This window comes from Oryx dammah, unplaced genomic scaffold (assembly GCF_014754425.2).
Source record: "Oryx dammah isolate SB20612 unplaced genomic scaffold, SCBI_Odam_1.1 HiC_scaffold_19, whole genome shotgun sequence".
In the NCBI taxonomy this organism is placed as follows: domain Eukaryota; kingdom Metazoa; phylum Chordata; class Mammalia; order Artiodactyla; family Bovidae; genus Oryx; species Oryx dammah.
In genome coordinates, this window is record NW_024070203.1 from 47,798,526 (window position 1) to 47,870,614 (window position 72,089).

General features: G+C 39.5%; 1 protein-coding gene across 1 annotated transcript; it reads left to right on the top strand.

Annotated features, from left to right (window-relative positions):
* Positions 1-19,114: 19,114 nt before the first annotated feature.
* LOC120879018 (potassium voltage-gated channel subfamily B member 2-like) lies at positions 19,115-49,341 on the top strand. Its single transcript, XM_040262023.1, has 2 exons — positions 19,115-19,477; positions 48,556-49,341. The coding sequence occupies exon 2, from the start codon at positions 48,648-48,650 to the stop codon at positions 49,287-49,289; it is 642 nt and encodes a 213-aa protein (XP_040117957.1). The 5' UTR covers positions 19,115-19,477; positions 48,556-48,647; the 3' UTR covers positions 49,290-49,341.
* The last annotated feature ends 22,748 nt before the right edge of the window (positions 49,342-72,089 follow it).

Below are 72,089 nucleotides of genomic sequence, written 5' to 3' on the forward strand. Positions count from 1 at the left end.
ACTCAATGTTTACAGTATTATGAATATGTAAATTCTGTTTCCTTTGGAATCCAATTGTGGGACTGGGTTACATTCCTTCCTCTTAGATCTCATGTCACGTCACTGCTGCTGTGCCATTCAAAGGAAACATGCTTAGAGTTAAGTTCAAATCCTTAACTCTTTATCCTCCTTTCTCTGCCCTACCATATTACTTGTCTTGACTATATTCGCAAGTTGGTAACACTCTAATTCTATATAATCAACTGACTCTCTTTCTATCCCTAAGATCTGAACTTGGAAATCTCTGACCTCTTGCTCAAATGTGTACTGGTTACTCTTTAGTTCTCAGTATAACTACCACTTGGGGATTGTATAAAATTGTTATTCTGATTAGGCACTTCTGTCTCCTAAAGGCTTATCTTGTCCTTTATTCTTTTATTTTATTTTTTTTTAGTTTAGTTGGAACATGTCTTTAAGCAACTGTTTAAGAACTGATGAGCATAATAAGAACAGACATCAAGACCAATAGAATAAGAAGAGAGAGCTCCCCCCTTTACATATGTGGTCAAATGGTTTTTAACAAGGGTGCCAAGAGCATTCAATGAAGAAAGGACAGTCTTTTGAATCAATGGTTCTAGGAACACTGGATATCCACATTTTAAAGAATGAAAATTTAACCTTAATCTTCAGTTCAGTTCAGTCACTCAGTCATGTCCGACTCTTTGCGACCCCATGAATCGCAGCACGCCAGGCCTCCCTGTCCATCACCAACTCCTGGAGTTTACCCAAACTCATGTCCATCGAGTCAGTGATGCCATCCAGCCATCTCATCCTCTGTCGTCCCCTTCTCCTCCTGCCCCCAATCCCTCCCAGCAGGGTCTTTTCCAATGAGTCAACTCTTCACATGAAGTGGCCAAAGTATTGGAGTTTCAGCTTCAGCATCAGTCCTTCTAGTGAACACCCAGGACTGATCTCCTTTAGAATGGACTGGTTGGATCTCCTTGCAGTCCAAGGGACTCTCAAGAGTCTTCTCCAACACCACAGTTCAAAAGCATCAACTCTTCAGCACTCAGCTTAACCTTACACACATGCAAAAAATAACTCAAAATAGATCAAATGCCTGAAGTATAAGATTCTTAGAAGAAAAAATACAGGGAAAGCTTCATAACATTGAGCTTGGAAATTATTTCTTGGGTAGGACACCAAAAACACAGGCAATGAAAGAAAAAATAAATTAGAATTCACCAAAATAAAAAGCTTTATGCCATCAAAGGACACTATCAAGGGACTGAAAAAGCAATTACTGAGAAAACATGTACAAATCATCTGAGAAGGTATTAATATCCAGAATGTATAAACAACCCTTACAACTCAACAACAAATAGCCCAATTAAAAATGGCCAAAGGACTTGAACCAACATTTCTCTAAAGGAAATATACAAATGGCCAGTAAGCACATGAAAAGATGCTCAACATCACTAATTATTGGGAAATGAAAATCAAAATCTCAATGTGATATCACTTCACATCCACTTGGATAACTACTGTAAACAAACACACAACAAACAACCAGAAAATAGCACATGTTAGCAAGGATTGGAGAAATTCTTTGTGCATTGCTAGTGGTAATATGGCAACCCACTCCAGTGTTCTTGCCTGGAAAATCCCAGGGACGGAGGAGCCTGGTGGGGCTGCCACGTATGGGGTCACACAGAGTTGGACACGACTGAAGTGACTTAGCGGCAGTAGCAGCAGCAGTGGTAATGTAAAATAATGCAACTGCTATGAAAAACAGTATGGCAGTTCCTTAAAAAAATTAAACATATGATCCAGGAATTTCACTCCTGGATATTATCAAAAAGAACTAAAAGCAGGGCTTTGAACAGATGTTTGTATACCAGTGTTTACAGCAGCATTATTCACAGCAACCAACAGGTAAAAACAACCTAAATATAGATTAACAGATGAACAGATAAACAGAATGTGTAATATACATACAATGGCATATTATTCATCCATTAAAAGAAGAGATATTTCAATATATGTTACAACACAGATAGATTTTGAGAACAAGAGGGAAGAGGGTAGGGGCAATATAGGAGCAGGGGATTAAGAGGTACAAACTAATAGGTATAAAATAAATTACAAAGTTATATTGTACAATGCAGGGAATATGGCCAATATTTTATAATAACTATAGATGGAGTATTACCTTTAAAAATTGTGAATCATTATATTCTACACCTGTAATTTGTATAATCAGTTCAGTTCAATCTCTCAGTCGTGTCCAATTCTTTGCGACCCCATGGACTGCAGCACATCAGGCTTCCCTGTCCTTCACCAACTCCCGGAGCTTGCTCAAACTCATGTCTGTCAAGTCGGTGATGCCATCCAAGCATCTCATCCTCTGTCATCCCCTTCTCCTCCTGCCCTCAATCTTTCCCAGCATCAGGGTCTTTTCAAATGAGTCAGTTCTTCGCATCAGGTGGCCAAAGTATTGGAGTTTCAACTTCAGCATCAGTCCTTCCAATTAATATTCAGGGCTAATTTACTTCAATATTGACTGGTTTGATCTCCTTGCAGTCCAAGGGACTCTCAAGAGTCTTTTCCAACATGACAGTTCAAAAGCATCATTTTTGGCACTCAGCTTTCTTTATAGTCCAACTCTCACATCCATACTTGAATAATACTGTACATCAAATGGAAGTATGATATACAGTATTACATCACATGTGTCCATCAATATATGTATATGTTCATATATTGAATAATGAAATTCAGTCAAAAAAGTTTGAAGTTGAAAAAAATTATAATAATATTGAAAAAATAAAGTTACTTAGACTGTGTATTAAATAATGAATGAAAAGAAAATATTTTGAGTCCTTGAAAGTGTAAAAATCTCTTTAATTTCCCTTAGATTTTATTCATAGTTTAGCCAAGTATAGAATTCTGAGTTGAAAATCATTTTTACTTAGAAAGCTGAAGTCTCTTTGCCAGTGAAAAGTCTAATGACAGCTGATTCTTGAAAGCTCTTAGCAGTTTAGCATGTGCTCTTAAAATAAGACAAACTGATTGAGGATGTGGGCTTCCCTAATGGCTCAGTGGTAAAGAATCCACCTGCCAATGCAGGAGATGCAAGTTTGATCCCTGGATAGGAAAGATTCTCTGTGAGAAGGAAACGGTAAGCCACTGTAATAATCTTGCCTGGAAAATTCCATGGCAGAGGAGCTTGGCAGGCTACAGTCCACGGAGTCACAAAAGAGTTGGACACAACTTAGTGATTAAACAACAACAATTGAGGACCTAAGAAATTCCATGGGGCCTTTTCCCTTAAATTTTCAACTACAGACAAAGCTTTAAATTTAAATTATAGACACTTGATCTGTTAAGAAATCTAAGGATTAGTAATGGTGTGTAAAAATAACTCATTCTTACAACCTTTAGAGTTTTGCAACTAATTGGCCATGCCAATCAAATGATCAAGACAGGGTCTTCTATACTTATTCTAATAAGGAATTTGAATCCTAGGTGGATACTTGTTTATTTTTATGCTATGTTATAACTTGGAAATAGTGAAGTCTTACTCCCTAACCAAACACTATGCTGCCACTGCTGGTGCTGCTAAGTTGCTTCAGTCGTGTCCGACTCTGTGCGATCCCATAGACGGCAGCCCACCAGGCTCCCCCGTCCCTGGGATTCTCCAGGCAAGAACACTGGAGTGGGTTGCCATTGCCTTCTCCAATGCATGAAAGTGAAAAGTGAAAGTGAAGTTGTTCAGTCATGTCAGACTCTTAGCGACCCCATGGACTGTGGCCCACCAGGCTCCTCCGCCCATGGGATTTTCCAGGCAAGAGTACTGGAGTGGGTTGCCATTGCCTTCTCTGAACCAAACACTATAATCTTAATATAAAAAATAGCATGAAACTAATCACTAACTGTAAAGACAAAAGCACAGTTGGGGCTGATTTTACCAAGGGAGACTGCTCAATATCTTTGATACTAGAATTTTAATTAAAAGTGGTATGTGTTTCAATTTTTCATTTCCTTACCTTACATGGGAAGATTACCAAGCCTGAAGGCTTAAATACAAACCAGAAATAATTAAAATATATAATAAAAGTGAGACTTTTAAGTAAACTTTCTTCATGTCCTTATACTCTGAGCTCATTTTAGGTGAAAAGAAAGCTAGTGATATTACCTTAGTTGAGTTGTCTGCTAAATATTCCATGTACATAATCAACTGTACAATCCAGACATTCATAAGCTTACTTCTGTCTACAAGTCTTCTTCTGTTACTTATTGTTACCAAAGAAACATAATCTTTTCTGTAACCAAAAAGTCAGTGACGAATGTCCCCTAAATAATATCAAGAAACATAAACAATATTATTGATTATTGCTTGTGTCTTAATTCTGTTTATAATTTGTAGGTAGTTTCAGATGGCTGATTTACGAATTTGTATTGAATTATCTATGCCCCTTAAAGCCATAGAAGATTTGGGGTCTGATTGCCTTTGCATCCAACATCCTAGCTGCTCAGGCTAGGTATCACTGTCAACTCTTCCCACACCCAAATACAGAAACACAAGGCAACATTTCTACACTGTAGACTTCTGTACTACCATTCCCTTGCTGCTCCTTAGGGCTCAAAGCAAAATGCATGCTTTTGTTTTGCAACATTCTATTGAATTTTCTGCCTACTGGATTTAATTTAACTTGATGTAATGCTATTACTTTTTTCCAGCAGTCGATGTTGTCTTATATATTTAGTAAACAGTCAAATTACATTATTTTGTTTTATAGAATTTCAGCCTTCTTTTGAAATCTGGCAGCACTGAGACCAGAAAAAGAAGAAAAGGACAAAGAACAGTTGAATGAGCCCATCTTATAGGGATCACTGCCTTTGGTCTGTTGTTTTCTTTGTAGCTATACCCCTTCTCTAATACGGGATTCAACTCCATTGTTACTATTAAACATCCATTTCACCACAAACATAATGCTCAGTTGCTCAGTTGTGTCTGACTCTTTGCGACCCCATGGACCGTAGCCCACCAGGCTCCTTTGTCTATTGGATTTCTCAGGCAAGAATAGTGGAGTGGATTGCTATTTTCTCCTCCAGGAGATCTTCCCAACCCAGGAATCAAACCCACATCTGCACTGCCGGCGGATTCTTTACCTGCTGAGCCATCAGGGAAACCTCTGTAAACATAGACTGAAATCTTAATTTTTTGTGTGTGGAGAGTTACAAACCATGTTGTATACCTCATCAAATCCAACTGTAATGATACTATCACCTATCAACCAGAACATATATGTCATTTTTAACATTCTATATACATGCAGTACATTACATCTTATGAATTATATACTATATATTTAATCTCATTTAAGCCTCAAAGACATTCCATGAGAAACGAATGATTAATTCTACTTTACATACGAGAAAACAGACGCACAGAGAGGTAAAGGATTTCCCTAGGGTCACACAGCTCTTCATTATCAATATCAGAACATTAGCCCAGTCTTCTGAAAGGGAATTCATGCTTTTACAAATATCTAGCACCTATCTGTGTTTCCTTCCAGCTGTTTCCCACATATTGCCATGAGGGCCAATTAAAAAGAGAATAACAGTTTGCATGACTCTTGGGTGAACATATTTCAGCATGTCTTGCTTCAGTTTAAGTGTGGAAAATAGCCCGTGGCCTGACAGTCCAGGGTTTCCTCTGTCTTATACCTACATTGTCAACCCTATTATTCTCTAATCTCTCATGTATGCTTTTGCTCTAGGGAGAAAAAAAAAAGTTTTTTTTTCCTAAGAAATATTAAACATTTAAATTGCTACAAATTTTTTGTGATCAATCAATTTTGACCAAGTCCCCACTGTGAGTAGGGTTTTTAGAAGACAATATGGGGAAAGGAGAACACACATATCTTCAGTGTCTTCTGTGGGTGATAACTCTACATATATAAGTTTAATTAGCCTCTAAAACAAGCTTTCAAGACAGGTATATCCTTTTCTTTTTTTCACAAAAAAGGGACCTGAGACTTAGAGAAGCTAAGTAACCTGCCCACTCTCACAGCAATATCTTGAGTTTGTTTTGAACTTCCTAGATGATTGTAATTTCAAAGTATGTGGTTTTTTCATTTTTTCTTTACCAAATTTCTCTCAAGTCGCTGATCATCTAATCAGAGAAACAGATGACCTTTGCAGTGCTCTATAAAAAGCAGTGGTGAGATAGCATTTAACACATATTAGGCATTCAATTACCCACTCCAGTGTTCTTGCCTGGAGAATAGGGACAGGGGAGCCTGGTGGGTTGCCATCTATGGGGTCACACAGAGTCGGACACGACTGAAGTGACTTAGCAGCAGCAGCAGCAGCAGGCATTCAATAGAATATATGGGAGAAAAGAGTGTGGCCCAGATAATAAAGAATCTTCCTGCAATGCAGGAGATCTAGGTTTGATTGCTGGGTCAGGAAGACCCCCCTGGAGAAGAGAATGGCTACCTACTCCATTATTCTTGCCTGGAGAATTCCATGGACAGAGGAGCCTGATGGGCTACAGTCCATGGAGTCACGGAGAGTCGGACATGACTGAGTGACTACCACTCAGTCATTGTTTTTTCAGAAAAGAGTATGTTGTTCTAAGTGCTAAACACCACCATTTTCTAAGATAAATGAGTAGCAGGTATGTGATACAGGTTAAGAGAGAACAAAACCTCTCCTGCCTAAAAGAGTCGAGGAAAACTTCAGGGAGTGAGATTATGATTATTAGTTAGGTGATGATTATTATTTTTGGAATTCTGACTGAGAGAGTAGGAAGGAGAGAGTATTGCAAAATAAGAATGTGGTGTGGTTCAAAGTGTAGGCTTGGGAATGCAAGCTCACTTTGAGGGATGGTGAGGCCAGGACTATGAGTGAGCAGTGAGGGTGGAAATATGGGCTGGAGTCAAGTCAGGGAAAAGGTTGAACCTCAGGGTAAGGGATTGAGGGTTTATTTGACAGAAGGGAATTGTTTTTAAAGCCAGGTATGATGGAATGATGGGCGTGTTTTGGGAAGGTAACAGTGAGAATTGAACCATCCACACTGGAGGGAATTGTGGGAATGAGGTAAACTATGAAGTAGTTGTGTGTGTGCGTGTGTGTGTGTGCATGTGTGTGTGTGTGTGTGTGTGTGTGTGTGTGCACCTGTGACACTGGGTTAAGGGACTTTATGAAAAAAAAAGTCAGAGGACTTGGCTACTGAATTGGGAAGGAGAAAGCAATGAGTTAAGATGCCTGCCATGAACACCAGCCTGCTGGGGTCTTTTTGAATTATGATTTTCTCAGGCTATATGCCCAGAAGTGGGATTGCTGGGTCATATGGCAGTTCTATTTTTAGGGTGTTTTTTTAAGGAACCTCCATACTACTCTCCATAGTGGCTATGTCAGTTTACATTCCTACCAACAGTGCAAGAGGGTTCCCTTTTCTCCACTCCCTCTCTAGCGTTTAGTATTCGTAGACTTTTTTGATGGTGGCCATTCTGACTTGGGTGAGGTGTTTCATTGTAGCATGGTCTGCAATAGCAAAGACATGGATCCAACATAAGGGTCCACTGAAAAATGAATGGATGGAGAAGATGTGGCATATGTATAAAGGGTGGAGTATTAATCAGCCATAAAAAGGAATGAAATTGGGTCATTTGTAGTGATGTGGATGGACCTAGAGACTGTCATACACACTGAATACACATACATACATAGTTGATTCACTTCTTTGTACAATAGAAATGAACACAACACTATGAAGCAACTATGTTATTGTTGTTTAGTTGATAAGTGATGTCTGACTCTTTAGTGACTCCTTGGACTGTAGCCCACCAGGCTCCTCAAACGTGGGATTTCCTAGGCAAGAATACTGAAGTGGGATGCCATCTCCTTCTCTAGGGGTTCTTCCTGACCCGGGACTGAACCTTCATCTCCTGCATTGGCAGGCGGATTCTTTACTAATGCACCACCAGGGAAGCCCATAAAGCAACTATACCACAATTAATAAAGAAAGATACATGCAAAAGCTTTGATTCAGGACAGTGGAAGAACATAGGTAATCTGCAGGACTGGAGATCAGGAGGAGGAACTGTTTCAGATAAATTTACTTGAGGCAATGGCATAATATCCAACTGGAAGCCTCCAAGAGGCAGTCAGAAATGTAACACTAACTGCAATTATCAAGGATTAGAAAAGACGATTTGGGGAGTCATCTGGATCTAGATGAAGGTTCTAGAGGCAGTGATGACCACCAAAAGAGAAAAAGGCAGGGATGTCAGAGAGAAGATGTGGTTAGCAGTGATTCTATCTTTCCTAATTTTATTATTTCCATGCCATTTTCTAACAGCTAACCTAAGTTGCAGAAGAAATTATTACATATTTTTTACCTACTAAATCTGTCACTCTAGCTGTGATAGATATAAAATTGTTCATAAGGTATAATAGGAAGGAAACAGGGAAGGAATATCAATAGGAATGCCAAAATCTTGGCTAAATCTATACATTTCTTAAGGAGAAAATGTAGTGCTTTGTATAGAAATTACTTACTCTGACATTGTCAAGTAAATTTTCATTCAAACATAATTCTTATTAGAATTTTAATTTTATAAATCATAATTATGGATGAAACAAGTAGTCTAAGTATTTAATAATGTTAATATTTACTGCATGATATAGCTATATATTTTCAATATATCATGAGGCCCCAAGATGCATTACATAATGTGCTTATTATTTAAATGATCAAATAAAGTATCACATTTATTAGGTGGTTTTCACAGAAGCAAGTATTTTCAGGATAAATACTTTTTTTCTTGAGAAAGTAAGAAAAGTAGCTTTTTGTTATGAGCAAGTTAAGTTCTTTTTTAAAACTTTTTATTTTATATGGAGTATAGCCAATTAACAATATTGTGATAGTTTCAGGTACACAGCAAAGGAACTCAGCCATACATATACATGCATCCATTCTCCTCCAGACTCCTCTCATCCAGCCTGCCACATAACATTGAGCAGAGTTCCCTGTGCTATACGCAGGTCTGTGTTGGTCATCTATTTCAAATATAGCAGTAGCAGGTTTTATTCTTTAAGTGTCATCGTGGTTTGCTCTGTTTTGTTTTGTTTTAAAAAAGGGCTTCCTGGGGCTTCCCTGGTGGTCCAGTGGTTGAGATTTGGAGCTCCCAATGCAGGAGGCCTGGGTTCGATCCCTGGTCAGGGAACTAGATCTCACATGCAGCAACTAAAAATCCCATGTGCTACAACTAAGACCAGAAGCAGCCAAATAAATAATAAAAATACGTTTCTATTTTTTTAAAGGGCTGTAAGTATTTAATATTTTGAGAAGAAAAACATTTTACAATAACTTTAAATATCTTGTAAAATGGATGTTTTAAAAAAAAGGAATGTTGGTTATCTTTAATCTCATTATTTTGTTGTATTTATTTTGTGACACAGAATATAACCTCCATGCTTCCTCCTCAGACACAGGATTTCTAAATCTCTGTTTTCCACTCTGGTAGGACAATTGTAATGTTTCCCCTCTTATTTTCTTTTTTAATCATTTATTTAGTCTTTTCCAAATTCCCTTTAATTCCCTTTAATGTGTGACCACATTCTTCTGGAAATAAAGTGTACAGATCTGACCATAATTTTCCAGGTCAAATCATAACAGAGTCATTTAAATGTCAACAGCCACATTTTTCAAATGGGGATCCCAGGAGTATTTTCTAACTCTGCAAACCAAACAATACTACTATCTAAGGGCACTCAAATCTTATGCTTTGGGGAAAAAACTGGAGAGTCTGTAAAGAGATAGGAAAGTGTTCCTTTCTCAGCATTCACTATTTAACAAATTCAATTTACCCACTCTGCTTTTTTGTTAATGTTTCTTTTTTTTTTTTTTTGTACTAGTTTCCAGTTCTACAACTATTGGTAATTACCATAGGAGATACAGAAAATTGTATAAGCTGAAAACCTGACTCTGTGTTGAAATTCTTGTTCCTAGGAACTCTCTTGAGCTTGCAGTTCTTAGTAGGTAAATTTCATTTTATGTATATATGGAGGCAAGAATACTGGAGTGGGTAGCCATTCCCTTCTCCAGGGGAATCTTCCCAACCCAGGGACTGAACCCAGGCCTCCTGCATGACAGGAGGATTCTTTATGGTCTGAGCCACTAGGGAAATCCCATGTGAAAACACAGTCTCCTCCAAACAATCTTATGACATCCTTTGTACAGTGCCCTTCAAATTTCCAAATGAACTTTGTGCAAAATACTGAACTCTAAAGATTTCTCATTGGAATATAGATAGTAGAAATGTTTTACTATTTTGCTTTTCTGTGTGTGTGTGTGTATGTGTGTGTGTGCGCGTGTGTGCGTGTGTGTGTGCATGTGTTTTTGCCCCAATTTGCAGGATCTTAGCTCTCCAACCAGGGGTCAAACCTGTGCCTCCTGCAGTGGCAGCATGAAGTCCTAACTGGTGGATCACCAGGGAATTGCCAGAAGTGTTTTAAATTAATGCAATTCATAGTAGAAAAGGTGATGAGGCTTACACTAGATTTCTTTTGTGTCAGTTGTTATCAAACATAGTTGTCGTAACTATTACATTTAGGAATTCAAAGCAGTATAAGAGAATGACACACTTTGTGTGTACAATCACTAGCTAAGCCCACCTGGTACCTGTGATGGACACCCCCAGCTAACATCAGGGGCTAGTTTTGGAGGTAAATATATGTAGTGAAAGAGGGAAGAAGAGAAACTCTAACTTCTGCAGGTAAAAGTTCATCCCCCTACTCGAATTAGCAGCAGCCATGGGAGGGATGTGATTTTAATTTTTGTTGCTGTTCTCAGGAGAAGTTAATTTTCTGTTGAACTTTCTTACGTAGTAGAAGGAAATGGCAGGATGAGTCACGGTCGACTTACAGCTCATGAAGGCTTGCTTCTTCAGTGACAGTAACATCTCCCAACACACTGCCATGTGAACTGATCCGTTGCTGGGGCCGTATGGGGACTTCCGTGATGGCAGGAGCAGAAAGTCCAAGTAGACGGCTTTCATGATAATTAGGCTCATTTCACAGGCTGAATTTCCATGTTTAATTCTCCATTCCCATATCTGATTATCTCTATGAGTAATGCAATTAGCTAAATCAAACATTAACTATGACAGACTCTAAAATCTGGTTGGGCCTGCTTTTGCTCTGCATAGACTACAAATAGGGCTTTCCAGGTGGTGCTAGTGGTAAAGAATCCGCCTGCCAGTGCAGGAGACCTAAGAGACCTGGGTTCAATCCCTGGGTTGGGAAGATCCCCTGAAGGAGGGCATGGCAACCCACTCCAGTATTCTTGCCTGGAGAATCCCAGGGACAGAGGAACCTGATGGGCTACAGTCCATAGGGTCACAAAGAGTCAGACACGGCTGAAATGACTTAGCACACACACAAGTACAGAGTACAAATAGGGGTGGGGAGGTCTTTTCAACATTTTCACTTCTGTATTTTAAATTCCAGTCAAAATCACTTGCTCTTGTGTTCAAAAATACATGCCTGTGTTTGTTGAAAGAAGTCTTCATTTTTAAAAAATTGTATTTAGTTTTTAATTGAAGGATAAGTGCTTTACATAATTTTGTTGTTTTCTGTGAAAAAGGATTAGACTATTAAACAGAACCAAATACCTAAGACTCACATCAACAGTATTTAACATCAAATAATATATATAATATTAAACATGATAAGATATTATACAAAGTAAAATACTAAGTGCCATAATTAGCATATATATTTAATTCCATAAACTGACAATTTGTTAGTAGTGATTAAGCAAAGGTCGGCATTCTTGAAGAAAATCATTCTTTTATTTCTGTAGTGTATTTTAAGTAAAATATGCTTATTTTTAAATCTGTATGCCTTCCGATACGTGTTGATCAGTTTTGACTAGTTATTGACATCTATCATCTTTAATACTAAAAGCTTTTCAATAATTACTTATGTTAAGTTCTTGATGTAATTTTACTGAATTAACAATGCTGGGGTGCTTTAAAATTTTTTTGATTTTACATTTATTACCATAATATATTTTACTCAGAACAAAACACTGAAGCACTACCTGAATTAGCAGTGAGAAATGATAACTCTCAGACTGTGGATCTCACTCATGATCAGAATTTTCTACATGATATGGCAAAGGTCTTAAAGTGCAAGAGTGCTAATGACATGGATGACCAAGAAATATGGCAGCATTACTTTTTTGTCAATCTGAGAGTGGGGAGTATGTCTCTGTTGAATTTACTGTCAGCTCAGGCTTCACTGTCAGAAGGGAACAAAGGCACTGTTGGAGTATCTGCAACAATTTAAACCCAATTGCTTTGTTAGAGTCCTAGGTCTACTTGGAAATTTGTCCGAGAAGACTGTGAGTAACTAATTTAACTCTGCTTGCCATGGCTGTGATCTGGGCTTCCGAGAGACAAAGTCCTTACTTAACCAGAAGGGACATGTCCTATCATTGTATCTATCTTTTTGCTTATAATAATGTAAAGTCCGGGACCAAGAATAATGTCCTTATATTTGCTAGGAGGGTTCTTTCACTTGTGATCGGTTTTATTTTTTTCTACAAGAGATTATCCATTGGCTACTTACCCAAAGCCCAGATTATTCTAAGAGCCCCAGAAGCTTTCTGATCCACTGTGCCAGTTCACAATCTGGAGGTGTTCTGTCCGTCTGCGTGCATTGTGATCCACACAGATAACCTCTATGCGAGCCTGAAAGCCTTCATCCTAGCCCATGGCAACATGACTCATCCCAAACGTGCCCCACCTTGGCACATCAAATCTCAGACAAATGTCATGAAGATAACTAGTGAGTGGTGGGGTTGAATCAGCATCAGTTTACCTATTAGAAAAACAAAAGATGCATGTCCTACCTCCATCCCCCTTGAGGACCACCAGTAGGTTATTTCTTTTCCTTTTCTCTCCTTTTTGTAGATTGTGCTTGTTGACGTCTAAATATATATTAACCAGATTTTCATCCTAAAAATTAACAATAATATCCGATATACTATTTCCCACATGAACTTGAGACAACCTGTGAAACAGGAAGGAAGAAGTTATCATTGTGGAGTAAGATAAAGGGAAATACCCTAGAATTTTAAGATCACACTATCTTAGGTCAAATTCTGATTTTGACAGTGTGATCTTGGACAAATAATTTAAATTTTCTCTGATTCAGTTACTCTCTTTAGTAACTGAAATAATAATAATAATAGTATCTACCTCAAAAAGGCATAATAAGGATTAAATTAGCCAATACCTGAAAAGAATGTAGTGCCTGACATGTTCAATGTCTTGGTAAAACTGACTTGTTGTTACTGAAGCCCAAATATGTAACAGAGATGGGTTCAGATTTGGCCAGGACTCTAGCCCTGTTCTACCATGTCCTGGAAAAACATGATTAAATATTTTTTATCTGGCATATTTTTGGAATTTCCAGTTAACTGGCCCCAGAAATTCTTTACCCTCATTTCATGGATTCCTAAGAACTAACTAGGTTGCTTAGATACTAATGATGTTAGGAAGTAGCTCCAAGGATGGATTCAAACACTGTACTTATGTTCCTGCTGCTGCTGCTAAGTTGCTTCAGTCGTGTCCGACTCTGTGCGACCCCATAGACGGCAGCCCACCAGGCTCCCCTGTCTTTGGGATTCTCCAGGCAAGAACACCGGAGTGAGTTGCCATTTCCTTCTCCCATGCATGAAAGTGAAAAGTGAAAGTGAAGTCGCTCAGTCGTGTCCGACTCTTCGTGACCCCATGGACTGCAGCCTTCCAGGCTCCTCCATCCATGAGATTTTCCAGGCAAGAGTACTGGAGTGGGGTGCCATTGCCTTCTCCGATGTTCCTGCTACTATATAGCAAAAAAACAGTGGTGTTTAAGCACTTAATATTTTCCCAAAAGTTCATGCTCACTATAAGAACTGTAAAAATATATATATATATACAAGTACAGTCATATTAGAGCTTATCTCTTACTTTACATCTTCAAAGGTCAGTCAAATCTGTGTTAACTAAATTCAAAAGAATCAGTAAGCTAGTATGTAGCTCCTCAGTGAAGAATACATAAGCAGTTCATTTATTTTTCAAGCCTTCAGTATCATGTGTGAGTGTAGGATTTCAGTGGCTGCTAGGATTTTGTTACTTTAAATTGACCAATTTTCCAACATTTTTAGTTTGCCATGAAAAAGAAGGCACTTTAGATGTAAGAATGTGATCAATTCTAATCACCCTTGAATGCTGGTTTTCTTGTATGATAAGGAGCACCACAGCAGTATTTTCTCCATCCAAAAAAAAGTACAGTACTGATCTATGTACATATTTGGTATATAATGGTGCTGATGTTTAAAGAAAATAAATTTGCACCTATCTTTTGGTATAAACATGTTATACCAAATAAAACAAAACATGCTTCTCAACTTATGAAGACAACTCTTTTAGTTATTAATGCATATCCTTCCAGAATTTATGCATGCACACACACACACACATTTACATTTGTATTTGTGTATTTTTTCCTTCAGTGGGGTTTATATCATTCTTAAAGTCTCTTCTTTTAAACTTGATTTTGTTTGGCTTGATTTTACTCACATGTCATAAACATATTTCCATTTAAATTCTTTAATAAATTTAAATCAAATTCTAATTATTTAGTCTCCAAAAACCTGTAAATTCTTACCTTTCTGCTTTTAAATTTTAAAATATGTTCATTCTTCAGCCTTTACTACTTTATTTTTATCTATACAGACTCTTTCTGTAAGTCACCCTGCCAATGAAAATTTCAGTTTGATAGGTTAAAATGTAGTTAGTAATGATGTAATTCAGATTAGAGTAAATATTTTTCAAATACCATATTCAACAAAAAATACCAAAAACCTATTTTTATTGATATTGTGTTATACACATAAATATTCCAATATCACCAGCACTGATATATGAGGAAATGCATTCTTCATCTAAATTGATCTATTGATAACGCATAACAGTATTTCAGGTTAAACTTAAATTGAAGTGATTTTTTTTCACCAAGTGTTACGAGAAAAGCAGTCTGACATTTTAAACAGATATTTCTCCTCTTTACTTTTAATACAGTTTCATCAAATCTTATGATAAATGTGAGAAATTGAAATACAAGCAACAGGAACATTTTCATAAATAACAATAAAGGTTAAAATAAGATAGTTTACGGAAGCAGTCCCCAACCTTTTTTAGCACCAGGAAACAGTTTTGTGGAAGACAATTTTTCCACACACAGAGAGTGAGGGATGGGATGAGGGGGTCCCGGAGGGATGGTGTGGGGATGATTCAAGCAAATTATACTTATTGTGTACTTTATTTCTATTATTATTACATCAGCTCTGCCTCAGATCATCAGGCATTAGATCCCTGGAGGCAGGGGACACCTGACTTAAGGAATAATGTGAAAACATGTCTGACTTTTCAGCTAGATCCTTTTCATCTTTTTTTGGGGGGGAGAGTAACTACAAAAATACAAAATGATACACACTAACACACTAAGGCAGTGAAATCACATGGTGATGATCAACACAAGAGGTTTTGCAGCCATCTAGAATTCAAGCTATGCATATGGAGAAGTCAACTATTTTTTAAAAATCTATATACTAAGAGTTGTTCTCTGTAATTCATTTGAGCTACAAGTAATTTTGTATGTGGAATTAGATTTTATTTCCAAGTTTGTTTTTCCATGTCATTGCATGGTTACAGACAAGACTTGAGCATGATGGGTAATAATTACTTCTAGCATCCTGCAAGCCTGCTAAGTTGCTCCAATCCTGTCCAACTCTTTGTGACACTACGGACTGTAGCCTGCTAGGCTCCTCTCTCCTTGGGGATTTTCCAGGCAAGAATTCTGAAGTGGGTCGCCATGCCCTACTCCAGGGGATCTTTCCGACCCAGGGATGGAACCCAGTCTCTTTCTTCTAATCTGCATTATAGGCAGATTCTTTATCACTAGCACCACATGGGAAGCGTACTACTTCTCATTAATGGGGATAGCAGCAGTGTGTTTCACCCAGTAGATAACTTGTTCTTTTGATCAATGACAGCTTAGTAGGAAAATGGATTCAGATTTCTGAACCTTAATGGAAACGTAAGGGGAAAAAAAATTTTTTTTTTTTACAAACACTTGTCAAATAATTAAATTCTCATTGAAGGTGATCAGTGGTATTAATGTGGGCTAGTAAGGTAAGGGGATTTTCATCATCCATAAAATTTATGAAAGGTCACACCACTTATATTTAGGCACATCCTCAAAATGAATCAAGCAGTGTTTCTGGGCAAAATATTTTGCAAATTTCACTCATTTAACAATTATCTAGTTCCTGAGAAAAATGGAAAAATAAGTATTTGTTGGATGAATAGGTATCTCTTATATGTGTGGCTTTGGGTTATACATAAAGAATGCAAACAAAGTGATATGGACTCTACCCTGGATAAACATTTAAAACGGTAAGACTTGTATACAGGAAACACATATACTTTGTAGGAAGCAGAAGGTGCTATTTCTTTAAAAAGATAAGGCTATCTCATGCATGCATGCTATGTCGCTTCAGTCATGTGAGACTCTTTGCGACCCCATGTACTATAGCCGGCTAGGCTCCTCTGTCCATGGGATTCTCCAAGCAAACATACTGGGGTGGGTTGCCATTTCTTCCTCCAGGGGATCTTCCCAACCCACGGAGGGAACCCACCTCTCTTAGGTCTCCTACATTGGCAGGTCAGTTCTTACCACTAGCACCACCTGGGAAGCCCTAGGGCTATGTTCCTCATAAGGGAGGGGTCACGGAGGAGGCAGAGTTTGACTTGGGCCTTGAAATGCTGCAATGGTTTGGACCTGAGTCTGGGAGAGAACATCCCAGGATCTCTGGTGTGAAATGGCACAGAAGTGTGCAGACACTGATTAGTAGGGAATGGAGAAGCCAGGGAACATTTGTGACCAGGGAAATGATATGGTCAGGGTTGTGGTTGGGGCAGAGTAATCTGTAGGAAGTGTGTATATGAGGCTGGAAAGATTGGAGGTACAGGAATGGACACCCTTCAGGTCCCTGGAAATGTGGAGCTGAAGCTTGGAAATAGGTCAGGGCTGGGAATAAAGGTCTGGGGATCTCCTCTTCCTAGGGTTCCTACTTGAGGAACCCTGAGAACAGTAGTGGGACAGGATAGGTCCTGGGCGCAGGGTGATGGCATGGAGAGGGCCAATTTATATATTAAACATCCTGCCCAACATCTGGCATGTCGAAAAAAGCACCTAAGTTAAGGCCAGTGGACATGTGGGAAGTCAAAGTGTAGAGAATGCTGGAGATTGGAGCATTCCAGTGTACATGAGGACTAAGAGAGAAGCAAGGATTAAGTGAGCTGCGTTTAAACCTGGGTACATTTGGACCTTTTAAAAAATTGTTTAATTGTAAGAAACGAATCGCCAGTCTATGTTCGATACAGGATACAGGATGCTTGGGGCTGGTGCACGGGGACGATCCAGAAAGATGATATGGGGTGGGAGGTGGAAGGGGTGCTCAGGATTGGGAACTCATTGTACACCTGTGGCGGATTCTTGTCAATGTATGGAAAAACCAATACAGTATTGTAAAGTAAAATAAAGTAAAAATAAAAAATTTAAAAAAATTGTTGAATTGAAGGATAATTGTTTTACAGTATTGCATTGGTTTCTACCAAACATCAACACGGACCTTCTTCAACAGTCGTCTTTCTTGGCCTTAAGAAACTCAGAAGGGAGTCCCAACTCTAAATACACTGTCACGGCCTGCATTCTTGGTAAAGGGGTGTTTCAAGCTACTTTGTTTTGTGAAAGCCCCTGTAACTAAGGAGGCTGTCTCTACCCCGTGCTTGTTGAGGGTCTCATGGGTCGGGAACCTAGAGAGTCCAGTAAAGTTGTTACTCAAGTTATCCCGTCTTTATCCCGACACGAAGGTAGGGAAAGTTCTGGGTGTCCATCTGGCTGCCTCTCCAAGGAGGAACTTGGCACAGTTCTCTAGAAGGCAGGGAGAGCGGGCAAAAGAAAGCAAGTCAGGGTATGAATAGCGCCCCTGTGGGTAGTCAGAGTTACGGCTCCCACCCACCAGGCTTTTCCTTCAAACCCGGGAAAGCGGGGATTATGGAGCTGGCGACGGCCCCCAAACAGAGCTGGAGGAGCTCGGAGGAAAGTCGGATCCTCTCTGCGCTCCTCGTTACCCGCGCGCTCCTTCCCTGGGGGGTACTCGGGGTCATCACGCAGGAGCTGGCTCTCCTGTCCCCAGTCCCCCGGGGACGAGCATCGGGCCAGGGTCAGGGGCGTGTGGGGAGGGCGGGGGGATAGCTCGGCGGCCGAGAACAGAGGGGCCCAGGGAATCCCGCGAAGCCGCCAAGCGCATCCCGGCCGGGGCGCCCCGGGCTTTCCCCGCCGCCCCGTGCGCGGCGCCCGCGGGGCCGCGGAGCCGGAGCCGCGGAGGGAAGCAGGTGGGTGTGGAGCCCGCCTGGGGCAGCCGGGAGCGGCGGGTGCGCGAGGGGTGTGGGAGGCGCCCGCCGAGGTGTGGGCGGTGCCCTCCCGCCGGCGCCCCGGGGCCGCGCCCTGGCCACCCGGGCGCTGTCCCCGCTCCAGCGCACCGCTCCCGTGCCGCCTGGCCAAGCCCGGGCGTCCCCGGCGGTACCCCGCCAGCCGTACCGAACCACCCGGGCCCGCCGCCCACCTCAAGAGCTGCGGGCGCCCGGGAAGAGGAGAAGGCGGCGGCGGCGGCCACCGCTCCAGTCCGCGGGCGCGCGGAGCGCGGGAGGAGGCGGAGCGCGAGGCGGGGTGGCCGCGGGCGGGTGTGCGCGCCCGAGCCGGCGCCCCCGAGCGCCCCGCCTCGCCTCCCGCGCCCAGCCTCTCCCCGGCTCCGCCACAGACACACACCCACCAAGCACCCACCGCCCTGCGCCCCCGCCGGCCGCCGCGCCGCGGGCAGCCCGAGCGAGCGACAACTCCCCCGGCTAGAGCCGCTCGCCTTCCCGGCTCCTTCCGCGCGGCGAGCTGAGCCCGGCTCGGTTTTTTTTCCTTTTCTATCCCAGCCCTCTCTGGTCTGGGCGCCGCCGGCGGCGGCAGGGGAATGGGGACCCGCGATGGGGAAGGGGGTGAAGATCTCTGAAGATTATTGTTCTTTTTAAGGATGCCTTAGCTTCCTTCCTCCCGCCGCCTCTCCGTTGAGCCTTCCTACTAGAGATCGTGAACCAGAGTCAGGCATGTAAAGAGAGGGTGGAAAAAAAAAAAAAAGGCAAGAGCTCCAGCCAGCCGGGGAGACCCTCCTCTCCGTGGAGGGGAGGGGGATTTCCAGCGACAGATCTTTGGCGAAGGGGACCGTCGCGGGGAGAGGATCCCCGGAGGGAGCGGGGAATCCCACAGCTCTTTGTGGAGCCCGAGCCGCCTGCCGAGCGGGGTCGGTGGGAGCTAGGTAAGTGGAGGGGGTATTACTGAGCCCCAAGGGGTCTTCCTTTAAGAATGAATCATTGCGGGCAGTCTAGCTAGAATTGAGTTGCAGAAGGAATTGGAAACTGCCATATGGCACCGAGTGGACTTACACACAAAGCTGTCTTAGCCCTAGAGGGTTTTTAAATGCAAGGCTCCATCCCCGTGGGGAAGGCGCTCAAGTGTTAGCCCCCGAAAAGCTTCCCAGCTGCCTGCCTGAGAAGGGATGGGAGATGTTATTTCTAGGCGATGAGCTCTCCTTGCCTTCTGTTCGTTTGTTGATAAATGCCACACTCACATGCACACACTTGTGGGACCGGATTCGGGGAGTGTGATGTCTCTGATGTATGAACAGTCCTCAGAACACAGGGACGTGCATACATTCTGTTCTCCGAGCGACGCAAGGTCTCCGTTCTGTAGCTCACGGTTTCTGAGAGACAGAATGAGTCTCTAAGGAAAGAGCTTCATGGCTGTTTCCAACACACTCTGCTAGGGAACTCGGGAATACAGCTGCCCTGCATGGCACCAAAAGACACTTGACCATTTGTTTCATCCTTTGCTTCCAGTGCTTAATGACCGTTTTCAAAATAGTATGCTGCCATCCATTTTCTCGAATTATGAGCATTTTTGTGTATTCATTCATAAAAATTGGCAGTGTGCAGTATGCAAAGACATGCCATGTAGGGATCATTTATAACTGCACAAGTGTTATAATAATAGATTACACTGAAAAATTTAGCATGCACAGAGAGACCTTGGGTTCATTTCATGCAGGTTCAGCATCCCTTCGAATCAAGTTATGCAATAGTGTCAATATTTTAAATAGCATTTCACATTTCTGTGTTTGCATTGATGGGGTCTGGAATTTTGAGGAGGATCTGATATTTTAAAGCTCAGCTTAAAGGGAAAACCAGGATTTATTATTGTTTTTAAATGTGTAGTATTGTGTGGGACAGAGGTCTCTTGGTTTATTTATCAAAAAGCATCAATTGAGATAATCACATTTTATAGAACAAGAGAAAGAGAAATTCTAGTGAAAAATCTAAAGTCTGTCAGTATTGAATAATTTACAGGTAAGGTTTTGAAAAAGAGTGTAAGTTAAAAATTATGTAGGTATAGAATGAAGTTTTACTTTATTTCACTCTTTAGAGGGGTGTGTGTGTCAGTAAATATAAAGTTGTACAAAGCTTACTTGTCATACGTGGATAAGCTCTATAGACATCTAGACTAGAGAGTTCTTGGTTCTTAAATTAATCAGAACTTAGTTCAGTAATTTGGTGTGTCTATGCATGTGTCTATTCATTTAATTGCTACCAGAGGTGGTGTTCTTAATGTAAGGCATAAATACGTGATTGTTGTGTGGCTGCATAGGGTTTCTGAGAATTTGAAAGACACGGTGTATCAACACCTTTCCCCCCCACTGAATGAAAAGTAACCTCATCACCTAAAAGATTGGTCAAGCCTCCACTAAGTAAACATTCTACTCCCCTCCCTCATGCCATCAGCTTCAGAGGAATTGTTTATCACAAATACAATTGTGTCTAATGCACTCCTTTTTCTTTTCTGGCACAACTCAGACTCTTGGAGAAAGGAGTGAATCACTTGGCAGTTCTCTTTGTGTTCTTCCTCCTTTTAACCTTCACCTTGCCCTCTCTATGTTAGTGTTCCCCAGCCTCCCTCATACACAGATACACACACCACTTCCAGAGAACGACTCCATTGCCTGCCCCTTTGACAATTCTAGTGTTTCTTTTCTTTTTCTCCTGTGTTTTTCTAAATAGAATCAATCCATGCATCTGTTGAAACTATTTTCAGTCTCACTTGTCTTCAAATCCCACAGTTGAGTTTTCCAGGCATACATGTTTGCTGAATGTTCAGGTGAGATTAGTGAAAATTACTACTTTGGCTGGTCTTCTCTGTTTGGCTTTTAAGTTTTCCTTGTTGATGCCTTGGAGCAACTGTGAACATGAACTTGTCCTTGTCATTTCCAGTATGGTAACGAAAGTAAGACTGATAGAGAAATAAAATGAAAAGATAGGCAGGCTTTCAGTCACAGTGTTGGCAACTTTAAGAACATATCATATCCGTCCAGGTTTTTTACCTGTCTGCCTGTGTATCTGTGAAAAATAGTCTTTAAGCATTGAAATTTTTTTTCTTAAAATTATATCCGGCATTTTGGAATGGTGTTCAAAGAGAGCAGTGTATGTGTGTATATATATATATGCATATATGTGTATATATGTATACATATATACACTTCTTAGGAATTAGTCTCTCTAAGAGATAGACAATTTCAAGGAACTGATTACTTCCTTATAATTTATTAAGCAAAAATGCATTGGATCAGGATGGAATTATCTTGTAGATTTCCAGTTTTTATCAGTACTTTGTTTACTTTCGTAACATGTATATGTATGTGTCATATATATCTGTGTGTGTGTGTGTATCATAAAAGTTGATAGGGCATCTCCTCATGAACATTTTAAGATAAATATATAAGGTTAAGTCTTTACATTTACTTTAGAATGTAATATTATTTGAGATTTGCCTGTATTTGTCAAGTGGATTTTACATAAAACTCATGCTTATTATTTTCATAAGGGCTTCAGAGGTGTGGAGAGTGTACATGCATTATATGTGATATTTTTTAAGTTCAAAAAAATTTTTTAAGGTAAGAGTTTGTGGCCTCATTACTCCTGAAGTGATAAACTTTATAGAGCAGCACAGCCTTAAAATGTTTAGTTGTATACTACAAGTATCTTTGTACTTGAAATCTGTAGCCCATTCTGGTTCTTTGCTTGTTTTCTCCTTGAGATTCTAATATATATATTTCCACTAACTCTTCACCAAAAATCCAGGTTGTCTGGCAGAAGGTCAAGAGTGTAAAACTCGGGGCTCTTTGGCTTGTGTAAGCCAAATCCTACTGTGTTATCTTTAAGGGGAAATTTCCTGTTCCTGTAGGTATGAAAGTGAAAGTGAAGTCACTCAGTCGTGTCCGACTCTTTGCGACCCGTGGACTGTAGCCCACCAAGCTCCTCTGTCCATGGGATTCTCCAGGCAAGAATACTGGAGTGGGTTGCCATTTCCTTCTCCAGGGGATCTTCCCAACCCAGGGATCGAACCCAGGTCTCCCACATTGCAGGCAGATGCTTTAACCTCTGCACCACCAGGGAAGCCCCATAAATGTACCAATCTATGCCATCTGACTTAATGCCATGTATCTAGTCACTAACTCATTCATTAATTTATTTAATATTCATTAGGTATGCATGTATTAAGTCTACCCCGGTGGCTCAATCAGTAAAAAGTCCTGCCTGCAATGCGGGAAATCTGGGTTCAATCCCTGGGTCAGGAAGATCCCCTGGAGAAGCAAATGGCAACCCACTTCAGTATTCTTGCCTGGAGAATTCCATGGACAGAGGAGCCTGGTGGACTACAGTTCATGGGGTCACAAACAGTTGGACTTGACTGAGTGACTAACAGTTTCAAGTATGTATAAGGAGATTACAATATAATAAATGCAAAAGAGACAGAAGACATAGTCCCTTCTCCTCAAGGATTTTTTATAGTACAGACAGTAAAACTTGAATAAATAATTGAAGAATTGTAGGTAGAATTCAAAATCAGGGATCTCTCTCATTCAGAGATACATTTCACGATTTCACACTTAATAAGTTAATTAAGGCAGATTTAGGAAGAGGATCATGAAAATTTGTTCCTCTATGCATTGGGGAATTACTGAAAATAATATTAATATTATAATAATAACTTTTATTAAAATTTAAAATAGAAATTAAAGCATTATTTTATATAAACATTAAAATTTTAATATATTTAATATATATAAATACATAAATAAAATATTAATAACATTTATATTATTATTTTATTTACATCAATAAAATTATTTTATTTTCATTGTTCTCTTTATAACACACAGTTGAGCCAGACACTTTTAAGTGTTTTATAAATACTAAATATTTTAATTCTCACAACCACCGTATGAGCCAGCTATCACTACTATACCTTATTATATAGACAAAAAGTTAAATTACTGAGAACTTTTCTGATTTAAAGTCACATAGGAAGTCATTGGGCTGCCATCTATGGGGTCGCACAGAGTCAGACACGACTGAAGCGACTTAGCAGCAGCAGCAGCAGCAGCAGGAAGTCAATGATACAGTCAAGCTTGAACCCAAGCATTCTGGCTTCACTTAACCACTATGATATTACTTATTAAGAAGCATGATCACTGGCAGAATGAAGAAAGATGTTTGCAGCTCCTAGATTTATTTGGAGCTATATGTTCCCATTAAAGAATACTGTAGTTATTATGACAAAGGATGCTTGGAAAAGACTAAAAGTAGGGACTTCATTTTAAATAGGAAAAAGGTCCGAAACTCTCATTATGAATTTGAAATAAGAAGATAGTAGAGGCTGATTTTAAAAAGATGAGTAGAATTTTCTCAGAATTAATGCTTAAACATTAGGAAGTACTGCCCTTATAGTGACCGTAGAGACTAACACTGGCTGAGACAGTTAATCTGACTGTTCAATTTCTACTGATAGCTTATTTTTAGTTTTAGGTTTTTTTAAGTGAATTATTTTGAGTATAGTATTATAAATATTTTTAGTTTATTTTTTATAATTATATATTCATATATTGAAAAGAAATTATTAGTTTTGAATATAATTTTCTATGTCCCCACTTTTTCTTCTGTAAAATGTTCCCTTAATATATTGATAGAAACTAGAATATAGTCACTTGATAGATTTACTTTCTACTATATGTCTAGAGTGCATTTATTTTATAAAGTGATAAATAACTGTAATAAAACTGTGAAAGCACAAATCAAATCATAAATTACTGAGATTTTCATCAAGAAAAGTTTTTATAACATTTAAATCTCTTTCTAAATATCCACTGTGTCTATATATGTGAAAAATACCATCTAGATTAAATTTGGAAGATAAAATGGCTAAATATTGCCTGCAGGATGCCATATGATCAAATGTTTAGATACATCCTCATGACTGAATGGCATTTTTATTTTTCTCATAGATGTTAGGTCTCATAGACCCACTCAGTCCCACTGAATAGATAACTCTCAACCTACAATTGGCTTGGAGCTTAAAAGTTGGTCTTAAAAGTTTGGTTTTTTTTTTGGAACTTGTAATACATTGATAGAAACAGTACTTTAGATGATGCTTTGGTCTCCAGACCAATCTACAAATACCCTTTTAATCAATAATATACCTGAAGTATAGTACTGTTAGTACTAAAAACAGCCAATATGTGTAGGGATATTCCCAGGGAATAATTAAATTTAAATATTATTTATTAACTGCTACTTCTTTGAGGGATTCTTTTAGGATAAGAGTAAAACAGTACTGACTGGACCCACAAGGAGGAGAGAAAATTGAGAGAATTGTATGCAACTGACTTCAACATTAGGCAGAATGAAGAACGCTTGATACTATTGGTATAGGCAAAATGTTGAATAATTGATTCAGAGTTCTATGCAGAGAGCCAAGAACTGCATACTTCTCAAGATTTTCATTTATTATTTCATCCTTAAGGTATCTACTGAGCCCCTTCTCTCTGTCAAGCCCTAAGTTAGGTGTTGGGGATATAAATATGAGTAAAAGACATCATACATTCACAGCCTACACAGGTAGACATAAAGTCATAACAAAATGTCATAAAAGCTACTGGTGGAGCAGGATGGCAGTTCAGTTGAGTAGCTGCCTGACAGGAGCATCCCCAGAGTAAAAAAAAATGTATATATATATATGATTTCTTTGAATTCATAGATGTATGTGATCATGATTCTGTACTCCATCAGACCCAATGTCCCCTTTATATCAAGTGATATTTGGTAATGCCCCTTTTACTTTCCTGGAATGATATTTACAGATTGTATAACCTACCTACACATGTTTAATGTTTTAAAAATCATTGTAAATTTCTATCTGTAATAGAAAAAATAAAAGGAAAGCAGCTTATGCAAATTTAAAGTCTATCAATATGTATACGCTTAGGTATACTGCACTAAAAGATGTCATAAAGCAGTCAGATGCTTGCTACTTAAAAATGCATAAATTTGGACTTCAGAGAAAATATCCAACTGAATATTGGTGATACTTTTGGAAATTTGGCATTTTGAGATAAAAATGAAGTAAATATCTTCATTGAGTGTGACAGCTACCATTGCAAACAGATGTAGGTGTCCTGTATCAGTGAATCAGTTGATATGAGCGGCATTATAGTGGATGATGTGACTTTTCAAAATGGTGAGCAGATCCTGGTGAAGTTCTATATATGGTAGTTACATCATTAAAACATTCCTATGGAAAAATATTTTGTATTCAGCAAGGTTAGAATCTAGTCAAATAATACTAAGCAAGTTTTTCATTTATGTAAGTGTCTGATGAAAATGTAAAATCATGGAGAACACCAAATTTCTACCCACATTGAATTTCTTGCATTCCTGGGCCTTGTCATCCAACTACTTAACAATTTGGAAGAGTCATCCCCAAAGATTGTACTAATCCCATTTAGCAACACTGATGATAACTATATTCTCCCATTGACAGGAGCCACTCCAATTCTAATGCATAGTTAAGCTATTTTGAAAAAGCATACTTCACTAAGTTTTTAGTAAGAAGTTAAGTTTGGAGGACTAAGTAATAAACAAAATAAGCAGAAAAAATTCAACCCTGTGTGTTTCTAGGTTCTAGAAACAAACTAGTAGGGCCACCATATGTGAGGCTGACTAATCGGATCATAACTGTCAGAGTTTCATTTTTCACATGGGAGAGTCAGATGAGACTTAAGAGTTGACGTGACATCTAAGCTAATTTTTAAGAGATGAGTAAGCACTCTCCAGGCTCAAAAGAGGCAGATGGACAACACTTTCGGGAGAGGTAACAGCCTAGAACGAACTTTTTGGCCAAGCCAATACTTTCTTAGCCCATTTCTTACTGGTATAAGTTTGGATGTTTTGAGGCTGTTTTATTGTCACTAAGAACTAGCCTCCTAATTTCTTTGACAATACAATTCCCTCAAAGTCTTCATAGCTTTCTTATCTATTTGCTGTCAGTTACACCACTACCTACCACGTAAGTTCTTTCCTATTTATAATTCTTGAACTTGCCTCATTTCTTTGCTCATGTCTCAACCCCCTGTGTCTCAAGTGGTCATTTTGGGGTCGTCTGAAGCAACAGGCTTGGGTCCTTATGTGTGTATTAGTCACTCAGTCGTGTTCGCTCTGCAATCCCCTGGACTGTAGCCTGCCAGGCTTCACTGTCCATGGAATTCTCCAGGCAAGAATATTGGAGTGGGTTGCCATTTCCTCCTCCAGGGGATCTTCCCACCCAGGGATCAAACCCTGGTCTCTCCTGCATTGCAGGCAGATTCTTTACTCTCTGAGTCACCAAGGAAACCTGTGCGTGCTTAGGTAACTTCATTAATCAGATCTTTGCTGCAAGGCTGATTCTCTTTGTCTAACTGGGAAGTAGTGTTAACAGACATGTGTTATTCAAAGCCTTTTTCAATGTCATTCTTCACTATTAGAGTCCCTGAAGCAGTGAATTGTTTCAGCTTTGTAGTCTTATACTTCTGAAATTTGGTTATTTGCCCTTATTTCTATTCTCAAACTAGCCAATTCTTTCATGAGCTCATCCATTATCTTGTAATACCTTGGTATAGACAGTGAAGAGCAACCATCACATACTAACTAGCATTCTGGCTCTTTCCAACCATATACAGCTATAGATCTGGCCTCTAAGTTAGCATAGTTTTGCCACGGCATAACAGGGTTCCAGGTCCCTGGTCTCTGTTTTCTTGTCAGTGGTCAATGCTACATAATCATATTTTTGTTATGGCAGCACCCACTTCAAGGTGTCCATTTCAGAATAATTTGTGATGATGCTAGCTCCTGTTATGAACCAAACTGTTAGTGGCTAAACATAATGTATGTTTATTTATTTCTCACCTGCGTAACAGTCAAATGGAGAGAGAGTGAAAGTGAGCATGCATTGCAAAGACATCAACTTCTTAGACAGCCTGGCTCAACTGTGACAACAACAACACTTCTTGTATTCCACTGATGACAACCAGTCACATGCATGGCCCACCTAGATGCAGGGGACTGGGAAATGCTATCCCTGACTTAATAGGAATGTCTTAGTAACAACTCATTCTTACAAAATTGAAACCCGAGCTTAGGTAGACAGCTGTTCCCTACTGTTGTCTTCTTCCTCCAGAATAAATTAGGGCGAGAAAGAGTTTAAATTACATTCAGTCACTAGTTAATCCATGCTATGGATGGCATCTCCCCCATCTACTCCTGTCCTATCTTTGGCTCTTGACCCTGACTTCCAGAACTACCACACGTTTTCCTTTGTTCTCTAAAGCAGGGGTCCCCAACCTCTGGAATCTAATGCCTGGTGATCTGAGGTGGAACTGATATAATAATAATAGAAATAATATGTAAAATAAATGTAATACACTTGAATCTTTCCAAAACTATCACTCCCTGCTCCATGGAAAAATTGTCTTCCATGAAACCGGTCCCTGGTGCCGAAAGGTTGAGGACCACTACTCTAAAACATTGTTGGTATAAGGGTCGTGTAGATAACAGACTCTGGCTGAGTGCTTTGGGATAAAGGAGGGTAATTATACCATAGACAAAAAACTAATTCTAGTCAAATGTTAAATGTCACTGCTCTTAGAAATATAGTTACCATTTCTTATCATGGGGGTTTGTTCACTGGCCCAGATTTGTTTGGGGTCCAGATACCAGCCGTTTGCCAGACCTTTCTCTTTCTCTAGACTCTTCTTCACATCTCTTTGTATAAAATTTTCCCTCTATCCATTCCCAAGTGCCAGTGGACTTGGTGTGCAAGTCCACAAGAGGATTTGCCTGTAATAATAGATAGTCCATGATGTTTTCCAAGAAAAAGCAGCAGTTCTTTCTTGAAGAGGAAGTATTGCTTTCTCATAGTCCAGCTGGCATGAGACTGTAGCCAGGTTACACAAAATTGGTCTTTACCCTCAATGGGTTTAGAGTCTATCAGAAGGCAAACGTAAGAACTCCCAGTTTCTTCTCTAGTGGCCAAGTATAGTGATTCTGCCCTGGCTCAAACAGTCTGTGTTTCCTTAGGAACTATTTGGAAGGGAAAGGTGATGGGCAGAGGCAAGATTCCTGAAGGTAAAAGGGTGAGGGTGGCATTTCTGAAGTGAGGAATGGCATGTAGGCTATGGTTTTGCTGAACTAGGGGAGCTGGGCCATTCCACCTCCATTATTACCCGGAGATACTTTGATGCTCTGATTCTAATAACTAGGTTTATTTTTTGCAGACTCCAGGACTTGAGCTATTTGGTTCTTTTCCCACTCTCTCCTTTTGTTTTCCAGCAGGAAGTACTCAGTATGTCAGAATAAGAGGATCCTAAAAGGAGATCAACCAAGTCTGTAAAAGTGGCATCTAGAGAGAGTGGAGACAGATGGCAGATTGTACGGGGTAGGCAGGAAGTTAGACTGATGGAGTACTGGGGGAATGAGGGAAGTCCTGACCACATAGGGGAGAGGTCTTCTGGGAACAGGGAAAATTTGGAGATTTAGACAGACAGGGGCAGGCAGGGCAGGCGGGATTAGAGTGACCCAGCCATAAGATCAAATGCTTTAAAGTTTAGGAAGAGGTCTGTCTTAAATAGCTAGCAAGCGTTCAGACCAATTGAGACATAGGTCTGTCTTAGGAAAACCATGTGATGTTCACGTAATCAACTCAGGGATTCAGACTCAGTGGGGAGGACCATTTCCTGTACCATCATCAAATTACCAACATCTCTTTCTGAACTTCTACTAAAGCTTACTACGAGGACTGTTAGTCTCTTCTTATCCTTTCAATCCATTTGTTCTTTGGTTTTTTAATAAAAGGCAAATCTGATCATATCACTCATCCATCTAAAACCCTTAAATGATTTCCCACTTTTCTTAGGGTAAAGGCCTAAATCTTTAACTTGGGGGCTACTATATTCCTCCTTCATTTTGAAAACATCACTAGTATAAAGTTGTTCCTAACAGTTTCTGGTCAGTCTGCCCCCTGCCTGTCAGTGTCATCTCAGGCCCACATGCCCCTCCTTTGCTGCTACAATTTCTGGCTTTCTTTTCGTTCCCCTAAAGTGTCTGGGATTCCCTGCCCTGAGGCCTGCACAGGTAGTTACTCAGATGCTTTCTTCCAGTTTCTTAACTCTTCCTCATGCCTCTAATATCTGGTCAGAAGTCACTTGTTCAAAGAAATCTTCTTGGAGTCCCAGAATATAGCATGTTTCTTCAATCTTCTCTTTTCTAGCTGTTTTCTATTTTTCCTTAAAAAAATCATATTTTTAGTTAAGAAACTTTTTTTTATCAGACTGTATTTGCTTTATACTGTTCTGTTAGTTTCTACTGTAGAGCAAAATGAATCAGCCATGTGTATACACATGTGTGAAAGTGTCACTCAATCATGTCTGATTCTTTGCGACTCTATGGACTATAGCCAGTCAGGCTACTCTGTTCATGGCAAGAATACTGGAGTGGGTAGCCATTTCATTCTCCAGGGGATCTTCCCAACCCAAGGATTGAACCCAGGTCTCCCGCATTGCAGGCATATTCTTTACCATCTGAGCCACCAGGAAAATCCCCGTGTATATGTGTATCATCTCCCTTTTGGACTTCCTTCCCATTCAGATCACCACAGTGCACTAAGAGTTTCCTGTGCTATACAGTAGGTTCTTATTAGTTATCCATTTTTACATAGTATTGGGGCTTCCCAGGTGGTGCTAGTGGTAAAGAACCCGCCTGCCAATGCAGAAGACATAAAAGACTCATGTTTGATCCCTGGATTGGGAAGATCCTCTGGTGGAGGGCATGGCAACCCACCCCAGTATTCTTGCCTGGAGAATCCCTTGAACAGAGGAGCCTGGCAAGCTATACAGTCCATAGGGTCGCAAAAGAGTCAGATATGACTGAAGATGTGTTAACCCCAATCTCGCAGTTGCTTCCACCTTCCCTCCCCCTTGGTATCCATACATTTGTTCTCTATGTCTGTGTCTCTATTTCTGCTTTGTAAATAGGATCATCTGTACCATCTTTCTACATTCCACATATATGCATTAATATACAATATTTTTCTCTTTCTGATTTACTTTACTCTGTATGACAGTCTCTAGCTGTTTTCTCCTTTGTAGCATTTACCCCAATTATGCTGTTAAATTGTGGGTAACTACTTGTCAAATGTCATTTTGCTGTGTGAGAATATCACTTCAATAAAGACAGGGACCTTCTTTCTTCTTCACTACTTTATTCGTCATACCTCTGCACCTCCAGGTGCATAGCTGATGCTCATTGTTTATTTGTTGATCCAGTGGTGGAGCAACAAATGGTGGATGGAACTGGGCCCTGAGTTAGGTTCTAGGTCACCAAACAGCACCAAGAGCACAGTTACTAAGAACTGCTGGCCAGGGTTGGGCAGAGCGGAACGGGAGCAAGTCTGCCTGGTGATGAACTGCCAGCCCATTGTTGTTGTTGTTCAGTTGCTAAGTGGCGTCCAACTTTTTGCAAGCCCATGAACTGCTGCATGCCAGGCCTCTCTGTCCCTCACTATTTCCCAGAGTTTGCAGAAGTTAATGTCCATTGAATCGGTGGTGCTATCCAGCCATCTCATCCCCTGCTGCCCTCTTCACCTTTTACCTTGAATCATTCGCAGCATCAGAGTCTTTTCCAATGAGTCGACAGTTTGCATCAGGTGGCCAAAATATTGGAGCTTCAGCTTCAGCATCAGTTCTTCCAATGAGTCCTCAGGATTGATTTCCTTTAGGATTGACTGGTTTGATCTTGCTATTTTACACCTACATAGTCTTCACATTCTTCTTGACAAGAGTCAGGTAGTTCTAGAAGCTGGGATAGAGGAGAGTTTGTAAACGGAGGTCCATGGTTTGCCATTGCTAAGGATGGAGACAGTTGGTGGAATGAGATCCAGACAAGGCAGAACATGGTACTTCCAATAGAATTTGTCTCTCACCCCTATTTCAGAACATACTTAGCCTCATAACTTTATAGAAGTCTGGCTAGACCAGTGTTCTCCAATAGAATTTGATGTGATATATAGGAAAAATCCTATATTTGTGCTCACCAGTAGTAGCCACTAGCCACATAAGCTGTCAGACCCTTGAAATTGACTTGTAAGACTGAGAAATTAAGTTTCAAATTTAGTCATCTATAGCTGCTGGTTACCGTATGAGCCAGTGCTAGCACTGAGCTAGATTATTATTAGCGTGAATTACTTTAGGAAACCCTAAGCTTCAAAAGCAATGTCGTTTAAATTCTAGAAATAATCCATTTATAACCAGTGTTGGCCTCCAGTTAACCATGTATTAACATGTCTGGAGTCCAGTGCCTGCTTTGACACTGATGAAGTTCTTCCAGTACATTCTAGCAAAGGATCTCTTGTGTCTTGTTTCTATCCATAGGAATTGTTCTTACTGAAGGCATTTCTTCCTCTATGTGAACTGGACAAAATGGAAAGTATTATAGAAAAGTAGAACGTTTTCTTTGTAAGTACCAGTGTAATGTGACCTTAAATGCTTTCTCACGCCAACATTTTCCAACTTGGACTTTTTTTTTCTTTTTTTTTTTTTGTTCCCTTGCCTTTTCTCTCTCTCTCCTTCCTCTGTCCTTATTTCCTTTCTAACCTCTAAAATGACAGATGTGACACTATGTCTTTCAGCAAGTTCCTTTACTTTCACATATTGATTTCTTTATTTTGTACTTATTTACAAAGTCTGTTTTATCAGTTCAGATCATTAACAAAAACCAATCAAAGAGCAGTTCAGTTCATTAGCAAAAAAAAAAAAAAAAGGATCTGAAATGGTGATCGCTCTTTACAGGCCAGTTGATACATTTTTGGAGATTTAACAGATATAATAATTTCAGTATTTAATATGTAAAAAAATGTAAGGTGAACACTGAACTGTTTCTTTCTTTCTTTTTTCTTCTTCTTCACAGCTCTCACCTAGATAACATTATAGTCTTTCTTAATCCTTTGAAAGTTCTCATGGGACTGGATCTCTTGAATTCTTACCCTGTTTTTCACAAATGAAAAGCTTTCCAATAAGCTAACACCAGAAGGGGCAAGTGGTGTTTAGAAGGAGAAAGTCTGAAATATAACAGTGAAGTAACGTTTGGAAAGAGATGGTCCACTGTTAGCGCTTTTCCCAGGCTGTATAGAACAAATGTGTCTAGGGGCTTTTGTGCTAAATGTCTCCAGTTCATAAAATCACAATTATTAATCAGACTCTCATTAAATATTAATTTACTTTGGAGATAAATGTCATTTTAAATTTGGAATCCTAGTCTTTTCTAAATCGAAGGAGAGCATTTTCATTAGGTTTTGTAGAAATGAGTGCACATAGAAAGCTTAGAAGCTATTAAAAAGCTACTTCTTAAACTTGACTTCTGGTTTTATTCAGGCCCAGCAAAATACTTGGTTTCCAGCATAATAAACATAGTTTGTAATCATGTATATATTCAGCTGAAGTAGAAAATTATACTGAGAGTTTTTGCCTTTATTTTTAATCCAGGGAGCCATTTTCTTGCAGGCATTTTATGGCATTTGGAACACAGTGCTTGATATGTAGTAGGTGTGCAGTAAATATTGTTGATTGAATGAATTAAATAATCATATTCATTAATTCATGTAAGATCTTAAAGAGTTTTCAAAATTTCAAATGGTGGCTAAGGCTACCAGTCTCATAAATGAAGACTGTATTCTACAAAGCCTCATGAATTAAGACTTCTTCATCCCTGGCTGGTATTGCACACCTCTCTCTTCCTTATATCAGTATGTTCAAATCAGATAGGAAGGCTTAATTAGGTTTAAGATAGTTAAGTTCATAATATTTTCTGAGCCTGTAAACAGGAGACACAAGAGACATGGGTTCAATCCCTGGGTTAGGAAGATCCTAGTAGGAAATGGCAACTCACTCCAGTATTCTTGCTTGGGAGATCCCATGGACATAGGAACCTAATGGGCTACAGTCCTTGGTGTCTAAGGGTTGGATACGACTTAGTGACTAAACCACCACCAACAACCACATACAACACGTGCTAAAAGCACAAATCCAAAATTTTCTGTAATTTCATTGCAGTAATCCAGTGAGTGTTTTGAGAGCAAGGGTGCCTTTACACCACTTTGTAACCCCTGCATGCAGTATATTTCTTAATAGCCAAGGAACACATTGTTTTGAAAGGAGGGGAATGAGAAAGGAATCAGGGATCTAAATCAGTATGTGTTACTTGAAGCTATGATCTCCTATTCTGACTGTTATTGGAATAGTAGAAATTACAGATTTATGTTGTAGTCAGGAATCATTAATAATTAGGTTCAACTCATCAGTATTTATACATTTAACTGGCTGTGAAATAGCTAGATGTCTCCTGCTTCACATTTTTTCTCTTCATTGTTCTAATTGTATATTTATTTCTGAAGCTCTAAGGTGTCAGGGTCTAGTGGAAAGAACATGGGTTTAGGAACTAAGAGACTTGGTCTTAGTCTTGATGCTGAGTGGACCCTGGAAAGATCATTTAAACTTACCAATGTTGCCCTTTCAAATATTGTGAATTTTATATTTTTAACATTTATAAAATATTTTAAAGCATCCATCTTGACTGTGGATCTCAATACTGAGATTAATAGCATCATTTTTAAAGCCACACACTAAAATTTATTTTCAGTTTTGTGAAAATTTATAACTGGAAATAATTGCCATCCCAACCATATCCACAAGAAAATTATTCCACTTAATATATTTTATATATCTAAGCTAACGGATAGACATAGTGTTACAGGAATTATCTGAGATTCATTCTTTCCTTCTCTATTGTGCTAAAAATATTGCACAGTATTGGTCTCATATTTCTTTATATTTATTGAATTGAGGCACTCAGAATCATGCCATTCAAGGAAAACCCCGAGAATCTTAGAAGATTAAGAACATGGGCTTTAAGTTGAGACATTGCTGGACTGGTATCCTGGAAAAAATACTTAGTGTTTATGTCATCTTGAACAAGGTACATACATTTTGGAACCTCAGTTTCTTTATCTATAAATCAAAGATACTAATCTCCCCCACAAGGAGGGTTGAGAATTAATGAGAATTCTCATGAGAATTAAGTGGAATAAGCACAGTGGCAGTGTGTAATAATCCCTCAATATGTGGTAGGTGATAAAAATGCTAATTATTAACCAAAGTCACAAAGCAAATGAGATCATAACTTTGGCTGTCCTTCAACTACAACTCCAAGAACATCCCTACCTTCTAGGAAATACAGTTTTTACTTAGGGACATTTTGAACTTAAGCTGAAACAAAATTCAAATGGCAAATCTCAAACCTGTAGCAATAGCTGATTTTACACTGACATTCCCTTTTATTCCATGGTCAGAGGAGACTGGTCGGCTACAGTTCATACGGTTGCAAAGAGTTGGACATGACTGAAGTGACTTAGCATGCACTCCTGCCCTTTTATTATTATCCTGACTACCTGAGGCTTGCAAAGGTGAAAGAGAGTGTTTTAAATATCTCCATCTCTAAAACTTGTATAACTAGTTTTTTTCTTAAAGAAAAAATGATAGAATAACATGAAAGAGAGACTGAGAAAGGGGAGGAAATTCATAATTTCACCATCCTAAACCACACTACTCCTTTTAGTGAAAATAATGACTTTGCTTTATTTCTGAATATTTTCACTCTTCGCTCAGGTTACACTCCCAGTTATACTGTTGCAGCCATAATTTTTCTGACTTTTCCACACTGTTTTCCACATTATTTATTTCAAGACTGTTTCATCTGGTACAAGTCACATCAGCTCAGGGCTTCAGTCAGTCCATCTGTGGTCCTTAATTTTCACATGTGTATTTTTGAAAATGTTGATGGAATACAATGAGCTCATTATTTCTGCATCAAATGCTTTGATATTTTCTTATCAATTTGTGCTAAATTATATTAGCAGTAAATTTAACATCCTAAGATTCATAGGTGCTAGTAGGTCATCCCATCCATCTGCCTTACATTCTTACCATTAATTATTTATTATCTTTGTAGCTCCCTAGAATTTTCTACAACAGAGACACATGGTAGATTGAGAAAGGAGGCAGAGGCACAGGGAGGAATATTTATAAAGTGCCATACACAGATGGATGCTTAATAAATACTGTTTAATGATCCTCACTGATGACAAAGGCGAATGGAAAACATTATTCATAAGGGATGCGGACGTGGATGTTTATAGTTCAATGAACCTCTTCCCTTTTTTATTTAATGCACGGGGGAGGGGGTAAATCAAGCATACAATTATTTGTGATACATTCTGATGTTTTAAATTGGATTCATTAATGAAGGGTACCACTGATTTGTTAGAAGCTGTTTTTTTTTTTAATGCTAGAATTGAGAACACAATATTTTGAATATGCATCATCAGGAAAAGAAGTAAGGGTATCAGTGGATGTGGCCACACTGAGAATCCTAAGGTTAATTTGTGCAGTCATCTGATTTGAGTCTGAAGACGTGGCCACCTATACATTGTGATTTGAATACTTTAGTAAAGGTTTCTGCCTTTCACCTTAAGTTATTTTCCCAGCACAAATACTAGTCTGCATGTATTTCCATAATATAGAGTCATTCCTTTGATTATTGTTATTTTTTAAATTTAGGTATGGCAAAAACCATCACAGTATCTCAATAATGAAGGGAACAACAGAGGATGAGATGCTTGGATGGCATCACTGACTCAGTGGGCATGAGTTTGAGTAAACTCTGGGAGTTGGTGATAGACAGGGAGGCCTGGCATGCTGCAGTCCATGGGATCGCAAAGAGTTGGACACGACTGAGTGACTGAACTGAACTGAATTATCCTCCAATTAAAATAAATTAAGAAATAAAAATAAAGTAAAAATTTTTTTAAAGAAAAAAAAAATTCATTTTTAATTCAAGGATAATTGCTTTACAATATTGTGTTAGTTTCTGCCATACATCAACATGAATCAGCCATAGGTATGCACATGTTGCCTCCCTCTTGAACCTCCCTCCTACCTCCCATCCCACCCCACCACTCACAGAGCCCTGGTTTGAGTTCCCTGAGTCATACAGCAAACTCCCGCTGGCTATCTGTTTTACAGATGGAGTGAATGTATCTCTCCATTTTCCCACTATCTCCTTCCCCTACCCCCGTGTCCATAAATCTGTTTTCTATGTCTGCATCTCCTTCAATGCCCTGCAAATAGGTTCATCAGTATCATCTTTCTAGATTCCATATATAAGCATTAAAATATAATATCTATTTTTCTCTTTATGACTTACTTCACTCCTAGAGACTATTATACACAGTGAAGTAAGTCCTTTGATTATTCTTTGTTGTTGTTGGTTAGTCACTAAGTTGTGTCTGACTCTTATGTGACCCCGTGGACTGTAGCCCACCAGGCCCCTCTGTCCATGAGACTTCCTAGGCAAGAATTTGGGAGTGGTTTGCCATTTCTTTCCTCTAAAAGATCTTCCCAATCCAGGGATTAAACCCACGTCTCCTGCATTGAAGGCTGATTCTTTACAACTGAGCCAACCCAGGAAGCCCTGATTAAGCTTTACCAATTGTTACAAGCTTCATATCACAATATGAAAGAGAAAAGGTCATCATTGAAGTGTATACGCTCATCTTTTGAAGAAAAAATTTAGACTCACTAACTTTCACACTTTATTTTCTTCATCCTTTTATTGGTAGCAATTTTATTATAATGGCTTTTCTGGCTTGAATATTTTTCCTAGGAGTAAGTATAAGCTGAGAAATTGAAAATTCATCTTTGCCAAATGTTAAACTTAAAAAATTGACAAGTGAACTTTTTCTTGTTGGAATGTCCAGTGGAATATGTAGATGAGTTGAGGTTACTCAGAAATCTCACAGAACCATGAAATTTAAGGGATAGGAGGCGCCTTGGCAATAAGAGGCAATCTTGTCCATTTCTCAGCAGAACTGATGGTCACCTGGGATCTGCCTGGACATTAACAGGCCCAGGAGTGCCTTGAGGCAGCAAATTCCACTTTGGGGCAGCAGTAAATGTTAGAGTCTTACTTGTTTTTTGCTTCTTCCCTACATAGTTCCAGAAAATCCATCCTTTATTTTAAGCCCAGGCCTTATCAAAATAAGCAAATAAGGGCCAGGGGAACAACTAAATAAATTGTAAATCACCATAATTAACTGATATTGGATGATGTTAGGCAAAACATGTGGCCAGAAAAAGGATACCAGTACTTTGAAATTCATTATTTCCTCACTCATTCACTCTTTTGGATAGTCCACAAACATTTGGTAAGCACTCACATCTGAAAGATACAGATATGGATGAGATGTTCATCACTTTTAAGAACTCACAGCCCCAAAAAGGTATTTTCACTTAAAGCTCACGAGACACCTTCTTCTCTTGTAGCATGTTTATCCACCTCCATCCACTAGGATGTAAACTCTGTGATGTCAGAGATTGTACCTCAAGCAAAGTCTCATGGATATTTGCTGAATGAATGAACAAGAAAGAATTCTAAGTGGGATATGATGAGAAAAGCATTGTAATAGATAGAACGAACTTCTAACCCATTATGGCAGAAGCAATGGATTCTCCCTGAACAAGTATTTCTTTTTTAAAATAATTAATTAATTTGGCTGAGCTGGGTCTTGGTTGCAGCATGCAGTCTCTTTAGTTGCAGCATGTGGGATCTATTAATAGTTCCCCAACCAGGCATCAAACTTGGGGCCCTTGCATTGGGAGCTTGGAATCTTAGCCACTGGACTTCCAGGGCAATCCAAAGATATTTGTTCTTGACTTAATAAAGAATGAGAGTTTATCAGATGGAGAATGTGGAAAAGAACATTTCATATGAGAAAGTCATGTTGGATTTGGGAAGTGGCATGTAATATGAAGTAGCTGGAAGAAGAAAAGGATTGTTAAATAAATGTTAAATAAAGCAGTTGTTGACTTTTTCATTCACATAACATAGTATTTATTGTGTGTCTACTGAATGCCAACCTGGGATACAGTGATGAGTAAGATCAGACATGATCCCTGCCCTCAAGAAACTTAGTCTAGTGGAGAGGAAAGGATGGGTATAAATCAAATAATTGAAATACTCTACCCAACAAATTTAAAACTTCTGTTGAGTGCTCCAGGTAAAGGTATATGCTTATATATAATTTCTTAAAATTGAAGGATGACGGTATGGTCAAGGAAGTTGGGTGGATATGGGCTTCCCTGGTGGCTCAGATGGTAAAGAATCTGCCTGCAGTGTGCAATGTGGGAAACCTGCGTTCAATCCCTGGGTTAGGAAGATCCCCTGGAGGAGGGCATAGCAACCCACTCCAGTATTCTTGCTTAGAGAATACCCATGGACAGAGGAGCCTGGTGGGCTACAATCCATGGGGTTGAAAAGAGTCAGACACGACTAAGTGACTAAGCACAGCACAGCACAACAACTAAGATACGATTTTTGGGTTAATATCTGAAAAGGAAGAGGGGAGAAAATAGATGTGCAAATTCCCTGGGGCAGAAGGTGAATGGCATGTGTAAAAGATGGTACTGATGAACCTATTTGCAATGCAGCAATGGAGACACAGATATAGAGAACAGATTAGTGGACACAATGGGGGAAAGAGAGGGTAGAATGAATTTAAATGTATATATTTCCATATGTAAAATTAGATAGCCAGTGGGAATTTGCTGTATGATGCAAGAAGCTCAAATCGGAGCTCTGTGACAACCTAGATGGGTGGGATGGGATAGGAGGTGGGAAGGAAGTTCAAGAGGAAGGGACATATGTATATCTATGGCTGATTCCTGTTGATGTATGAAAGAAACCAACACAATATTGTAAAATAATTATTCCAATTAAAATAAATCTATTTTTAAAATGGTATAAAAAAAAAGAAATCAAAGAAAAATCAAAATCAAATCAAAGAATAGAGAGTGACTTCCCTTGTGGTCTAGTGGTTAAAACTCCATGCTTCCATTGCAGGGGGTACAGGTTTGATCCCTGGCTAGGGAGCCAAGATCCTGCATGCCTTGAGGTGTGGCCAAAACAGAAAGCTAGAACATAGAGGGAGAGGGAGGAGGGTACTGAACTGCCGAGATAAGTAGAAGTCAGACCTTACAGTGTTTGTATTGTTCTGTTTCTATCCTGAGACTGGGAAGCATGGACACATCTTCTAGTAGGGATGGTCCAGATCTGCCAGTGTTTGGGCTGCAGTGTTCAGAACCAATTGGAGGGGTCCAAAGTGAGTGGAAGGAAGTAGTTATCCTAAACATTGGCACTAGGGGAGCAGAAACAAGGAAAGAACAATTCTGTGAAATGCATCCATCTTCTGAAGACCACAGTCAAGTTGCCGGACTACAGTCATTACCCTCTAAAGAAATGAGCAATGTATAGGAGATAACACACTTCACTTTAGTATTGTTTGAATCCAGTATTTTGATTTGGGGAGTAGACAAAGAAACAGAAAGTTTTAAAAACTTCCACTAGAAGGTGAAAAGCAAAGAATGATGAGCTGGGGTGTAATGGAAAGAGACTTAATGTAGTAAATCTTCGTAAGTCTGTAAATCTGGGTTCTGGTCCAAGTTTAGTCACTACCAGAGAGAGGTCAGCCAAGTCACGTGACTCATTGGATCTCAGTTTTAAAAGCTGTAAATAGGGAAATTGGACCAGGTCATCCCCAAGATCCCTTCTGCCAATATACTGTGATTCCAATTTCCAAACATGGGGGTATCTAAAGCATAGTGTATATGTTTAAATCATAGAGACTAGTCTCAAATCAGACTCAGTATTGGAGCTTTTAATAAAAGCTCCATTGCTTACCATGTATTTGTTGGGGAGAAGTAAGGGAGCAGAATATAATTGAAAAGTATATTTTTACTATGAGACAGAGCCCAATTGAGAAATATCCTTTGTGTAGAATCTTACTGCTGAACATTCCAGACCAAACATTGCATGATCTAAAATCTAATTTTATTGGAAGAAACCTAAAGAAAGATGTTCAAATCCTATCCAGGCTTCATGAACATTTAAAAATTTGGTTTCATAGAGACTAAATCTAACTGATGCCACACACCAAGATGGAATATGAAATTGAAGTCCATCACCCAAATAGAAGGTCGTATCATCCACAGAGAACTCCAGGTAGTGAATGAAGTTTGTGATTACTTATACCAGAATATTACGGAGTGGCCCAGCCTCATTTCCCATTCCTTTCAGTGGTACCAATACTTTCTCTGTTTGTTGCCTTTTTTATTTTTCTCATCACCTTTCATCTTTATTTATCCCCTGCACTCTACTGTAACTTTGGGAAGACTTCTGCAAAAGGAGACATTTAAAAGAACATGTCTTAGACTCCCACATAAAGGGCACTTTTACTGTCATAATAGACAGTCTTCTACCAGCTGAATGGCTGAATGCTCAGATAAAAGCTTGAGCCTTTTCTGGTGGGTTATGAAACAGACTGAACATTCCAAGCCACTACTATACCTTGTAGCTTATAGAAGGTCTAAGATGCATTATAATATTAGTGTTTATTTTTCAGTGTAGAAAAGGATTTTTTATGAGCTATGTCTTATAAAAGGCCATTTTTCTAAAGGCAAAACTAATGTTTTGCTCTCTAATTATAGCAAGTGTATATATAGGAGCTAATTCTTTAAATAGTTCTCTCGTCTGATGAAGAAAATTCATATTACCTGTCTAAATAAAATAGTTTATTTATAAATTTGGCTAGTCGGAAACATCGATGATATGGAACGGTGCTCATATTGCATATTCTACTTATTGTCTTGTCTTTTCCCCTTCTTACTGCAACACAATGCTTCCTTTGACCACTGAAAGCAAAGCTTTTAGGATTTGGTTTGAGTGTATCTAAAAAAAGCCTGGGTTATATCAAGGATAAAAGTCTTGGATTTTTTTTTTAAACTGAGGAGTAAATACTTGGGCTAAAATCAAGGAACCTATTGATATTAGCAGCCTTTGACTGCAGAAGTGAAATGCTGCTTCCAGCTTTCTGAGGACAAGGACAATGTTTCAGTTATTGCTAGAACTTGACATATTAAAAGACAATAGACAATATAAATTCATTAGTATTTCTGGCCAAGTTCTCAAGTACTTCGGCTTGCATGTTCAATTTCTTAGGATAGCTGAAAGTTTCCCAGACATTTCTTTGAAATACTATGGATCTGTCTTTCTCAAATAAATCTGGTTTGTTTTTAACTTTTTATAAATGTATTGTTTTTCTTTAGTGAATTCTGGAGGTGCTCTTGAAAATTTCATTGTGTACTAACTTTTTTTAACGTAATGGTTAAATTTCAACTACATTTCAGCTATAGTGCCTGTCTCTCCAGATAGTTACTGCAAATAATCTTTGTGTCTCTTTGAAACAGAAATAGCTGTTACAAAAAAGAGGCATTTACTGCTTAATACCGTACACGAAAATTTAAGAAAATGCTTTAGAGCTATATATACACAGAGTGATTTAGATTTAAAGGTCTCAGAGCTGCTTGTTTGCAAATGTGTACTCAGCATGTACCAGCAACACAGAAATGAAATGTTAAACATCACTTAGGTCTTTAGAAAGATTTGCTTTTCATCTGTGCAAAATCGTACATGGGACTTATCCTGCCTTGCTCCATGAAGGAAGTGTCAAGTATATGACATAATGGTAGTATTTTTGAGAGTACAGTAAAAAAAAAAAAAATCACCCCTACTCCCCTGCCTCAGACCTGGAGTCTTAAGCTGTAATTATGATGCCATGATCAGCAAGTTGTGTTTAGTCAGGTTTAACACTGAGCGGGTGGCAGCTTAATTCCATGCTGCTGGTAGGAGCCTGGTGCAGCTGTTCAGAAACGAGAATGTTTGTTGTTGTTTATTGTTCCAAGAGTCGCTTTTTTTCTCTAACAGACTAATGAAGAGACGTTTAGTACATTTGCACTGGTCGACTGACTGTTGCAAGTTTGACTTTCAATTGATCCAACGAGGTGAAATAAACTAGCAAGCAACCCCAAGAAAAGATTCACTGAGATTCTGCCCTTGACATAAAAATGCATGTTCAGTTTACAGCTATTTGTGTATATAAATTCTACACAGTTGTATAACATCTCCACAGTTTAAACAAGGAATTATTACATTTCATATTAAATTTATATATTAAATTGAATTCCATGATTGATTCTCATGGGATAAAATTATTATGGTAGACATCATTTCACTTATAAAACTAAATGTGGGAAAACATAGCACCATGTTCACTTTAATTACTAAAATTAAAAACGTAAATTTTGCGAGCTCTCAAGAGTGGCAAGACACAGTGTCTAACCCAAGGGGAATGGACAGATTCATTGTTAGGAATAAAATTAATATGGCAGAAAAGAACATAGATTTAAAATGGAAAGTTAAAAACACTAAATAAAATGAATGAAACTTTTATGATGTTCTGAATGTAGTCTGTTTCAAGCCTTGATAAATATTAAAGGGTTCTTGAAATGAAATATGAAAGCCAACTTTTCTTAAGAAACTGGACATGAAAAAATGTTTTCATGGACTCTGAAGCACTATATTATGTTTATTTCTATCTTTTATTTCTATCTAAAGTAAGGATGGCGATTGGAGGGGAAGGGTGATAACAATCACAGAATCATAACAAGAGGAAAAAATCAACCAAGTGTCATAGGACATCAAAGAATAGTAGGCATGGAATGCCATGGTTTGATGTGTGAAGAACCTGAACCCCAACCGGAAAGGTGAAGGGGATGCTAGGAACAGCCCAGCTGCACCCAGGGATCATGAGCCTCAGAGCAGAGCCTCTTTTGTGATCTCATACAACATTCCATACAAAACAACTCAGTTTAGATGTGTTTCTCTTCTTCTGGAGAGAGACATGGTATTTTCAGCTCACAGGGTTTTCTTATTAAGGATGTAGAAAACTTCATGAAGTATATACAAGTCTGAAAAGATGGAGTTTTGCTTTTGTGGTTGGTTAAGAGATGGTGAGGATAGAAAGGTCCAGGGAACTAGGTAGGAAGAGAGGGAGAGGAACCAAAGAGAGATAAGCCATGGGTGGGGAAATAGAGCTGGAAAAATGAGAAGGAAAAATGCAAAGGAAGAAGGAGCAGGGAGAAGGACGGGGGGCGAGGGGTGGGGTGGTAGACGGAAAGGCTCAGAGAGTTTCTAAGGGACTGTTGAGCAGGGCTTAGGTTCTGCACTTGACCTGAATGACAGGCTTACAAATGTGACCACTTGTGTTCTACAACTCTTCTGAAAGCCTGATTAACTCTGAACACTAGTCACAATTCTGCAATGGTCGAGAACTTATATACTGAGCCTCAACTTATATTTGAGCCTCTACTTTTTTTTTGCTGGTAAATTTAAAAAATATTTCTTTTTATTGGAGTATAATTGCTTTGAGCTTCCCTTATGATTCAGCGGTAAAGAATCCACCTGCAATGCAGGAGAGAGGAGTTTGATCCCCGGATGGGGAAGATCCCCTGGAGAAGGAAATGGCAACCCACTCCAGTATTCTTGACTGGAAAATCCCATTGACAGAGGAGCTTGGTGGGCTACAGTCCATGGGGGTCATAAAGAGTCAGACACAACTGAGCGACTAAACGGCCACCACCAATTGTTGTTGTTCAGTCACTAAGTCATGTAGACCTCTTTGTGGCCCCATGGACTGCAGTACACCAGGCTCTCATGTCCTTCACTATCTCCCAGAGTTTGCTCAAATTCATGTCCGTTGAGTCAGTGGATACTATCTAACCACCTCATCCTTAACCACCCCCGTCTCCTTTTGTCTTCAGTCTTTCCCAGCATCAGGGTCTTTTCCAGTGGGTCTTTGCATCAGGTGGTCAAAGTATTGGAGCTTCAGCTTCAGCATAGTTGCTTTATAACGTGTTAGTTTCTGCTGTACAGCAAAGTGAATCAGCTATACATATACATATATCCCCTCGGTTTAGGGGTTTCCTTCCCATTTAGGTCACCACAGAGCATTGAGCAGAGCTCCCTGAGCTCCATAATAGGTTTTCTCATTAGTTATCTGTTTTATACATAGCGTCAATAGTGTATTTATGTCAGTCCCAATCTCCCAATTCATCCACTTCCGTTTCCCCTTTGGTATCCATACTTTTGTTCACTATGTCTGTGTCTCTGTTTTTCCTTTGCAAATAGGTTCATCTGTACCATTTTTCTCAATTCCGCATATATATGTTAAAATGTGATAATTATTTTTCTTTCTGACATACTTCACTCTACTGTTTATCAAGTCGTAAGCAGAACATTCTGTCCAGGGAGAATAAAAAAATCTAACCACATAACAATAACCAGAACAAAACATCTTTAAGTCTTAAGAAATCAGATCAACAGACTGTATTCACTCATGCTGTTTCTCTACCCCTGCTTTGAAGAAAGGGCACTGAATTTCAGGCTATCTTTTATTGTGGGGTTTGTAATCAGTGCTGGATTTCTTATAATAGAAAGTTCTTGATTAGTAAGGAAGATACTTTGAAATTTAAGTCTTATGACCTCTCTTCACTTGATACATACTCTACAAAAAGGAAAATTCACTGTAAGTCATGAGTGTGAAATTTTTTAAGAAAAATGGTGACCTACCAGTGACTGTGACAGAGTATTTATGCTTTTAGTAATGACTTTTAGAAGAAAGGAAGTCACACTAAACCCTTGACCGTAAACATAAGATGTTTGTACACCACTGGAGTTTGCTCTCACTTTTTCTGAAAAACCTCTTGTATGATACCATAATTGGTTCAAAGACCATCTCTCTTCTTCACATTAAAGTCATACTTCACAAAGAGTGAATTCATTGTAATGCTTATTTGTTGCCAAATTAAAAATGGATTAGCTTTCCTGCTTATTATTCATGTGGACTGGTCACGTAATCTGTGAGTACCTGAGATGTCATTGTACCTGAAACTGAGTTATTTGATGGAGAACAGCCATTTCAGATTCACCACTTGAATTAAAAATTCTGTAATATTTTCATTTGTTTTGCCCAGTCCTAATATTGCTCTCCGGAGGAGGGCATGGCAACCCACTCCAGTATTCTTGCCTGGAAAATCCCCGTGGACAGAGGAGCCTGGCAGGCTACAATCCATAGGGTTGCAAAGAGTCGGATATGACTGAGTGACTAAGCACACACACACAGTATTACTCTGCCCTCTCTCACATGCTATTTGATGTGTGGTGTGTAGTCCATTGTCATCTGAATACAAAAGTTGGACATGAGCATCAGTGGCATCAAAGATACATGCTATAAGGTACCCATTATGTGTGTAAGTACAGTGCTCAGTAGAGAAAATATGAGACCAAGAATTCTTGGCCTTATAGGTTTAAAATCCACTAGAGGAGACTGAACATATGCATAAAAAAGAATTAAATACTAGCATTTATTTAATAGACACTGGTACAGCTTCTGATCGTAGCTTTCATGTAGTTGATCGGAAGGTAATCTTAAGGGACAAATGTGAGGGCTTCCCAAGTGGTACTAGTGGTAAAGAACCCACCTGCCATTGAAGGACACACAGGAGATGCAGGTCTGGTCCCTGGGTTGAAAAGGTCCCCTGGAGGAGGAACTGGAAATCCACTACAGTCTTCTTGCCTGGAAAATTCCATGGAATTTGTATTAAATTATTTGTAATTTGTATTAAAATTTGTATTATTATTATTTTAATAAAATAAGTTTAAAAACAGAATTGTGAGTTTTCTTATTCTATTCAGATATATTTCCCTGAGGTGGGCACTTCACATAAACTATCTCATTTAATTGTCTAAACACTGCCTATAAAGTAGATACTCTTATCCTCATTTTTTAGATTAAGAAATTGAGGCTTAGAGGATTTGATACCCAAATTCTTGTAATTCTCCTTTATTGTAAAAATAGGCATTTTTGTTATCTGCAATGATAATGTATATGTATATGCTTTAAATATTTCTGTATCTATGTAGTTGAAAAAACTCCCATGTCAAGTATATTTATTGGCCATATTTGAAATACTTCTTATAGTGTCCAGCACCATTTTTTTCATAAATTTGACTTATTTTCATTTGCGAGAATACTTGGCTTCCAGGTGGAGAAATAAATTTAACTTACAGAAGTGGAGAGACCAAAGACATGGTAAAATTGGTGTGTATCTTAAAAGAGAATTCTAATTATAAGGACCTCTTACATCTAAAAGCTTTTCCCTTTGGTATAAGCTATTGACTATGTGAAACATGGTGTTTTACATTAAAAATGGTGTTTGAGGTGAGTTGCTTGAAGCGCCATGGTTTTCTGCAAAAACATTATAGGGAAAGATCAAATAAGAAGATGCTTACTGCTGCAGATCAGAAGAATAGATCAATAAGAGGGAATACTAAAACAGTCATGTTTTAAAGAATTAGTTCACAGGAGAAAAGAGCTGTGGGTCAAAGAATGTAAAAACACGTTCTGACATATCCTATGTACACACAAACTTATATACACATAACATGTAAATATAGATGCATTTTAGGCAAGTCATCCAATTAACTCTATTTATGCATTTTTCCAGCCATATACATTAGCCTTCTAGGTCTTTTGTCAGCTGCCCTGTGGAGAACAATTAAAAAATTGACTCTTCAGCATTTATCAAACCCTCACAATATGTAAGCACTGTGCTCAGTGATAAATATGCAACAGAGAAAATGGTCTTTGTCTTTCAGGACTCCCAGTATCCTTGGGAAAGTTGTTATTGCAGTGGTGTGGTGAAACAGAATAGACGTTCACAGAGTTTCAGAATCCTAGAGGAGATGTATCATGGAGCACTTTTTGGAGGAGGTGATATCTGAACTGAGTCTTGAAGAGCAAGCTGCAGTTAGTCAAAAGGAAATGGGAAAGGTGGAGGCCCTTCCAGGACACAGCGTGAATAAAGGCCAGGGGCTTGAAACAGAATAGTGTGTATAGTCTGGGGTTGCTGGAGTACATTGATGAAGGAGGAATGAGAGGTGAGGGTGGAGAGGTAAGTCACATCTGCCAGGGCTCAGGGGACTTTATACTGCCAGTTACATTGGGCGTTTATAGGGATTAAAGCATGGTTAAATCAGATTTGTTTCTTAGTGGATCATTCTAGAAGCTGTACAGAGATTTTTGTTTGTTTGTTTTTTAATGTGAACAAGACCAGAGCTCAGGGTTTAGTTTCAGAAGCTACTGTAGAAATGTAGGCAAGGGGTCTTCCCTGGTGGCTCAGCAGTAAAGAATCCACCTGCCAGTGCAGGAGACAGGAGTTCAATCCTTGCTCCAGGAAGATTCCACATGCTGTGGGACAAATAAGTCCATGTGCCTCAACCATTAAGCCTGTGCTCTAAAGCCCAGGAGCGGCAACTATTGAGCCCACCTACCTTAGAGTCTGTGAGCTGCAACAGGAAAAGCCACTGAAATGAACAGTTTAACAGGGACTGGGTAATACAGGCAGAGGGCTTAAGCAATGTTCAGGAGGTTCAGTTGGTTAAGACCTGTGCTTATTTGCATGTGGACAGATGGATGGGAATTTCTTAGAGTTTTAGCTTGGGTAGCTATCTCAGTATTGGGGTGCAGAGGACCACACATCTGAGAAGGAACATGAACTGATAGGGAAGGTTGGAAGTGTGCTGGGTTTAGCTTGATGTGTCTGTGTTTCATCTGGGAAGAGTTGATCAGGACAGGGATAATTCAGAGCTTGAGAAAGAGGTGTCCAGTGACAAATTTGGGAGCTGTCTGCCTATAGGTGTATAAAAAATTGAATACAGCTTCTTCTGCATAGTACATTGTGTGGTCTTTTCCTCCTTATGCCTTTTAAGTTTTAACAATGATGTACATCTCCATCAATACACAGTAATTAATATTATACCTCCGGGTTGTACATGAACAGCCGAGTGATCTCATAGAACAGGAAATGCTTTAGGAAAAATGCAAGTAACCAGAGGCTTTGTGGTTGCTTTCTTCCAGGTGCATCCGTGGAAATGCCTGCCGCAGAGGGATCTAGCTTGAGTTGATCTTCCAGCGGCGCATCCTTTTGAGGACCCTTTGTGCAGTCCAAAATGGCAGAGAAGGTTCCCCCTGGATTAAACAGGAAGACGTCAAGGTCGACACTTTCTCTTCCACCAGAACCAGTGGACATCATCAGGAGCAAAACGTGCTCCCGGAGGGTGAAGATCAACGTGGGGGGCCTCAACCACGAGGTCCTGTGGAGAACGTTGGACCGGTTGCCCAGGACCCGCCTGGGGAAGCTTCGGGACTGCAACACGCACGAGAGCCTCCTGGAGGTGTGCGATGACTACAACCTGAACGAGAACGAGTATTTCTTCGATCGGCACCCAGGAGCCTTCACTTCCATTTTAAATTTCTACCGGACAGGGAAACTCCACATGATGGAAGAAATGTGCGCTCTCTCTTTCGGCCAAGAGCTTGATTACTGGGGGATCGATGAGATCTACTTAGAGTCGTGCTGCCAAGCCAGGTATCATCAAAAGAAGGAGCAGATGAACGAAGAACTGCGGCGGGAGGCGGAGACCATGCGGGAACGCGAGGGCGAAGAGTTTGATAACACCTGTTGTCCTGAGAAAAGGAAGAAACTCTGGGACCTGCTGGAGAAGCCCAACTCGTCCGTGGCTGCCAAGGTATGCAAAGCAAGAGTGGGACTTTCTTACGCGTGCTTCGAAAAGGTGGTCCCTATATTCTAGAAAGTGTGCTTTCCGTGGTTGAAGATGTTTGGGTAAGACGTAGCATAGGGTGGCTATGCAGGGAGACGTCATTTCCAAGATCTTATGCACTGAAATCGAGTTAGTCTTATTGATAAGGCATGCAATGGCATTACTCTTTCCTAAGTGTTTTTTGTTACTTGGGAGCAGCCTAGGTGCTTGGATGTTGAAGACTGCTGACCACCCAGACACCGTCTGGGGTTGGTGACTTGGAAGCTTAGGGGAAAACATGATCTCAGATCCATTGGTGTGGAGTCTTGCAGATAGGCCTGGGCACCATCCTGAATGAAGTTCAGTGGTGTCATTGAAAGTGGAGGAGGTGCCTCCTGGCCTGGTCCTCTGGAGGAGCAGGGGAGACTGGAGAACATGGTCCAGTGTAGACCAGCAGGGCTGGGGACCCCCACACGAGGAAGGATCCTCCTTAAGAGGCAGTGTAAGGGGTGAATCAGTGTCAGCGTGCATCGATTGACCTCCTCTTATGAGGTCTGCTCTAACGGTGTTGTTTCTGTTGGTGTATAATTGTGTTCACAATTGAGATGTTCCCATATCTCAGATCATAAAGTGTTGGCTGAAAAGGAAGGTCAATTCATATTTTTCCATTGGTCCTGGATACATCTCAATCTAAGAGTAAAAATTTTGGCCACTAATTTCAGTATTTAATTCAATTGCATGACAGTGTTTATATCTAACTCTATTTGGAGCTTTGAGGGTTAGCAGAAACTGATTTTCATTGCATATATTTAGTTCTTTATTTCAGTATGAATTGTAAGTAAAAAGCCCAAAGAGTCATCTTTAGCTGAAGAAGCATAGGATTGACATTTTGTGCCAATTAGATGAAAATGGAATATGGAGTAGAGAAGAGAAAACAGTGAAAAATCCTATAAATTCTTTGGATTACTTACTGTCTTTTTTTCCAGTTGTCTTTTCTTATAAACAGTAAAAATTATGGAAATATAATTGATTTTGTGTGCCTTTGACTGAAAATTACAATTCTCCATAATAGTCTACAGCATGTAAATAACATAAATTACCAACTGGATGCAGACTGTCATAAAACTGCTTCTTGCACTGACTGATATTTCTAGCTTTGCATCTTTTGACTTATAAAGGCATTTTACTTTCCGGCCAGGATGTGGAACTAAATGGAACGAAATGTTATTTCTGCTGTTCATGATGAGGAAATGCATATTTTGTGGCAAATGATAAATTTCAACAAGGTCTTTTGTAGTTATGAATAATTTGTTCCCTTTTGTCTTATCTGTAAGAGAGAGATGTGGACTTTGGTTGAGAAAGGTTACTGCTCTTTCCAATATCAAACCTTTAAGTTACACATTTGAGTTATTACTAGAAACATGGAGTGAATTTGGAAGCTGAATAGGATACATTCTGGGTTTAGGGGAGTATTTTGGGTGTCACATGACCTCTTTCAAGATTTTAGGCAATTGAAGAATAAATCATTGTACCACCAGATGGTCCAGAGAGAGTTAGCCAAATATAAGCAGCTAAATCAAAGAAAACTTGAAAGGCCAATTTGATTTATTTGCTGATAACATTATTAACACACATCTAAAATTAAGTATTGTTATAGAAAAAAATTTCAAGTATGTACATATTTTTTTCTGAAGAGTTCCTGATAAGGATGCAATAATGTCAGTAATTTCATTCCTGAGATGACAGAGTTTGTTTAATCTCAATTTTAGACACAGAGCCATGTCTTGATCTCTAAGAAGGTGTTGTTGATAATGGCCTATTATATGTAATATAACACATACACATATCCCTCTACATCAGAGTATTTAAACCTGCCTTAGATTATGTTTGCACAGATATCTACCTGAAAACTATACCCAGCAGCCAAGGACTTTGGTTTTGGAAGGTTTTGTGAAGTTGTAAATAGTAAATCTGGTTCCAAATTATTAATCAAGTTAAGAAAATCTCTGCTAACCTAAGTAGATTCTCTGCTGAATTTTCATAAAGGATTTGTGTTTGTTTGTTTAAGTGTGTACATTTCCCTCTCTGTTTGAATGGGGAAATATTATACAAATTCTTTACATTTGATTGCATGGTAGTTAAGTGAAAGTATTGTTCATTTGTCTGAGGTTTGGAGCCTTTTAGAAACAGCTCTGAATGATGCCTTATACAAACCACTAACTACCTTTCCTGTACTCTTTTCTAGTCATCTAACTTGTTATTTTTCTGGAATAATTATTGGTGAGGGGAGTGCTAATGTGATGTGTGTGTGAATATGTGTGAATAGTATTTTTACAACTTGGGGAAAATTCGTTTTGTCAATGCTTCAGTAGGATTGTATTCTAGCTCTCACTATATTATAGGTACATCAGGATCCTGCTTGTGCTATGAAATTCTTATGCAGGAATGCTTGGAATCTGTGTTTTTTTCTAACTTGCTTGAGAGGTAAGATAACTTTGGAGGAGAGTATCTGTTTACCTTGCTTTTTCAGATATTGGTTTTGTGTGTGTGTGTGTGTGTGTGTGTGTGTGTATAAAGTCACTTTAGTCGTGTCCAACTCTTTGTGACGCTATGAACTGTAGCCCACCAAGCTCCTCTGTCCGTAGGATTCTCCAAGCAAGAATACTAGAGTGGGTTGCCATCAGTTAATAGTTGAATGTTTATAGATGGTTCTCTGTGTACTACACACATTAGAGTAGACATGTAGAATCAGTCCCTTCTCTCCAGAATTTAATAAATATTCTCTTCGCTTAAACAGGGATTTCATATCCTAGAAAATATTTGTTTTTGTCTCTTTTGGTTTTTCTGTATTTTATAATATTTCTGTAGTAAAATATAAATGTTATGAAATTGTATAATCCCTAGTACAGCAGGAAAAATTCAACATTTTCTATCAAATATTCCATAGTAAGTTAAAATATCTATTCATTGACATGGAATAAATACTCAGTAATCTATTATGTCGGAGAAGGCAATGGCACCCCACTCCAGTACTCTTGCCTGGAAAATCCCATGGGCGGAGGAGCCTGGGAGGCTGCAGTTCATGGGGTTGCTAAGAGTCGGACATGACTGAGCGAGTTCACTTTCACTTTTCACTTTCATGCATTGGAGAAGGATATGGCAACCCGCTCCAGTGTTCCTGCCTGGAGAATCCCAGGGACGGTGGAGCCTGGTGGGCTGCCATCTATGGGGTTGCACAGAGTTGGACACGACTGAAATGACTTAGTAGTAGTAGTAATCTATTATGTAATAGATTCAATCTGTCCTAGGTGTATCCGCTGTGATATGTAAAATTATTGCAAGGCCCACTGATCTGTCTCTGGGTATGACCCTGACAGTAACAATTCAGCTCTTATAGAACATGCTCCTTGGTGTCGTTTCTATTCATTGAATTTTCTAGTATATTAATAAGTGAAAAAAAAAAGGCAAATAGAGTTTAAAAGCGTGATATATTTAAAATGTCTATATTTAACAAATTAACATTTTTACACAGTTATAGAATACCATGAAATACAATTGTACTTTCCCAAAATAGACACTTTGTGAAAAACAAAGTGTTTTGGGGGGCATGGTATCATCTGGTAATGGGACCTGAGTTTATATTTGTGTGATGGGCTTTGTTTTTCAATCCTGTGTCTCTGGTGACTGTAAATTTTCCCTCCCATAGAGATAATGTATGAAGTTTACATTTGAGACTATGTGTGAATGTGGGGTCCAGTCAAATGGGCCTGAGGAGGTGGTTGGGACCAGTCTCTGGGTTACCACGCCATGGAATTGCAGGCTCTGGGACAGCTGTCATAGGAACATGCAAGGGGAAGAGATGGGCTTAACTGGCTGCCAGTTTCCTGGGCAGTGATTTGGAATTAGATGTGATCCTGTACCTCTTCCAGCCCAGGGCAATTTAGTCAGCTTCTGAACTGGAAACATTTTCTTTTTCTCTTTGGCCTCTTCCCAAAGGAACTGCAGTAGTGATTCCCTTTTAAATACTGCTTACGACGACTCAGGTCTGAGAGGTGTTTGAAAGCATTTATTTAGGGGAAATGGTTCTATGGCTGGCGGGCTTATCAGCCTTTGGGATGAAAAATGACCAGGAAGATGCACAGCCCGTCTGAGAGTTGGAGGGGACTAGACTTTTCACTTTCATGCCTTGGAGAAGGAAATGGCAACCCACTCCAGTATTCTTGCCTAGAGAATCCCAGGGATGGGGAAGCCTGGTGGGCTGCCATCTGTGGGGTCGCACAGAGTTGGACATGACTGAAGCAACTTAGCAGCAGCAGCAGCAGCAGACTCAATACAGTACAGCACCCTCACTAGGGTGTCTGAGGGATGCCAAGGGCAAAGGAAGTCAGTGGGTCTTCAGACAAACCCAATTAGGAATGGCTGAACCCAAGAGGCAAACCTCAACCCAGCAAGTAAGTGGACGTGGTGTGCACACAGTGCTCTATAGCCTTCTCATGTGAAATTCTGCTTTCTGTCTGATGGATTGTTACTGGGCATGGTGGGGAGATCAAGGATAACTTTGGGGGCCAAGAGGTCTGGTACAGGTCTGTTATTCCAGGGAAGGTGGGAAGTCTTTAGAAGCCACCGGCATGGAGAAGATGTGAGGCAGCTTCCCAGAATGAACCTCCCTGAGTTATGGGCAAGGGTTACCATGGTATATTTCCTGCTTGTCTCCTGAATGTTATGAGGAAACTTACCCTGGGTTGGTTATGGTAATGAAAGACACTTTTTCTTTTCTTACTTTTTCTTTCTTAAGTCTTGCTTATTTGAGTTAGGTGTCTGTGAAAGTGAAAGGGTTTGTGGCTCAGTCATGTCTCACTCTGTGCGACCCCATGGATGGTAGCCCGCCAGGCTCCTCTGTCCATGGGATTCTCCAGGCAAGAACGCTGGAATGGGTTCCCATTCCCTTATCTTTCAGACCCAGGGATTGAACCCCGGTCTCCTGCTTTGCAGGCAGACTCTTTGCCATCTGAGACACCAGAGAAACACTAGGTGTCTTTGGTTGTAAGTAAAAGAAACGTGCTGCCAATAGTAGGAGTAGCATGGTGTCCGCTAGCTCCTGAATGTCAAATATCACAGTTTCAACTCCCAGGGCAGGGACAAGTTCAATCCTCAGTTTGTCCCAAGTCTAAAATCTCAGGGGGAGTGTTCAACTTAGGCCAAGTACCTACTCTAAGCCGACCAGCTGTGGTTAGGGCAGCCAACAAGTCAATCCCAGGGGTCAGGTCAGGAAACCAGACTGTAAGCAGTCTTAATAAGGACAATATAAGGACATTGCCACTTCTGCCACTTCTGTTCATCCGAGCCAGCACAGAGAGAGCCACCCAACAGTCCTGTTGGACGGGATCCTGGGTCACTGGGGGCCACTGTTCATCATCTGCTTCTCTCTCTTCAGTTTCCCCACTTCCCCTCAGCTGCCACTTTTCTTAAGGGGTGCCTTTTCCCCCTTCTCTTCTCCTCCTCCCTTTCCCCAACCCCCCTTCTCTCTCTCTGTCTCTCTTTCATCCTCAGGAAAGTGGAAAGGATGATTGAGTAAAGAATTATTAACTTTTTCAGTAATGACCTCTTAAGGAAAAGATCAAGCTAAATTTAAATTCTCTCTAAAGAAAGACACTGCATATGAAGGAGTATGATTTTGTCAGGTAGGTTCGACACTGAAGGGCTACATACTAGTGAAATAGCTAAGAATTTTTTCACCCTTCCCCACAAGAACCAATTTTCTCCTCTTGCCAATGACCCTAGAATGCATTGAATGGAGGAGGCAATGACTGTGTTTCCTGCTTCTGGCTCATGAGCTCCAAGGTATTCGTGTGGCCACCATCACTGGTGGGACGCAGCAGAGTCCTTAGAGCAAGCATGGGAAGGGTCCGGAGACCTCAGTTATCATTGGCTCAAGAGGGAAGTTGGCCAGGATAGATGTCTGCCGTCTGTCCCTAGACTTCCAGCTCTCTGAGGAGCCAGAGACCAAAGTTATGAGTTTCTCAGGAAATGGTGAGTGTTCGTTGCCCTTCGATGATAACCGCCCTCTCTGTTCTGATGGAATTAGAGCGTAGACCTTTCAAGTCACAGAAATAGTGAAAAGAAAATAAATCCAAATAAAACAAAACTCCTGTGCATTCATCAGGAGGAAAAGAATACTTAACATTCTGATTCTGTTTATAGTATATGGATCAGGTAGTCTCATGCTTTGAATGAAAAAAGAAAGGTATGAAAACAGAGCCATAAATTATTTCCTTTTAGTCCAAGAAGAGAACTTTCGCATGTTATGCATGTTTATATATACATATATATACACACACACACGCATAATTCTCTGCTATACACACACACATACACAAATATACACATACACATATATATATGTCTCTCTATATATATAGTCAGGCGAACAACACTGCTCATACAAAACCCAGTTTAGCTTTCTGATAACTTTCTTAGTGATTAACAGTAACAGTAACCATCAAAACCATAAATAGGTGACCCAGTATAAACAATGCCATGTGAATACACACAGAAATCTCCCTGTGTTGGGCCCCTCTGTGGGTTGAGCCATACTCTAGTTCTTGCCTTGAATTGTCAGTGGCCTAATTGGTGCACTGGTCATGCTGTTTCTGTGTTGAATGCTTGCTGATTTCACTTCTTGGCCTTTCCTTTCTGCATTCCAGCTGCACAGATTAGGTTTTTGTGTTTTTCTGATAACAGGGCACAAGGGTTTGGAGGTGCTCACAGGAGTTAACAGAACTTGGCAAGTCTGTGGATGATTCAATTGAAGATAAGTTTTTCTTTTTTAAAATATATAATCCATGAAGACTAACAGGCTGAAAGTCTGGAGGAAATTAGGTATAAGAGAATTAAAACAGATAAGGTAGAAAACAACATTGGGCTTTTAAAGAGTAGTATTTATTTTTAATTGGAGGATAATTGCTTTACAATATTGTGTTGATTTCTGCCAGATATCAACATGAATCAGCCATAGGTGTACATATGTCCCCTCCCTCTTGAAAATCCCTCCCACCTTCCTCTGTTTGATGAAGATGGCTCAGTTACTCCATTGTTTGGTTCCAGATCCATGCATCTCTGCTTTTCCCAAAAAGCTGCCCTGAAAATGCACCACTCTTTGTCCACTTGCCCTCATTTGATCAGAAAGAGAAAGGTGAAAAAAGAAGAAATTGCTAGAAAATTCATATCCCATGTGCTTTTAGCAGAGGGGGCCATAAGTCCTGGTTTTGCTGAGAATACCCCAGTTAAAGTTTTTAGACTTTTGCCCTACTCTAATTATTAATAACATCTCCTTTCATTCTTAAAAAATGTCCCAATTTGAACAATAAGCCATGTGATCACCTTACATGAGAGTATTTTTTAAAAAAGAAATTATTCACAAATCATATATGTTTCATTTCCTCTTTACTTCTTGGTTATGTCTTAGGAGGGCAGTCTTAATTTTCATCTCTTGAAAAATCACTAGTTTCCATTAAATACTAAAAGAAGACATTCAGATTCCTTTCAAGCTTGATTTTTAAACCTCAATAAGTAATTATCATTTTCAAAGTAAAACAAAAAACAACTAAGGAGTTCTTTCTACATTATCTAATGTTATCTCAGAACATCAGTAGTATTTAAATATTCTGGTTTTAAAAATCCACGTACACTGCTTTGGTTATTAACAGATTTGTTTTCTTTATTTCAAGTGAGAAACTTTATAAAGTGATGAATGTACTACTTTAGGTAAGCATAAGTATTATGAAGGAATGGTCACAATATTTAACACTCCACTTTGGAAGGCTCTAGAATGGTTTGAATAATGTTTTAGATTAAGTATTCTTATCTGAGCTTTATCTCCCGTTTTTTTAAAAAATAAGCTAAACAAACACTTTCCAAATACGCAGAGTTTATAAGAAAGTTCCCATGATGTATATGCCTTGACGTCGGATAGCTTGCCTGTCCTATTAGCTTTTAAGCATTTTTGTTGTCTAGTGGAACTTTGCCCTGAAAATTTCATTGAATTAATTGTATGATAGTGCCATCTTGTAACTGCTTTTATTCCACAGGAGATGGTTAGTCTCTGCCTCGTCCATATTTATTTATATTGTTAATATTTAACTTTTCCCCTGGTGTGGTAGGATATTCAGGTCACCCTGGTAACTATCACTTAGTGCTGTGATATGGTACAGATATGGGCTTCCCTGGTGGCTCAGCAGTAAAGAATCTGCCTGCCTATGCCTGCCAGTGCATGAGACGTGGGTTCAATCCCTGGGTCTGGAAGATCCCCTGGAGAAGGAAATGGCAATCCACTTCAGTATTCCTGCCTGGAAAATTCCATGGACAGAGGAGCCTGGCAGGCTACAGTCCACAGGGTCACAAAGAGTCAGACATGACTGAACAACTAAACAAGAATATGGTACAGATATAGCAGTTAGTTGCATTGGAACTGAACATGGGAAGATGCTATTTTGAATTTCGCTGATCTAGCCACTGACATATTTGACAAAAACATTTGTCATATCGAATGAAATGAAATACTGTCTTTCCAAAGAACTTGTTAATACTTGTTTATTATGGAATGTCAAAGTAGCCTATTTGAATATTAATATTGCATATGAAATATTGAACTTTTATTAATATCAAATATTGTATAAATTGAATCATCAAAAGTAAAAAGTTTTGGGCACTTTCTTTATTTTAACTGGTCAAACCTTCCACCTTGTTCCACAAAAGAGACAGTTCATGAGAAATACATACACTTGGAGTTCAAATAAAATAACAAAAAAGAATTAAAAGCAAAAAATAGCACTGGAAAAAACATATTTTAAATTGTCCCAATAACAATAGAGAATGCTTCATATTTTGCAAAATGCTTTGCATAATTTTAATTTTAAAATGACAGTCTAACAATTTAATAATAGAGTTGAAATTCATAAACAAAATTTTGTGTTCCTGATTAGAAAAATTTACCCATCTGTTTTTAGACAAACTTGTTTACTGACTCAAAGTAAGAACCATTCTTAACACAGAGACTCTGTATACAGATGTGAATTGAACATTGATAAGAAAGATTTTTTAAAAATAATTATCAAATTTGATTCTAGATAAATTACTGAAATAAAAATTGTTTTTGATCAAAATATGATTACACAGGGAAAAATAATCATTGCTGCTAATGTACAATTTGTGAAATAACCAAAGATTATGATAGATATTTTTAATTTTGGCATTGATTTAGCATTGATGGTTTTATACTATTTGAGAATAACCCCCAGAGTTCCATGATATTCAATAATCTATAATGTGTGAGGTATAAATCTGAATTCTGTATAATGTAAGGTTTGTCTGTAGCAACTGGTGACTTAGTGAGTTTAGTTGGCCACCAGGCACTGTTACCTTCTCCCAATCTGTTTCTTTCCTCTGGTTGTCATATATACTAACTTTCATTAACTGCTCCTATATTTTATGGGGGGGTGGGGATCCTATGATATCATAGAGATTCTTACAGGACACATCTTTCATTTAAAATATCCTATTTAAAAATAATAACAGTGATAGGAGCTTTTAAGACATCAGTCAGAGTGAAAATTTTTCTTGTCCACTAATAGCCAGGGTGGTCGTTAAAACCTTTCCTACCTCTGCAGTGGAGCAGAGAAGGATAAAAGAGTTCCCAGGTCACGGCTGCCAGCATTTTCCATGGAGTATGTGACATTGGAGGCAAGCTGTACTTCCTATATCTGTAACGTTGTAATTGATGATAGCTTTATAGTTTACAGTGAGAACTTTGAAGAGTTTCAAGAGACAGAGACTTCTCAGCAATTGTTCTGTCAGTCGACACATAAACATAGCCAATCTAGAAAAAAGCTGTTTGACATCAATCAGTTGGGAACAGAGAACTATAGTGATGGGCAATGGGAAAGTGGGGGAGGAGGAAGGTGTTTGTTCTCATCCTTCTAAAACTTTTCCAGGAGACACTGAAAGTGCACATCAGAGTGCTATCAGACTCTGCACCTATGTGTTGTTTATTTGCAGCTGTGTATACATCAGTGTTTAAGTTAGCTCGTTAGCTAATGCAGAAAATGAATGGATTTTTTTCCCCTCTAAAGTCATCCCCTTTAATGTCTTTATAAAGCTTTAAATGAAACAGTTCTGGATATTACCAGCTACTAAGTAGATAACTCCAACTGATGTTTGTGGCCAAGTTTCTGAGTCTTGGGTGGGTGAACCATGTAGCAGTAGCCTTCACATAGGGTCACCTGAACTAGGTCAGTTCTGTAGTGTGTGTGTATGAGTGTTTCCCATATACTGAGTTGACTGAAAATTTCACTTGGGTTTTTCCAAACGATGTTATGGAAAAACTGAAAGGAACTGTTTGGTCAACTCAATATAATACAATGCTACCTCTCCATTAGAATGTATTATAAAAACCCACCTGCACAGAAATGCAATGAACTTCAACCTGTATTTGGTAACTTAAGATAGGTATAGCTTTGTCATCCAATTAAGACAGCTTGTTCAGAATATAAAGTTTATAGTTAAATATAAAGCTAATCTGATTGGGCATGAAGTCCATGGAAGTGTTCTAATGGTCCAAGAATAGCAGGAAGGAGTGTTTTCATTCGTGTCCCCGGATTTTGTTTCAGGATGCTAGAGGTCATTGCCACCCTGGACTCATGCTTTTCCTTACGTCTTGTTGAGTCACTCTCGACATAACCACAAGTGTTGAAAGCTACTTTAAATAGCTCCTCAAGCCTAAGCCGCAGCAGAACAAGGACGGCCAAGTAATCCCAGTGCAGCTCTGAATGGGGTTGCTTGATTGGAGCACCCTTCACTGCAGTCAACCTCAGGATATTTGTATATGAATGAAAGAACCTCCAACCTTCTGATCATTGTTTTATTTAATGTTAATATAAAATGTAGAGTGTGATTTTCGATGTTGGTGCGCAGTTGTCTTACCTGGTGTCATCTAAATTAAATCCACAGCCAAATGTGTTCCTCATATTAGGTTGGTTTTTTTTTTTTTTTTTCGTATTTTAGTTTGCATCTTGGAGTTACCTCTAAGTTTTTGGCAATATTTTGTATATGACTATCTAACTTGTGGGTTTCTCTGATGGCTCAGTGGTAAAGAACCTGTCTGCCATACAGGAGATAAGGAGTTCTATCCCTGGGTCAGGAAGGTCTCCGGGGGAAGGAATTGGCTACCCCCTCCAGTGTTCTTGCCTGGGAAGTCCCATGGACAGAGGAGCCTGGCGGGCTATAGTCCATGTGGTTGCAAAGAGTCAGTCATGACTTAGCAACTAAACAACAATCTAACTTATACATTTGTGTCCAAACATGCTGTTTCAGCCAGAATTTAGTTGAATTGGAAAATAAATCACACCACTGTCTATGAAGTATAGCAGCAGATTTGTACTGTGATAAATTAGATGTATTTCATTAATACAGTGGAAAACTAGCAGAGACCCTGTATAATATCCTTAAGGTAAGCATCCGGTTCTATTTCAGTGCAGTTTTTAGTTTAGAGGCAGAAAAATACTGGTAAGCAATTTTGTTTTTTTAAAGGTGATAATTTTCTATACTACAGATGCAATGAACTACATATGCAATGAAAGGAAATATGAAATAGTAGGCTAGAATCTAGGATAACGTGAATTTATGCTTATACATTTGCTATGTAGAAAAGCTAGTACATTTTATTATATTTCATAGATGAGTTCTGCAGGTATGAAAATTATTGTATTATACAAGTAAAGTAATTGAATTATGAGTAATATTAAAATTCAAAGCAAAGATCTGTTTTAAGCACTGGTATTTATTTTTCAAAGTCTTGCTCACGAGCCATTATAAATATTTTAAATTGTATGGCATGTTTACAAAATGCTAATCACCTACACTTTTTTTCCCCAAAGTTTCGTATATAGATTATACATGAAGTAGCTTAAAGGAGAGCAAACCATTTGATAGGCTTATTTTATTGGTATGTTTATCTATTGAAAAAAAAATGTTACAACGGAAAAAATTGCTTTGTGTTCTGTGTGTGCCTGTGTTTGTTATCTGGCGAATGCCAAAGTGTTGATGAACTTTTCTACCCCATTGCCCTTTGATGCATACATCTGAAACTGAGTCTGAAGATCAGCTGATAGTCTGTGCTGTTTTATCAGACATTCTGACCTGGCTGTGATGTTGTGGCCTCACAGTGTAATTTTAGTTAAGAAAAGGTTCTCCAAGGTGCCATGTTGCCAGCAGTGGGCACTTTGAAAAATATCCAAATGCCTTTCTCACTACAGCTCAACCCAAAGGAAGCAATGTCTTTATTGCTTCCTTTCAGCTCTTATTTCCTCTCTGTCTGAGGAGGCTCACCTTCTGCTTGTCCTCTTTACTTAAACAGACCTGCTTCTTAGCTCATTCACCTGGGTCAGCGCTTCCACGGGAATACAAAAGAAACCCTGTTCCCCTGCCTGCTCCACACACAGCCCTGCAGGTTCCCTCCAGAGTCGTCCTCATCAAGGCCTGTTTTGGCGGCACTTTCTTTTTTTAATTGGAGGATAATTGCTTTACAGTGTTGTGTTGTTTTCCTTCATACATCAACATGAATCAGCCATAGGTATACACATATCCTCTCTCTTGAATGTCCCTCCCACCTCATCCTACCCCTCTAGGTTGTCACAGAGCACCAAACTGAGTTCCCTGTGCTATATAGCAACTTCCCATTAACTATCTGTTTCACACATGGTGATGTACATATTTCAATGCTACTCTCTCAGTTCATTCCACTCTCCTTCCTCTGCTGTGCCCACACATCCGTTCTCCATGTCTGAGTCTCTATTCCTGCCCTGCAAATAAGTTCATCAGTATCATTTTTCTAGATTCCATTTATATGTATTAATATATGATATTTGCTTTTCTCTTTCTGACTTACTTCACTCTGTATAACAGGCTCTAGGTTCATCCACCTCATAAAACTGACTCAAATTTGTTCATTTTTATGGTTAAGTAGTATTCCATCGTATATATGTACGACAGCTTCCTTATCCACTCATCTGTCAATGGACATCTAGGTTGCTTCCATGTCCTAACTACTTTAAAGAGCACTGCAACTGACATTGGAATACATGTGTATTTCTCAATAATGGTTTTCTCTGGGTATGCAACCAGTATTGGGATTGCTAGGCCATATGGTCATAGTTTTGTTCCTAGTTTTTAAATAAATCTCCATACTGTTTTCCGTAGTGGCTGTATCAATTTACATTCCCACCAACAGTGCAAGAGGATTCCCTTTCCTCCACACTCTCTCCAGCATTATTGTTTATAGAGATTTTGATGATGGCCATTCTGACCAGTGTGAGGTGATACCTCATTGTAGTTTTGATTTGCATTTCTCTAATAATAAGCAATATTGAGCCTTTTTTCATGTGTTTGTTAGCCATCTGGATGGGTGACACTTTCTTGAACAGCTATTGATTTCCATTTAATTTGACTCCAAATGGATTTCACATTTGTCTTTAGCCTGGCTCTAAATCTTTTCATGAGATGACAGCTACCAGATGTCAGCGAAATTGAATACAGTGAAGAGTCCAGATGAGAGACGGGAGAGCATCCTGAAAAATCCAGACTTCATTTTTGTCTGGAATTAATTTTTTTTATATTTATTTTTATTGGTTTGGTTGTGCCAGATCTTAGTTACAGCATGGGAACTCTTAGTGCAGCATGTGGTATCTAGTTCTCTGACCAGGAATTGAACCTGGGCCCCCTGCATTGGGAATTCAGAGACTTAGCCACTGGTCCACTAGGGAAGTCTCTGTCTTTACTTTATAAACAGGCATTTATGTTTCTTTATCCTAAGCATCAGAGCCTGAGAGTAGGCAGATATTTTTTCTTTTCAACTCTTTAAAAGCAGTGTCGAAATATTAATAGTACTTTTCCTCTTTGTTTGAGAGAAACTGATTCTTCACCCACCCTGTTGTCTCTCTTAATCCATGAGCTCTGCCCATGAAATGAAGCTGATTTTTCTTTCTACTAACCCCAGAACCTCTGTTTTAAATGGAAGTTTAACTCTGGGGAAAGAGACTGTGGTTAATTGCTACCTGATACAGTCACAGATAGGTTTTCCAGGTTGCGCCGGTGATAAAGAACTCCCCTGCCAATGCAGGAGACATAAGGGATGCAGGTTCGATCCCTGGGTGGGAAAGATCCTCTGAAGGAGGGCACGGCAACCCACTCCAGTATTCTTGCCTGGAGAATCCCATGGAGAGATGGTCCACGAGGTCACAAAAAGTCAGACATGACTGAAGCAACTGAGCACACAAGTACAATCACAGATGCTTTTTCAAGGCTATACCAACTTTTATTTTCAAAGTCTTCTGTGAGATCTAGCTATCACTTTCTAATATCATCAGAGTTCTTGCTACACTTTCACTCTGTCTCTTATCCTGAGCCAGTTTTTTTTTTTTTTCCTAACAATATCGCTTCCTTCACAACCTGGTAAAAAACCAACCTTGTGCCCTGAAGTCCAGAGTCATGATGTGAAGGCCACATTTTCTTGTTCCTTCAGTAATTAAGATGACTTTCCTGAAAGGGCAGGAGGGAAAGAACTTATATTGGGTGTCTGCTGTGTGTCATACACAGGACTAGGAGATGTTTCACGTTGACCACTTACAACAGAGGTCGGCAAATGTTTTCTGTCAAGGGCCAGGTAGTAAATATTTTCAGCTTAGGAGGCCATACAGTCTCTGTCACTACTACTTAGATCTTCCTAGTGTGAAAGTAGCCAGACACCATGTAAAGAAATGGGCCTATCTGGGTTCCAATAAACCTTGACAGCAGCCTGGATCTGGCTCGTGGGCCATAATTTGCCTACTGCTACTTTATATCAACGTCATGAAAAAAACAATCCCATTATACAGTTAAGAGGGCTGCAACTCAGAAATATCAAATTCGTGTGTATTGGCCCTTGCTGCGTGGCATGCAGGGATTTGTATCCATTCTGTTGGAAGCCTGACTTTCCCATGGATCTTCCTGTCCAGCTGTGTTTATCAGTCCTCCTCCTCATCGTCCTGTGTTCCTGTCCCAGCCGAAGAGTCATCGAAGACTTTGGTTTGTGGCTAAAAATCATCTTACTGTACCCCTTGGGTGTCACTGGGGATGACTACTTGTCATTCAGTTCCAGCTTTAATATTCCTCATCTTGAACAAACTTAGCACAGGAAGGAAATTATCTTTGAAATCTTCTTTGATGACAACTATTTTCCCACCTCTTGAACTCTGGTCACAACCATGGAGCCTTCCTTTTTCTACTAAATGTATGCTTTGTCCCTACTGCAAACTCTTTTGCCTTTACTTATCCTATGCTTTTTCTTTTTTTAATTTAATTTAATTTTTTATTTATCTTATTTATTTATTTATTTATTTTTACTCCACTGAGATAGCTGGATCCACTGGCCTGGTCAAGGCCTTGATTTTCTCATACTTGGATGGTGGCCGTGTCACTGACTGGACTTTCTCACTTCATTTCCCCTCTTTCTTCTCACCTATCCTCCATGTAACCAATGGAATTACCTTTAAAATACATGCCACTGATTGGGTCACTTCTGAACTCTGAACCTCAGTGATTTCCCATTGCCTGCAGCCTAGTTCAAACTCCCTAGCTTTGTGTGTAATCTTCGTCCTACATGCCTTACCACTCCTCATACACTGGACTCATTATTCCAGACCATCAAGCCTCCCCGAAGACAGGGCACTGGTCTAGACAGGTGTCTACTGCACTCAACAAGCAGTCCATCCATCCAAAAGGAAAACCTTTGGTACTTATTTGCACTGGGCACACTGGCGAGAGCCACACCTGCACACACCTGGCACACTCCTGCGGCCACCACCACTGCTTGCCTGACCTGGAATGCCCCCTGCCCTATCTCTTTCCTTCCTTGTTTCTCTGCTCAGATGACCTTCTCCTGTGATGTCCACCTGATTCTCCTTCCTGTTTTCTCCTCACTCTTTCTTTATGCTGGTAATCTTAGAGATTCTATCTGAGCCTTGTCACATCCTCAGCTAGGTTGTCACACTTGAGGGATCAAAGTCCAAGTTTTATCTTCAGCTCCTGACACCTAACACAGTGGCCACGCAGTACCTGCCAACAAATGACGCTGGAGGGCAGTCATGGTGACAAGACCAGTGTTTCATAGTATTTCTGTTTCTCTATGAAGATTAACCAATATAGATAGAGGTGGGTTATCTCAGCCCAGTGATGAGACCTGAATAATGCTCAGTTTGTTTTAGGCAGTTCAAGGAGGCCGAGTATCTCACCCATTTTAGATGGCTTTATGTTTTTGAGAGCCACAGATGTGGGTTTCCCATTTTTACTTTGTGTAAATTCTCCATCTAGAGTAGCATGCAGGCTGTTCTGTATGCCACCGAGTTTATGCAAAGAAAGGCATCAGGTGGTGCTGAAAGGCAAGCTTTCAGAGGCTTGGTTTCGCTGAGACTGCTCATTTCATCTGAACTGCAGGTTCTGGGAACTCATATCACAGGTAAAAGGTAGCCTGTGTGTGAACCAGGGGATGAGGGCTTGATCTGTACCCCAGAGGATGGGTAGTCCTTTCATGCCCTCTAGAAGATGGATAGATTCTTTTCTTACATTTAGTCATCAACCCTTTGGAGGACCTTGGGCCCAAGCCATGTTACCCCATTACTCAAGAAAGTCACAAATGTGGATAATTTCAAGATTTGAGTTAAGGCAGATCCCCTGGAGAAGGGCATGGCAACCCACTCCAGTATTCTTGCATGGAGAATCCCTTGGATAATGGACCCTGGAGGGCTATAGTCTATGGAATCACAGAGTTGGACACAGCTGAAGCGACTTGGCACACCACAGCACACATCTCCAATATGATGTCCTTTTGAAGGAATATTAAGAAAGTCTGAATGAATAAATTCTTAATGGCGTAATGTGAACAGGGAGATCGAGAATCTTTGTTTTTACTACAAAAGCTAAAAGAATCATAGTGATATCACCTTAAGGAAGAACTTCCTTTTATTTGTAACCCCAACAGTTATTTCCTGGAAACTTCTAGCTCGGGTTTTTTTTTTAAATAGAAATTAAGTGTTCTTTTTTTTTGTCTCAAAGCTGTTTGCTATTAACATGCCACTTGGTCATCAGGTATGTTCAAATATTATTCTGATATTTCACTGTACTGATGGAATTTCATAATTTTATTTTTTAAGATTTTTTAAAATTCCTATTTTATGAATTAATTTTGATGTGTTTCAATTTAATAATTCATAAAATAATTGTTTGAAGAGTTACTTTGTATATAAGAAAACTTTAAGCCTTATATATGTCTTCTAGGAATTTTAATGAGATAACTGCTAAGAGTAAATTTATTTTCATTTGTTAAATCCTTTGACTTTATCACATTTCAGTCTTTGAGTTTTTTAAAAAACTTTTTATCTTGTATTGAGGTATAGCCAATAAACAAACAATGTTGTGATAGTTTCAGGTGAACTGAAAAAGGATTCAGCCATAACTATACATGTATCCATTCTCCTCCAAACTCCCCTCCCATCATATTATAATTTAATTCTTGCAATTCTGCTATAAAAGGAAACTGTCAAGTTAAAGTATGTTTCCAGTTCTGCCATTATTTATTTGTGCACTGCCCAGAAGAAAAGGCGTATTTGAAGAGATCATGCAATTTTCAGGGAAAGAAACTTGATAGAAAATGATCAGAGCATGTTCTTTATTCCCACAAATTTGAGTCAGCTTTCATTTTGTATGGCATTTGGCATTCCAGAGGAAGGATTGAATCGTGTCCTTTTTTAACAGGTTGGGAAAGCTTTGTAAATGAAAGAGGATTAAGTAGGAAGGACAGAAAGATACTTGGAGAAGAGGGAGAAAGTATAAACAAAGGCAGAAAGAAAGGGATTAAGGTGCCTGATGCATGCATGGGACATTAAGGAAGCTGTCAGGAGGAGGAACTGGGTTGGAAGGGTCAGGGACGGCCATGTACTGCTCTGGCTTGAGTGCCCACCTGAGGGGCCACACCCCCACAGAAGGTCGCAGGTGGGTAGCATTTGGGCCTGTACCTATCAGTGACTGGTGGGAAGCTGCTGGGTAGGTGAGACGACCGAGGGGTGAGAAGCAGAGGCTGAGAAGTAAGATGACTTTGGGATGGAGTGCTGACCCAGCCACTTAGCCAACTTGGTGACTTTGCCACAGCTCAGCTTCCCAGAAGGACAGTGAAAATGATACCAATCTGTACCTAATACAGTTACTGCGAAGATTAAATGAACTAATTAGCTGAATCCCTGGTCCACGAACACACCTAGAACATATTACATCTGAGAGTTATCATTATTATTACCATTATTACTCACAAGAATTCATCTTGAGCTATCACCAAGAGGAATTGTTTTTACATAAACATTGGGTATTCTTCTGTTGCACTTCAAATAATTCATTAGACTATGAATACAACATCTGTGTAGAGGGAATTAATTGTTTTCATCTCAATTTTAAAACCAAACCCTTGAAAAGAAGCTAATTAAATTCATGTTTATTGATTTATCCAAATAGTGATACGTGAGATCAACGGAACCTGGAATACAAATTAAAATTTAAATCTTAAAAGGCCTCTGTTGAGGAAATGGGTCCTATTATGGAAATGATGAAAATAAAAGGAATACACTGACCATTCTGAAGTTTGATTTCAGCGTAGCCTTTGTGTTCACTGCTCTTCCCCTGATGGCTGCCTTCGTGTTAATCACCAATATTAATGTAACTGCCTGGAAGTTGAGTGGCTAAAAATAGCTCTATTCTTGTTCCCAGACAGTGACTCTGCTATGAGAGAGGGAAATGATCAGAGTACCACTCTGCGTTTTCTGGTTGGGCTCACTGGCTCCTATTTCTTATCTGAGTATCTGTTGGTAGGGTGTGACATTGCACACAGATCATTGACCTCCTAAAGGCCTGTCATTATGATGCATTAACAGTAATGTGTTTGATTGCAAATAATTATTTGGCTTAAGAAGAATTGGACTCAAAATAAATGTAGACTCAGCCATCAAATTTTCCATGCTGAAGCTCAAAAACTCCCCAGTTCTTTAGAAATGCCATAATGACTTGGGGAAGGTTAGAAAAAAACACAGGTACTTATGGAAAGTAAATGTTTTTTAGTTTTTGTTTTGGGGAAAATAAATGGTTTTTAATTACTCTTTTTCAGAGGAGTGACATTTTCTGAGTTTAATATTGAGACAGGCCTTTGGCAGAGCATTAGTTTATTAATGTGCACCTTTAAAATAAAATAATAAAAATTCTTTCAAAATCAAAATATCTGATTTAAAAATTGAGATCGCTACTGCTACTGCTGCTGCTAAGTCACTTCAGTCGTGTCCGACTCTGTGCGACCCCATAGATGGCAGCCCACCAGGCTCCGCCATCCCTGGGATTCTCCAGGCAAGAACACTGGAGTGGGTTGCCATTTCCTTCTCCAATGCATGAAAGTGAAAAGTGAAAGTGAAGTCACTCAGTCATGTCCAACTCTTACCAACCCCATGGACTGCAGCCTACCAGGCTCCTCCATCCATGGGATTTTCCAGGCAAGAGTACTGGAGTGGGGTGCCATCGCCTTCTCCGAAAATTGAGATTAGCACTTTAAAAATCACCTTCTTGATTAAGGACATTTATTACCATGTCTCATTTCCCCTAAGTTATTCAGTGTATCTTACAGAGATATAATAATGAACAGGATAGCAAATGACTGAATGGATTGTGGTAGATAGATCAGTTGATCCCTTAGCTAGATGGGAAGATAGACTAAATAGAAAGATAGAACAGATATTATCCTGGTTGTGCTTTAGTCACTAAGTCATGGCTGACTCTTTGGGGACCAGATGGACTGTAACCCACCAGGCTCCTCTGTCCATGGGATTCTCTGGGAAACAATACTGGAGTGAGTTGCCTTCTCCAGGGGATCTTCCCAGCCCAAGGATCAAACCCTGGTCTCCTGTACTGCATGTGGTCTTCTGCATGGCAGGTGGATTCTTTACTGACTGAGCAACCAAGAAAGTCCCAAATATAAAATAGATAGACTAGATAGATGGTAGACAGATAAAAGAAAAAAAGGGAAATATGAGTAGAAAAATAGAGGAAACTGGAGTGATTAGCATATAAAATATTCATGACACAAGTGCTTATTATAATTGGTGGAGGAGAGTCACAGGCTTTGAGCATTCTTAATGTTAAAACAAACAGGAAAACACATAAAAAAACAAAATTATGTAAAATCTGGATTTTGCAGGTAGGAAAGAGAGGAGGTGTGTGTGGTCACTTCTTCTGATGACTGTAATTTTATTAAGCAAGTATTTCCAGAGCAAGCACCAAGCTCTGTTCTAAGTGCTGGGAGCCAACCTCTAACAGAACAGACACAACCCGCTGACTTCACCATGAAATTTACACTCTTGAGTGAGGGGATGGATAATAAACAAAATAAGCAAATAATGGTATAACCATAAAAAGTAATCAATGACATGGGGAGAAATAATGCAAGAAAGCAAGAAATGGGTTTCCATGCTGGCTCAGTAGTAAGGAATCTTCCTGCAGTGCAGGAAATGTGGGTTTGATCCATGGGTCGGGAAGATCCCCTAGAAGAAGAAATGACAACCCATTCCAGTATTCTTGCCTGAAAAATCCCATGGACAGAAAGGCCTGGTGGGCTACAGTCCATGTAGTCGCAAGAAAGTCAGACACGACTGAGCCACTGAAGAATAACAAAGAAAGAAATAATGTTAAGCAGTGACTCAGGCCTGGTGGTTTCATTTCAAATCAGGTTTCTAGGGAAGGCTTCACTGAAATGGTGATTTTTGAGCAAAGTTCTGAAGGAATGAAGTGTGCCTGTGGATGTCTGGGGGAGGGGGTTCCAGGCAGCGGTGGGTGCATTACTAGCAGCGGCGATCCTCAGTCTGGGATGATTTTGTCCTTCAGGGAACGTTTGGTACTGTCAGGAGGATTTCCTGGTTTTCCATATTAGGAAAGCGGTGCTCCTTTCATGCATTGGAGAAGGAAATGGCACCCCACTCCAGTGTTCTTGCCTGGAGAATCCCAGGGATGGTGGAGCCTGGTGGGCTGCCATCTATGGGGTCGCACAGAGTTGGACACGACTGAAGTGACTTAGCAGCAGCAGCAGCAGCTCCTCTCATCTGGCGGGGAAAGGGGATGGGGATGCTGGTGACAGTGTTGATCGCTCCGTCATGTCTGACTCTTTGCAATCCCATGGACTGTAGTCCACCAGGCTCCTCTGTCCATAGAATTCTCCAGGCAAGAATACTGGAATGGATAGCCATTTTCTTCTCCAGGGGCTCTTCCCGACCCAGGGATCAGACCCTGGTCTTTTGCATTGCAGGCAGATTCTTTACAGTCTGAGCCACCAGGAAGCCTGATGTTACTGAGTATCCTACCAAAACAGCTCCCTTGACAAAGAACCATCTACCCGATTGTCAGTAGTGCCAAGACTGAGAAACCTAGTCGACTGCAAGAAGGCTGCGGTGTGGGGAGCCTGGTGGAGCCTTGGAGGAGTTGGAGTTAGAGATAGAAAAGGCATCCAGATGTTAGAGGGCTTTGTCAGCTCATCCCACAACTTTTGGCTTGTCCCTGAGGGAGATGGGGAACCAGGGACAGATTCCAAGCCGTGGTGATATGACTCACAGCATCACAGGCCCACTCTAGCTCCTGTACTAAAATGGACTTTAGCAAGGGGAAAAGATGAAGCTGGAGACTCTTGTAATAATTCTGGAGAGAGACTGAGTCATAGTCAATGACAGACTGTTATAGGATGGAGTATAGTATTAATTCAGCAAAATAGCATCTACAATACTTACATTCTGTGTCTTTTATCTTAATATTGGGGTTTATGGGTACCTTGTCCTTTATTGTTGTTGTTTAGTCGCTAAGTCAGGTCTGACTCTTTTGGCTCCTCTGTCCAAGGGATTTCCTAAGCAGGAATACTGGAGTAGGTTGCCATTTCCTTCTCCAAGGGATCTTCCCAACCCAGGGATTGAACCTGCATCTCTTACATTGGCAGGTGGGTTCTTTACCACTGGACCACCGGGGAAGCTTGTCCTAGCCACTCCCTATTTTATGGAGAAAAATTGTCAAAATTTAGGTTTCAACAATTAATAGAATATTTCAGGGAAACAAGCAATTACTTTCATGTATAAACCAATCTAAGGATGCTAGTAAAGGTAGATGTGTCCTCAGACATCCTTCTAATTAATTAACTTGTTTGATGATACCTGAAAAGAAGAAAACTTTTGGGACTTCCCTAGCAGTCCAGTGGTTAATACTTTGCCTTCAGATGCAGGGAATGTGGTTTCAATCCTTGGTCAGGGAGCTAAGATCTTGCCTACCTCACAGTCAAAAATCCAGAACATAAACAGCAGAAGTAATATTGTAACAAATTAAATAAAGACTTTAAAAAATGATCCACATTAAAAGAAATCTTTTTTAAAAAAGAGACATTTGGGAAAAAATAAAAGCAGGCACAGATGAATCCAGATACCTTTTTAAGGGGCATCTAAGGAGGATTTTTCTTTTTTAAAGTCATCAGAGAAGATAGACAAATATAGATTAAAAAAAAAAAAAGACAAATCCAGACACAAATAAACTTGAAAGTGAAAAGTTATTCACTCAGTTGTGTCCAATTCTTTGTGACCCCATAGACTGTAGCCCACCAGACTTCTCTGTCCATGGAATTCTTCAGTCAAGAAAACAAGAGTAGGTATGTTGCCATTCCCTTCTCCCGGATATTTTCCCCACCCAGGGATCAAACCTGGGTCTCCTGCA

What these genes read in the sequence shown, in the direction of transcription:
- LOC120879018 (XM_040262023.1), top strand. Translation starts at nt 48,648, where the DNA reads ATGGCAGAGAAGGTTCCCCCTGGATTAAACAGGAAGACGTCAAGGTCG.